This window comes from Nicotiana sylvestris, chromosome 4 (genome assembly GCF_000393655.2).
Source record: "Nicotiana sylvestris chromosome 4, ASM39365v2, whole genome shotgun sequence".
In the NCBI taxonomy this organism is placed as follows: domain Eukaryota; kingdom Viridiplantae; phylum Streptophyta; class Magnoliopsida; order Solanales; family Solanaceae; genus Nicotiana; species Nicotiana sylvestris.
Window position 1 is genome coordinate 180,601,631 of NC_091060.1, and position 72,089 is coordinate 180,673,719.

A 72,089-nucleotide genomic window follows, 5' to 3' on the forward strand; every position below is an offset into this window, starting at 1 on the left:
TCTTATTCTATATTACTACTACATCCGTTTTAAAAAAATTGTCTTAATTTTGCACAAATTTTAATAAAGAATGGAAGATTATTGAGATATGTGGTCTTAAATAAGTTATAACATTTGTATGATTATAAAACTTTTGAAACTTGTGGTCTGAAAATTGGCATAGTATTTGTGTGATTAGAAATGCTTCTTATTAATGAAATATTGAAATGTCTCAATTTTTTTGAAACAGGCAAATTAGAAAATAGAGCTAATCTTTTTTAAACGTATCATATTTTTCATTTAAAAGTATACTTATTTGTGTTTTTAATTAAATAAGACACCATATGTAAGTAAAGCTGTTTTTGTTATTTTAGGTGTTTTATTACCAAGGAATTCATATTATATTCTACATAAAATAATACAAACTTTCACAAATTAAGATTATATGAGGACAATATCATTACAATGAAACTTTAAGGTAAACAATAATTACATTAGTATTATAAAATGTTATACTAGAATCAATTAGTAATACAAAATTTATGATGATTGGATTACTTTCTTTACTGTGGGAAAAACCAAACGAGAAGGAAAACAGGAATGAGTTGTAGAGGATCTAGTAGTAGTAGAGAGGGTCATATATGCAAATTGCAGTGTCAAATATATATACAGCCCCACGCTTTTTGTTTTTTTGGTTTTTCACCTGGTGTCCCGATTATATCCGGATTCGTGCCGCGTAGGGCCCTTTTCGAGGGGAAGCGCTCCCTACCAAGGATTTCTTTATACTCAGAGCTCGAACTCAAAACCTCTGGTTAAGGGAAGAACGGTCTCATCCACTACACCACATCCTTTTGCGGCAATTGTTTTGGCAATTGCTTTCTTGTGCCTAATGCGACACCAAATCCAAGACTGTCCAATTTTGTGTTTCCTCTCTAATTTCAAGACACAGATTCTCACTTCTCTCTCTTCAATTTTCTAAAATAATATGGCCCCCTCAACATCTTCTTTTACCTTCATTCATTAATAACTCAAACTGGCTATCTGCGTCCGTACTCTCTTATCCCAGCCTTTCACCTTGTTTTCTTGCCACTGGCTAGGTTCAATAAATATTAAGGAGGTTCAGTAGTAACAGTCTTACACACACAAGTTCGGCAGTTAAAGTTAACGAACGAAATCTTCTTCTTTTTTTCTTCAAAGAATTTAATTACTACTAATTGGTTAAAGTTTTTACTCTTCTTGATTGAGCATTTTTTAACTAAAACAACCTTCTTTCTTTGAAATAACTATAAAAAAAATTATGCAACCTTCGTTTCACAAGCATTATAACTAAACTGCCTCAGCTCTCACTATGTTTTCTACTAATTTTATTAATTATGTCCATCTCACGGTCTTTTTGGAGGTTATTCTTGAATTGGTTAAAATCTGACCACCACGATCGGGTTGTTCGATACCCCGTCTCAGCAATCGGGTAGTGAAAGTCAATAAGAGCCCACTCCATTTCCCCTCTGAGACATCCGACGAATCGAAAAGAGTAACGCCTAGTCACAACCAGAATGCACCATTGACCAGAAAGCGTGGAGTCACACAAAAGGTAAAGGGACTTCGACTATATATAGCCAAAGAAGACTTTCTATTAAAGGGAGGCTTCTGGATCCTCTTGAAGGAGAGGGAGACAAAAAAAGTATAATACTCGATACGTAAATTGAGATATTTAAGTCATTAGCCTAATAAGTAAATATAAAGGAGAAAAAAAAAAACAAAAGAATTACATGGGCCAAGACCCACCATATTAAGGCATTACGGGGAGTTAGGGATTGGGAGAACCAACTTCAAACTTAATGAAACAAAAGGGAGTAGTTACTGGAATAAAATTAGACGGCAACCAAATTGACAAGCAAGAGTGAAGAAAATATTATCTTTTGGCTGTAAGATTTACAATTAGAAGGAAGGAGAATTGAACCTATATAGCATCTTTCAGTGAAAGTATCCTTCGATGCAAAGAGGTCAATTTTCCTTTTCTTTGATTCTTCTTTAATTTTCCGGTGGATTTCTTAAATCTCAATTTATGTGTTTATGAGATTCCATTGGGCATTAGAAATTTAAATTACAAAAAAAGAAGAAGAAGACATTATGGACACTAATAAACTTATATATAAGGTTAAGAAAATTGAATAGTACAGTGAATAAATGATATGATTGCCAGTTATTTAGAAGATTTTGGACTAGTTTAAATTAATCGTAGCATGAGTACAGATTGTGAGAATTAAAGATATGATCCCGAGGGTTGGGTATTTCTATATTAGTTATGTATTAGACAAAACAAGAAAATTAACATGAGATCGATATGTTGTGATTATAGATTGTATGAAGATAGTCGTATGGACTGCTCGAGGTGACACGTTTGGTATTTCGGCACGAGTATTGTGAGTAGTAATCTTACCATAATTTGTGTTTTCATAACCTGCATGGTTTATTGTTGCTCCCAAACGCACACGCAAGTATACGTGGTCGACAAGTAATATAGGATTGTAAGTCCAGATATCGTACCCACATGGCTTTGTGATTAACTATCAACTAAATTGAAAAAACAATTAATCTATTCAAGCGAATCCTAAAGTATGAATATTTAACTAAAATTAACATAAGTTACAAATTAAGAGGTCAAAGAAAACAACGACAAGCTTAACGACGAATTCAATGTGGGTGAATATTCTAGAGTTATGGGTTAGCTAACAATCCCGTTGAGTTTTTCACTTAAATCGTCTAATTAATTTATCTGGTTTATTGGTTGACAGGGTTAATATTTCTCGTAGCCTTCTCCCGAAGTACAACTCGCCTATTCAAGCTAATCTAACGCCTATATTCCTATGGAATTAGAATTAACAAGAACGCATTAATAATTCCTGTATAGTACCCAAGCAAGGCTATTAGGTATATTCCTATCCTAACCGCAAATTCTCCCTCCCTAAGAGTTAAGATCTTGCTCTACTCAATCTTATATGCAATCTAGAATTCCCTCTTCCGAGTTCAATCCTAGATTCGTAGATAGTATTCAATTGGTGATTAAGCAATCCAATAATTAAGCGCAAGATTGAATAAATAAACCAATATGATAAAATAATAAGAACAATTCAAACTTCAAACTACAACGTTCATGTAGCACCCAAAACTCTAGAACTAATGGACTATGAAATTAAAGGAAGAGAAGAGAAGAAAAACTAGTTAGAAGCATCCTCCAAGCGTGGTATATGTTCCTCCACGTCTAAAGTGTGTCCCTAGGTCTAGGATGTGTCAAAGGTCTGTTAGATCTCTTCAAAGTAACGTTTTTCCATGTATATATACCAAGTAGGGTTGGGCCCAGACGAAAACACCTCCTCCCGCGCGAAATAGGACTCTGGCTCTGTAAATTTTGTACAGCCGCGCCGCACCCTGCGGCCGCTAATGGAAATTATCAGCAGCCTCAACTTTTCGCATCAGGCAGCATTTTACACTGCTGCGCCACGCCTTGCGGCGGCCCATGCGGCGCGACAGTGTAATTTTCTCAGAGTGAAGTTATTTCGTCCTCTTTTAACATCCGAACTTGGTACACAACCTTCGAACACGATCCCGGCTTAATGTCTTGGGCTTTTACTCAGACTTCAAAGCTCCAAATCACTTGAATTCATTCTATAACGCCTACATAGATCGGAATCACTCCTACAAGGCATAAAACACATATTTAGTGCAAAACACTAGCGATTAAAGCTCAAACTCAATTAAAGTGTAGTAAATTAGAGTGTAATAAGCGACTAAAATATGCAATTATAGCCTATCATCAACACCCCACACTTAAACCATTGCTCGTCCTCGAGCAATCAAACTACACTTTATATAGACACAACCTTTTTAAGCAATTCTCCTAATTCATCACACCAAGAATATTTAAAATAGACTAAGCGCAAGAGTGTAACATCTTAACCTCAAGATTTGACTCACAAGTACCACGCATTATTCGCAACTCACCCACTTACTCTAACATAGAGATCACTGACATTACCTTTCCTTCATGAATCAAGTGCCCTCACACAACAAAAGAGAGTAGTTCCGCACACTAAAATTTAAGAATAATTAGGAACTCAAGATAGAAAGAATTCACTCACTCTCAGAAATAACATTCATATGCCACAAAAGATGCACCATAGGCTTGCCGGTAGTGTATTACTCTACTAATCGAGCTCATTCATTCTAGGATCAAGTAGGACTTTATTTGGCTGTAATGCAGGCTACGGGACGGGTATGATACATTTAGATATAAGAGTGACTATACCTCCCTAAGCACTTTAATACATACACTTTAACGTTGAAAACCCACATTTATGTCAAACCATAACTCCACTTTCACATCAATGTACATTAACTCCATACTTCTTTAAGCACAATTACATCAACAATCACCACTATCAGCAATACAACTAATTTTTTTCCTTTTCAATTCATGTGGCTCTTACTTTTTCAAAACAGTGCACCTTTCTCCTTAATTCATTATTTCCACTTAAAAGCCAACCCAACCATCCCACACTTTAACTTTTACAAAGTTCATAACAATTCAACTGCTCATGAGAGGTGAAAAGGTTCAAATAGATGGTTAATTCAAACAAAAGGGTAAAACTTGTAATGTGGTTGCCAAAAAAACAGGATTACAGGCTCAAAGGGGTTAACTATGATACATAACAATTAGGCGGGTAATATATTTATATGACTCAACAATTAAGATTGTATGAAGATAGTCGTATGGACTGCTCGAGGTGACACGTTTGGTATTTCGGCACGAGTATTGTGAGTAGTAATCTTACCATAATTTGTGTTTTCATAACCTGCATGGTTTATTGTTGCTCCCAAACGCACACGCAAGTATACGTGGTTGACAAGTAATATAGGATTGTAAGTCCAGATATCGTACCCACAGGGACTTGTGATTAACTATCAACTAAATTAAACCAAACAATTAATCTATTCAAGCGAATCCTAAAGTATGAATATTTAACTAAAATTAATCTAAAGTAACAAATTAAGAGATCAAAGAAAACAACGACAAGCTTAACGGCGAATTCAATGTGGGTGAATATTCTAGAGTTATGGGTTAGCTAACAATCCCGTTGAGTTTTCCACTTAAATCGTCTAATTAATTTATCTGGTTTATTGGTTGACAGAGTTAATATTGCTCGTAGCCTTCTCCCGAAGTACAACTCGCCTATTCAAGCTAATCTAATGCCTATATTCCTATGGAATTAGAATTAACAAGAACGCATTAGTAATTCCTGTATAGTAACCAAGCAAGGCGATTAGGTATATTCCTATCCTAACCGCAAATCCGCCCTCCCTAAGAGTTAAGATCTTGCTCTACTCAATCTTATATGTAATCTAGAATTCCCTCTCCCGAGTTCAATCCTAGATTCGTAGATAGTATTCAATTGGTGATCAAACAATCCAATAATTAAGCGCAAGATTGAATAAATAAACCAATATGATAAAATAATAAGAACAATTCAAACTTCAAACTACAACATTTATGTAGCACCCAAAACTCTAGAACTAATGGACTATGAAATTAAAGGAAGAGAAGAGAAGAAAAACTAGTTAGAAGCCTCCTCCAAGCGTGGTGTATGTTCCTCCATGTCTAAAGTGTGTACCTAGGTCTAAGATGTGTCAAAAGTCTGTTAGATTTCTTCAAAGTAACGTTTTTCCATGTATATATACCAAGTAGGGTTGGGCCCAGACGAAAACACCTTCTCCCGCCCGAAATAGGACTCTGGCTCTGTAAATTTTGTACAGTCGTGCCGCACCCTGCGACCACTAATGGAAATTATCAGCAGCCCCAAATTTTCGCATCAGGCAGTATTTTACACTGCTGCACCGCGCCTTGCGGCGGCCCATGCGGCGCAGCAGTGTAATTTTCTCAGAGTGAACTTATTTCGTCCTCTTTTAACATCCGGACTTGGTACATGACCTCCAAACACGATCCCGTCTTAATGTCTTGGGCTTTTACTCAGACTTCAAAGCTCCAAATCACTTGAATTCATTCCATAATGCCTACATAGATCGGAATCACTCCTACAAGGCATAAAACACATATTTAGTGCAAAACACTAGTGATTAAAGCTCAAACTCAATTAAAGTGCAGTAAATTAGAGTGTAATAAGCAACTAAAATATGCAATTATAGCCTATCATCATTTATATATGATTTTGAAAATAACTCTATTACTGATGCTTTGAAATTGTGTCACGCCCCGAACTTGGGCCTGGACGTAACACGACACTCGGTGCCTGACTACATGTGACCGAGCGAACCAACTGGCTGGCTGAATCAACATGTGGTATCATAACATACTGGATGCGGAAGATAAACTAACACATGCTGATATACAGAAAGTCTGGATGATATAAATCAAAGTGCGGAAATACTAATACAATTCTGAAACATATTTGTAGCCAACATAACTTAATATGAAAAGCCCGTGACTTTGTCTAACTGTAACTCTAGTCTACGAAGCCTCTAATGAAGTAATGAAAACACTCACTGTCTAAAAAAAATATTGAAGACTGTAAGGTAATGATAATGCCCCGAAAGAACTGGGATCACCAAATAGCTGGTACGAGAATCCTAGCGCTTGGAATCATCAACCTGTAATTCATTGCCTGCATTGTGAGATGCAGGCCCCGGGTAAAAAGTGACGTCAGCTATAATAACTGATAACTGATAACTGAATTGAGAATTTATAATTGATAACTGAAATGATAACTATTCAAACTGAAACTGAAATGATAACTGAACTGATAACTGGTAACTGATATGATAGCTGATAACTGAACGACAACTAATAATTGAACTGAAAGGAAGTAAGGATATGAATACTCCCTCTTCTGAATGATGAACAACCTGTTTATCTGAATATTAAACTGCGGCCTCATACTGAGTTACATAATACTGGAATACTGAATAGGACTAGAATGAGACATGTATTCTTGAACTGGTTATGAACACTGAAACTTCAATTGTTTATGACATGCTGAGTAAGCTACACTGACACTTAGGGACATCAAGCCCAAGTCTATATTAAATATGAACTAAGCTCACAACGTTTAGAATGAAAGTCATGAACGAGTTACGAAGCTAGAGAATAGAAGTTCTACAACTATTCAAGGAACTAGGCTTAACTATATTTCTGAGGCAATTGATACGTCTTAAAAGAAACGTAATGTAGGAAGAATCATTAACATTCCCAAACATAGAGAGTTAGCCTCACATACCTTAACTTCCTGTTCTTGAGCGTAATACAATATTTGCCAACCCTTTCAACTTCAATCTATATAAATACAAGTCAAAGGGATTCCATATTAGCAATAATACTCATGTTTTGGTCACTTAGGCATTTTATCAAACACTTGGTGGCATAAAGCTTCATAGCCCTTATTAATGGTGTCTTACACCCAATAACCCATTCGCTTGCTTCTAGATAAATTTTAAAGTTTCAAATGGTTATAATCAACATCATTCTTTATCACCCATAACGTAATCAACACCCATAACCAATCAACAACCCAAACCTATCACCGTTTATGCTTTTCTATCAAACCCATCAACTCATATCTCATGAACTACAGTCTATAATCTTTAATTCAATGATAGAATCAATTAGAGGGTGAATATATTACCTTTTTGACGTTCAATCTCCTTGAATTCGAGTTCTAGGGTTTCTTATCTCAACAATAATGTCCCAATCAAATATCCAATGATATGGAGGGTTTACCCATGTTAATAAGATGTTGAGGAATTGAAATAAACATAGAATCATCATTAGAACTTACCTTGGGTGGTGGAGGGACCTTTAAGGAGTTAGGTTTTTGAGAGTTTTCCTTTCTAGGACAAGTTTTTATGTTTTGGGGCTGTAAGGGATGAAATAGGGCTAAAAAACGACTTCCTAAGTCATCCACCGCGTCCCGGTTGGCGCAGCCGCGGTCCCAACCGCAGTTAATCACTGGAACACTGCCTCGCCACCACGGTCGCGGTAAAACGCGGCAGGACCGCGATGGTTTCATACCATTCTGTAAAATGGGCATAACGTCTTGCACAGAGCTCCATTTTGGCTCCATAATATATCGTTGGAAAGGTATTTCAAAGGCCTACAACGTTCATCCTTTGAGTTTTTCCAGATTCCTTACTCAGTTTCACTAAAACCTTCTTGAAGATAGACCTTCTGCAAACTTAGTCAATTTTGCCAAATCTTATGCACCTCACTTTCCATCTTGATTTTGAAACAACTATTTTCACCCATAATCATCCCAATGGGACTTCACATGTTCAAAATATATCCTTACTACTCCTTTAACTCATTCATACCTAAGTCAAATTTTTACGGGGTGTTACATTATCTCCCCCTTGGGATCATTCGTCCTCGAATGATTGTCCTAACTGTAACTTCTGCTAACTCCGGATCTTAAACGGGTCTGCTGCAACCATGAACTTTCATCAACACTTTCATACTAAACATAATGAATACATGATTACTGAGCTGTTGAGATACCGAACTGAACTGCATTAACTGAATATTGATCTGCCATGAATACGTGAATACTGAACTAACATGGATATCTGAATATTGAACTGGCACGAATATTTGAGAGTTGAACTAACATCAATATAAAAGTACTAAGATGGCATGAATATCTAAGTATTGGACTGACATGAGTAGCTGAGTATTGAACGGACTTGAATAACTGAGTATTGAACTAATACGAGTATCTGAGTACTGAACTGGCATGAGTATTTGAGTGCTGGAAACTTGAATGTTATAACATGACACGTGAAATACCGATTGTACCACCGCTAACTCTGGTGGTAACTCCAACTCATAAGCTAATTGACTGATCCTTCACAAGATTCTATACGACCCAACATAGCAGGGACTATGCTTCCCCTTCTTTTCAAATCTCATAACGCCTTTCACAGGCAAAACTTTCAAAAACATCCAATCATCAACTTGAAACTCTAGGTCTCTATGCCGCACGCTCGAATAGGACATTTTGGCGGCTCTGAGTTTTCTTCAAACGCTCTTGAATCAACTTAACTTTCTCTATAGTCCGATAGACCAAATAAGGTCCTAACAACTCCACTTCTCCCACTTCAAACCAACCAATTGGTGATTTACACCTTCCCCCACACATAGCTTTGTACGGTGCCATCTTGATACTAGAATGGTAGGTTATTATTAGCAAGGACAATAAGAGGTATGTGATCATCCCAATTACTTTTAACATCAAGGAAATATCCTCAATTGTTTGAACAATGCGCTCTGCCTAGCCATCTTTTTTAGGATGAAAAATGTGTGCCTAATCATTTCTGAAAGAACTTCTAAAAGTTCATTTTAAATCAAGCACCACAGTCCCAAATGACGGACCACGGAGTCCCATGTAATTAGATGATTTCCTGAATGTATAACTTGGTATAATCTTCTGTTGAACCTGTAGTCTTTACTGGCAAGAAATGTGCTGACTTGGTAAGTCGATTTACAATCATCCAATCAAATCATGCTTTTAAAATGAGAAATATAATCCCGTTTATAAATTTCATATTGACCATATCCACACAAAATATGTGTATTCTGTGATAAAACACTAGGCTTTCTTCTGCTCGACGTTCACTTGCTGACAATTAAGACAATTGGCCGCAAGTCTGCGACGTTCTTTTTCATGTAGTTATCCAATCAATCTCCTTGGTCATGATGTATATTTGGGGGACCTGGATGGAAATAATACCAGGAATTATAGGCTTCTAACATGATCTTCCCTTTTTAAGTCCATCTATGTCTGGAACACACAATCTTGGTACCTCAAAGTACCATCATCTCCCCCTTATTCGAAAGCCATCATCGTATACTTGTGAATCTCCTCTTTCAGCTACAACAAGTAGGGATCATCAAACTATTTCTCCTTTAGTTCGCCTACTAAGGGGGAACAAGTCATATTCTAGACAACAAATCTATCATCTTTTAGAGTCCGAAGTCGAACTCCTATCTTGGCTGGTGAACTTCTGTTACCAGAGTTCTCTTATCTACCTCAATCATGAGTTATACTTCCCACACTTTATCTTCTTAAGAACTTCCTGAAAACACTTATAGAATTGTTATGAGCTAAGTCTTTAACCAGTACTCCGAAGACTAGAGTCTCGTGCAATGGCACTACCCTCGTGATACATAACTGGGCATGATTCTATAGCTTTCTGTGATCACTTTATCATCAATAACTAAGCTCGATGATCATTCTACTCACTTTGTTTTTCTTACACATGCTAGACATAATCCATGTGGTAATTATACAATTTTCCCTCATTACGGAACTGATTTTATTTTCATATCCCATGCTAACTATTCGAGTTTCAAATCTCCATCTGGACTTACTGATGGTTCTCACATCACCCCTTAGACCAAAGATCTTATACTTGTGGATCCTTATCCTTTTTGTTGGGATCCAAATAACTTTCCTTATTTTCTGCAATTCTTTGCACTCTACGAATGACGACTCATTCCAACTTACTTTTGAGAAATCTTTCTTACTAGGAAAAACGAAATTATTCACTTAACTGAAAGTTAATGTATTCACAACTATAATATACAATCTTAATGATTTAACTCTACTAACACTGTCAATCCTGGAGAAACCATATTATGAAAATTCCTAAAGGCTATTCTTCTATAGTTTTCTCTCTCACTGCCTAGCTGATTGTTTTTCCACTGCCACTGTACTTCTAGTTTAACTTAAACTCTTTGGGTTCTAATACATGAGTTTGGTATTTCAAACTGCCATCCATCACTAGAAATAACCTGGCTAAGTGAATCAAATTGTACCTCTACTAGCTCTGGTGAAATTGCTAATTTCTTGTATCTACTCAACACTTACTTAATATCCTTTTTCTAACCACCTGCTAGCATCATATTTTCTTCCCCTGCTTTGAATAACTAAAATGAAGAATAAGGTTACTTCTAACTTCCCTCATTATCTGACCATATTTTTTTACCGTGTACTATCATTCTTTTTGAACTATGCACATGGATCACACTTAGGGAAAGTTCATCTGTCTTAAACTAAATTGGAATATCTAACCCCAAACTTTCTATACACTTCAAAATCATATCAGATTATAAACCTCCAACCTAAACATATAGTCACATCAAGGGGAACTATCATATCTTTTATCTCACAATAATAGCCACTTCGTATATAAATTCACTAACATGGTACTTTCTAGTTCTGATTTGAATAAATATGAACAACTTAAAATCATTCCCTGAAATTCACTATTGGTTGCTCTTGGTTCTTATTTCATACATCATATCTTCTAGTCATTTGCATGAATTGTACGAAATCACATCATTGGTAATAACAAACGTTTCTGACTCCTAGGTATTTTACCCTTAGGCTCTTTTCTGTCCAAAACTATAGTGACCAATGTTGGGGTCTGACATCCAAACTATTATCATCCAACTTGTGGCTCCATTTCCAAGAATTAAAAGAAATTGTTCTCTGAGGTAAAACGCATACGAATACACTACAATGCACAAACTTATCCTTCAAAGTATATCATCATCTGATAAATCACTTCTTGCACCATCCGGTGAGTCTTGGTCTTAATCCAGACCTAAAGTATGCAAAGGTTTCGCTATAATCACTATTACTTATATTTTCTTTGAGAGCCCGTGTGCATCACTATATACTCACAAGTCACTAGAAATTTCGATACATTGAAAATCGGATATTTGGTAAACATATAACTAAATACTGGAGTACTAAATAACCATAAACTTGCTAACTGAGAATTTACTGAAAGACTGTATAACTGGTAACTAAGGTAAACTAATAACCATAAGACACGATAACTGTTTTGTACTTTCTGATAAGGTTATGCTTTAATTTATACTAATATCCATTACATCCCACTTTTAACTTCCTCTCAAGTCTCATATTTACCAACCTGTACTCCATAATTATAGCCCAATGGAAATTATCCTCTCTAGGACCTTAGATTTCTCATGAGCGTCGCTTGGGCATCCAGTACATTTGGAATTCGATAAGAAGAGAATGTTAACTATTACTCTAAGCTTCATGGCACGATCTAGAGTAGAATGAAATGAGACAATCCTGGATGTCTTGGTAGTTAACCATTTATATGAGTGGCCGGCACACACATATAAAGGAAACTCCACTAGACACGACTTCTTAGACTCCCTAGGACTCTTAAACCTAGTGATCTGATACCAAGCTTTGTCACGCCCCGAACCTGGGCCTAGACGTAACTCGGCACTCGGTGCCTGACTACATGTGACCGAGCGAACCAACTGGCTAACTGAATCAACATGTGGTATCATAACATACTGAATGTGGAAGATAAAGTAACACATGCTGGTATACTGAAAGTCTGGATGATATAAATCAAAGTGCGGAAATACTAATACAATTCTGAAACATATTTATAGCCAACATAGCTTAATATGAAAAGCCCGTGACTTTGTCTAACTATTACTCTAGTCTATGAAGCTTCTAATGAAGTACTGAAAACACTCACAGTCTAAAAACAATATTGAAGACGGTAAGGTAATGATAATGCCCCGAAAGAACTGGGATCACCAAATAGCTGGTACGAGAATCCTAGCGCTTGGAATCATCAACCTGCAATTCATTGCCTGCATTGTGAGATGCAGGCCCCAGACAAAAAAGGACGTCAGTATGTAAAGCAACTGAAAGAAAAAGTTATAAATGCTGAAACTGAAACTAAGCTGATAACTGAGAATTTATAATTGATAACTGAAATGATAACTATTCAAACTGAAACTGAAATGATAACTGATAACTGAACTGATATGATAGCTGATAACTGAACAATAACTAATAATTGAACTGAAAGGAAGTAAGGATATGAATACTCCCTCCTCTGAATGATGAACAACCTGTTTATCTGAATATTAAACTGCAGCCTCAGGCCCAATATATAATAAACTGCGGCCTCATGCCCAATATATATATATATATGCACAAACTGCGGCCTCGGGCCCAAGTATACGTATACATAACTGCGACCTCAGGTCCAAAATGCATAAAGCATAAACTGCGGCCTCAGGCCCAAAGATGCATAAAGCATTAGCTGCGGCCTCAGGCCCAAATATAGGTGTTCAACATTCAGGATTTAAAATCAGGAAGAATCATACTGCAATTCATAATAGTGAAATACTGAATCACATTGAGTTATATGATACTGGAATACTGGATCACACTGAGTTACATTATACTGAAATACTGAATCATACTGAGTTACATAATATTGGAATACTGAATCATACTGAGTTACATAATATTGGAATACTGAGTAGGACTAGAATGAGACATGTATTCTTGAACTGGTTATGAACACTGAAACTTCAACTGTTTCTTGAACTGGTTTTGAGACTTAGGGACATCAAGCCCAAGTCTATATTGAATACGAACTGAGCTCACAACGTTCAGAATGAAAGTCATGAACGAGTTACGAAGCTAGAGAATAGAAGTTCTACAACTATTCAAGGAACTAGGCTTAACTATATTTCTGAGTCAATTGATACGTCTTAAAAGAAATGTAATGTAGGGAGAATCATTAACATTCCCAAACATAGAGAGTTAGCCTCACATACCTTAACTTCCTGTTCTTGAGCGTAATACAACATTCTCCAACCCTTTCAACTTCAATCTATATAAATACAAGTCAAAGGGATTCCATATTAGCAATAATTCTCATGTTTTGGTCACTTAGGCATTTTATCAAACACTTGGTGGCATAAAGCTTCATAGCCCTTATTAATGGTGTCTCTACATCCAATAACCCATTCTCTTGCTTCTAGATAAATTCTAAAGTCTCAAATGGTTATAATCAACATCATTCTTTATCACCCACAATGCAATCAACACCCATAACCAATAATAACCAATCAACAACCCAAACCTATCACTGTTCATGCTTTTCTATCAAACCCATCAACTCATGTCTCATGAACTAGAGTCTATAATCTTTAATTCAATGATAGAATCAATTAGAGGGTGAATATATTACCTTTTTGACGTTTAATCTCCTTGAATTCGAGTTCTAGGGTTTCTTCTCTCAACAATGATGTCTCAATCGAATATCTAATGATATGGATGGTTTACCCATGTTAATAAGATGTTGGAGAATTGAAATAAACATAAAATCACCATTAGAACTTACCTTGGGTGGTGGAGGGACCTTTAAAGAGTTAGGTTTTTGAGAGTTTTCCTTTCTAGGGCAAGTTTTTATGTTTTTGGGCTGTAGGGGATGAAATAGGGATAAAAACGACTTCCCAAGTCGTCCACCGCATCCCAGTTGGTGCAGCCGCAGTCCCGATCGCGGTAAATCGCTGGAACACTGCCTCACCACCGCGGTCGCGGTAAAACACGGTAGGACCGCGGTGGTTGCATACCATTCTGTAAAACGGGCATAACCTCTTGCACAGAGCTCTGTTTGGGCTCCATAATATATTGTTAGAAAGCTATTTCAAAAATCCTACAACTTTCATGCTTTGAGGTTTTCCAGATTCCTTACACAGTTTCATTAAAACCTACTGGAAGACAGACCTTCTGCAAACTTAGTCGATTTTGCCAAATCTTATGCACCTCACTTTCTATCTTGATTTTGAAACAACTATTTTCACCCATAATCATCCCGATGGGACTTCACATGTTCAAAATATATCCTTACTACTCCTTTAACTCATTCATACCTAAGCTAAATTTTTACGGGGTGTTACAAATTGCATGTGGCACAAGTCCTTTTACTTGATATGGTACCGAACAATTTACTTGAGATGTTTACTGGTTAATCTAAATGTTTTCACCATTACTAGATATGTTTTACTGTTACTTAAGATGTTACAGTTATTTGAAGTATTCTCATTATTACTATACATGTTTTACTAATACTAAAGATATGATTACCGTTACCGAAATTGGATTACATGATTTGATAAAAAAATTAAATGCCTTGTACTGTTTTGAAAATGTTTCCATGTGAAGATTTACTGTTTACAAAGAAAAGTATGAATGTGAGGAGACTTTAAAGGATCCCGTAGCTAACGGCGGGTTCGTTAGACCTGATGTACCTTGTATTTACAGATTACCAATTATAGTTATAGCCCTCGCTAGTGGGAAGGTAGAACTAGCATACAGTTATAGTTTTCCCTCGAGCAAGGACCTACAGTTATATTTGACTCCTTTTACGAAGGGGTCCATACAGTGATACAGATTACATGATCCTTCCTTGGAAACCTCCCAAACATAAAGATTTGATATGATACAGTGCTTACCGAGTCTATTACTGAATTGTTAAATTGATTTCTATTACAGGAAACACATGATGAGACTGATTATTATTATTATTGTGTTTTTTGAAAAGGGCATTTTATTTTTGTGATAGTTCCTAATTATTATTATACAGGCATGTTTTCTGACTTGTTCCCAATTAAAAACAGTTGTGGTTAAGTGTTAATACTCACTGAGCTAGCGACTCACTCCCTGCTATTTTTTTTCCAGAGATAATAGTTGAAGGGCGAGGATTTCGTTAGTCAGACGCACAAGTTGATAGTTTCTGGTGAGCTCCGCATTTGTTCACGTGGGCGGATATTTTATTTATTGTTATGGTCTTCTCTTTGAACTCTTAGAGTCGCTCCATAGTCAAATTTTTTAGTGTCTTGAGTATTCTTCGTTATTATAGATTATGTTGAGTATCGCTCATTCTTATCAAATTTGGAGATAAAGTAGTATTTCTAGTTGTTGGTGGGTGGACTATTAAAGGTAGATATTTATTTTGGTTAATTGATAAGGTCATTGTCATTTGAATTGCTATTAGGATGTTTGGTTTCTGATTTGAGACAGGAAAATTTTGGGATAGTCCAAAAACAGGGGAAACTCTGTCCGATTTTTCGTAAAATACCGATGAGGCTTACTTGGGGGAACTTTCTCCTAGGTGCCGGTCATGATCCTAAATTGGGTCATGACAAAGTTGGTATCAGAGCTTAGGTTATTCCTGTGACTAATGGAGCAACGGTAGTAGAATCTCAATTATGGTTATGTAGCCGGCCATTCCCATAATCGTGATTCTGCGAGGGCGTGATAAGATGTGTTTTATCTTTCTTTCTTATTCCTCTGTACGTGCGTGGCGATTAGGGTCAAATAACTGAATCAATCATCGTTAACTTTTTCCTGAGTAATCACCCAATAATAGAATTTGGCTGAAGGTTCAAAGACATCAAATGTTGCCACTAGATAAGCAACCGTCTTCTGACAATGAAAAATGACGTAAGTAGTAGACAAGGCCAATGAATGGCTTGTTTTTCCACAATGAGAGTCTTACCACTAAGATGTATAATAGAGTCTATTCTTGAAATTAGTACGAGTTCACCACTATAGCACCATAAGAGTGCCATTACAAAAGTACTTACCTCAGTGCAAGGTAAATTGAGGTCTCGGTGAATATATTGGATAGGCAAGAGAAGAATTGGCAACAACAAAGGGCTTTAGAAGCCTCATGCATTTAGACTAAGTCGGAAACTAAGATGTTTCTGTAATAGAGTTCCTAAAATTAAAGCCAATAAGTATACCTTTTTCGGTTAATATTGAGGATCCTCAGAGGTTCTTGACGAAATATTTAAAGCATTATGAGCTCTATAATGTTCTAGAGAGAGGCCTATTGATCTAGAACTTATCGATTGGAGTACATGACGAATATATGTAATGTAATCATATTGTTAAGAATGCGGTTAAGAGTGACACAAATGACTTAGAGATAAGTTTAGTAAACTTTTATTTTATGAATCGCATCCTTCTTGATAGTCGAAAGCGCAAACCTGATAGGTACTTAAGAAATTAATTCAGACGACGAATGTACTGACATGTGACCCCAGGATTTATCAGCTGGCCAGGACATGTCGCCTTAGATTTAGAGGCTTGTCTAATTGTTGGTTAACCATTTAAACAACATAATAATCTCATATATGAAGACTTAAACCTATTCTATAGCAGTTGCACTTACCAGAAAGATTGAAACGTTGGACATGATAGGCGTGCAAGAATTCATATAAGAAGGTCGAGATTAGAATATCTTTTAGTATGGATTTTAATGTGAGGCGAAGATTTAAAAATCAAGAATGTTTTGAGATATTAAGCGATCCTTTCGGGTTGCCACTTATGTGAAAAATCTACAGTAGTTAGACATGTGTTTAAAACTTTTAAGATTCAAGTTAATTGAAGGAAACCCTAGCTAACCAAGTTGTACTTGATATGGTTGACTCTAACGTAGAAATAGATATGGATTAACTATCTTCTTACCACGCTACTCTCGATTATTACGGAAAGACTATTAGGTTGGTGGACTTTAAAAGTCTAGTTTTGTCCAAAAAGGGGATTATAGGTTTTAAAGATGAGCAAATCACATATTTTGAAGACTTAACGGTTATAGAAGAAAGATTGGTTGGGTCTCATAGATACGGTAACGGGCACAAAAGAAGAAACACTTAGTTTGCGAAAAAAAGGAGTATCATAATGAGAGATTCTCTAATGTATTCCTAACGATTTACTAGGACTAACTCCAATATGAGAAATAGATTGAACTACGCAAACTATATCATATGGCACCAACAGAGTTGAGAGAGCTAATTGAATAATTGTGAGACCTACTGGATATGGATTTTATCATATCGAGTGTTGCACTATGGGGTACACCAATATTTTTTTTTGAAAAAAAGGGGGATAACTTCTTAAGAATGTGCATCAACTACAAATAATTAAATCAGATAAAAATATACATACACAATAAATACCCATTATCTTGTATAGATAACTTGTTTGATTAGTTATGAGGAGCCATTGATCTTTAGTCTAGTTATTATCAGCTTAGAATAAGAAAGGAAGATATTTTGATGTTTGCCTATAGTACTCGGTACAAACATTATGAGTTACTTGTGATGTCCTTTAGACGGGCCAATGCTCTAACTACATTGATGCATATAATGGATATGGTGTTCGAAGTTGTTTTTGAAAAAAAATTCATAGTTTTTGCTTATTATATTTTTGTATATTCTCTTAGCCAAGAAGAGCACGAGAATAACTTGAAAAAAAGATGTTAAAAAAAACGCTGTAGAAAAATTAACTTTTTGCTAAGTTCTTCAATTGTGAGTCTTAGCTAGACTAGGTGGTATTCTTAGGGCACATGGTATCTAAGAATGAAAAGATGGTAGATTATGAGAAGATAAAAGCAGTTCATAAATGAATGAGATCCATTTCTCCTACAGAGATTGATATTGTTTTTGGCTTGACAAGCTACTATAGGCATTTGTGTAGGATTTCTTTAGAATAGCACCACCATTCACCAAGTTAACATAGAAATTCGCCACATTTTAGTGGATGGAGGAATGTACGACGAGACTCAAGAAGCCTGAGGAATATTTGACAATCACACCATTATTAGCCTTATTCCAATAGATTCTAGAGGATTCGCGATGTTCTGTGATGCTACGAGAGTAGGATTATGATATTTTTCATGTAGACTGGTCGGGTAATAGCTTATGCTCCAAGAAAAATTGAAGAAGCTCAAGTTGTATTATGACCTTCATGATTTGGATATGATCATAATGATATTGTTTTTGAATTTAGAGACACTATTTATAGGAAGAAACTTATGAGATTTATAACTAGCACAAGAGCCTGAAGTATATTTAAAACCAACAGAGATATAAATATTTACCAAAGCTGATGGAAGGAATTGCTGAAGTTATAACTGTACTATTTTGTATTGTTCGGGAAAGATAAATATTATAAGTTAGGCAAAAAAAAAAAAGAACCAAACCATGGGTAATTTGGGCATATAGCTCCTGTAAAGATACTTCTGGACAAAGATATGCATAGACTAGAGGGTACACGTATTAGATTTGATGTGAAAAAAAATTAAGAACATTATTGGCTATTGGTCAAGCCTAATATAGATTGCATAAAGGCTAGTCAATACGAGGATGAGCGATTGTTCAAGTACCAAGATTAGTTCCTAGTTGGTAAAAGCAAGGAGATGATTGTTAATAGTGATAGTATTCTTCGACTAGGTAATCCATTAGGTGTAGCAAGCATATATGGGTTAAGACAGACTATTCGTGATAGAGCTCAAAACTCTAGATACACTGCCATATCTCAGGTCCATAAGGTGCACCATGACTAGAAAAAGAAAATTTTGGAGTGGTTGGAAAAGAAAGAAGAAGAAAAATTCGTTAACTTTGTTTCTTACTATTTGACATGATAGTATGTTAAGGCAAGCACATGCGACTCATAGGCCCACTACAACAACTCAAGATCTGAAGTGAAAATGTAATAGAATTACAATATATTATATGGCTAAATTATCCAAACTAGTATAGGTATGATTATATGTGAAAACGTTATAAATTGGCTCACAAAGTAAGCACGTTTCTTGCTAATCAAAACTCTTATAGTAAAATAAAATATGCACAGATATACATGAATGAAAAAACTATCTGACTCAATAAAGCTCTATTGTCTATCATCTCTGATAGAAGATCACAATGCACTTTACAATTTGAAAAACCTTTTCAAGAGGCGTTGGGTACATGAATAGATCTTAGTACTGATTTTTATCGCAGACAAACACAAAGTCCGAATATACTATACAGATCTTGGTGGATATGTTCAGAGATTGCATTATTGAGTTTGGATGTTGTTGAGATGCCTATCTATCTTTAGCTGAATACTATAATAACTTTCAGTCTGGCATCCAGATGGCACCATATGAAGCGTTGTATGGTAAGAGATGTTCTCTAATCAGATGGTTTGAAGCTGGTAAGACTAACTTATAGGGACCTGGCCTAGTACAAGAAGTTATTGACAAGGTCGAGTTGATCATGCGAAAATTGCTCACAACGAAAAGCAGACAAAAGTTTTAGCTGGTAAAAGGAAGAAAAAAAAAAGAATTAGAGTTTTTAGTTGGAGATCAAGTTTTACCACGTATCTCTCCCATGAAAAGTGTAGTGTGGTTTGAAAAAAAAATAAAATTAATTCCTATATCTATAAGACCGTACAAGATACTTGATGGAGTGGGAGCTGTGGAATATCGTTTGGCACTTTCTCACGAGCTGTGTTTTATTCATCCAATATTTCATATCTCTATGCAAAGAAAATGTATAACAATCTCTTCTCAGGTACTTGAAGCTCTAACTATACAGCTAAATGAGAAGTTGCCTTACGAAGAGGATTCGTTAACTATTGTTGGCAAACAAGTAAGAAAGTTACGGTAAAAAGAAAAATTGTGTCCGTAAAAGTCTCGTGGAGAAATCATACCATCGAGGATGCTAAGTAGGAAGTAGAAGAAGAAATGCGAGCTAAATATCCTCATTTTGTTTTACTGCAAGTAAGCACTTAATTTAAATTCGGAGACCGAATTTTATAAGGTGGGAGAATGTAATACTCTATACGTAAGTTGGGATATTTAAGTCATTAGCCTAATAAGTAAATAAAAAGGAGAAAAAAACAAAAGAATTATATGGGCCAAGGCCCACCATATTAAGGCATTATGGGGAGTTAGGAATTGGGAGAACCAACTTCAAACTTAAAGAAACAAAAGGGAGTAGTTACTGGAACAAAATTAGACTGCAACCAAATTGACAAGCAAGAGTGAAGAAAATATTATCTTTTAGATGTAAGATTTACAATTAGAAGGATGGAGAATTGAACCTATATAGCAGCTTTCAGTGAAAGTATCCTTCGATGCAAAGAGGTCAATTTTCCCTTTCTTTGATTCTTCTTTAGTTTTCCGGTGAATTTCTTAAATCTCAATTTATGTGTTTATGAGATTTCATTGGGCATTAAAAATTTAAATTCCAAAAAAAAAAGAAGACATTATGGACAGTAATAAACTTATATACAAGGTTAAGAAGATTGAATAGTATAGTGAATAAATGATATGATTGCCTATTATTTAGAAGATTTTGGACTAGTTTAAATTAATTATAGCATGAGTACAAATTGTGAGAATTAAAGATATGATCCCGAGGGTTGGGTATTTCTATATTAGTTATGTATTAAACGAAACAAGAAAATTAACATGATATCGATATGTTGTAATTATAGATTGTATGAAGATAGTCGTATAGACTGCTCGAGGTGACACGTTTGGTATTTCAGCACAAGTATTGTGAGTAGTAATCTTACCACAATTTGTGTTTTCATAACCTGCATGGTTTATATATGATTTTGAAAATAAATGTATTACCGATGCTTTGAAATTGCATGTGGGACAAGTCTTTTTACTTGATATGGTACCGAACAATTTACTTGAGATGTTTACCGATTAATCAAAATATTTTCACCATTACTAGATATGTTTTACTGTTACTTGAGATGTTACAGTTATTTGAAGTATTCTCACTATTACTAGACATGTTTTACTATTACTAAAGATATGATTACACATGATTTGATAAAAATTTAAAATGCCTTGTACTGTTTTGAAAATGCTTCTATGTGAAGATTTACTGTTTATAAAGAAAAGTATGAATGGGAGGAGGCTTTAAAGGATCTCGTAGCTAATGGCGGATTTCTTAGACCTGGTGCACCTTGTATTTATAGATTACCGATTACAGTTATAGCCCTCGCTAGTGGGAAGGTAGAACTAGCATACAGTTACAATTTTCCCTCGAGTAGGGACCTACAATTATATTTGACTCCTTTTACGAAGGGATCCATACAGTGATACTGATTACATGATCCTTCCTTGAAAACCTCCCAAACATAAAGATTTGATATGACACAGTGCTTACCGAATCTATTACTGAATTGTTAAATTGATTTCTATTACAGGAAACACATGATGAGACTGATTATCATTACTGCTTTTTTGAAAGGGCATTTTATTTTTATGATAGTTCCTAATTATTATTATACTGGCATATTTTCTGACTTGTCCCCAATTAAAAATGGTTGTGGTTAAGTGTTATTACTCACTAAGCTAGCGACTCACTCCCCGCTATTTTTTTTCCAGAGACAACAGTTGAAGGGCGAGGATTTCGTTAGTTAGACGCACAAGTTGATAGTTTCTGGTGAGCCCTGCATTTGTTCGCGTTGGCGGATATTTTATTTATTGTTATGGTCTTTTCTTTGAACTCTTAGAGTCGCTCTATAGTCAAAAAAAATTTAGTGTCTAGAGTATTCTTCGTTATTATAGATTATGTTGAGTATCGCTCATTCTTATCAAATTTGGAGATAAAGTAGTATTTCTAGTTGTTGGTGGGAAGACTAATAAAGGTAGATATTTATTTTGGTTAATTGATAAGGTCATTGTCATTTGAATTGCTATTAGGATGTTTGGTTGCTGATTTGAGACAGGGAAATTTTGGGATAGTCCACACTTCGTGTGCATCAGATGCGTATAAAATACTACTCAAAAGACTAGGCCTAACAGAGTTCATAATCCATGATAGCACAACTGCATTCACTTTTTCCCATAGATCATAAAGGGCAGGTTCAAACCTAGACTTAGGAAATCGTCTATCAACAAAACCTAATTTACTTTTTCCTAGTAAACCAACTCTCATAGCACGACTCCACAGTGCATAGTTATCCGATCCATTCAATTGAAGAGAAATTAAGGAGCTACCTGGAGTATCAGTTGGTTGAAGATACAGAGGGTGATTGTGCTCAATGACAGGGAAAGTCGTGATTCCGGCTGTGAAGTTACTCGTATCTGTAGTGCCAGTGTATTGAGTATCGGGTGGTGAATGATTATCTTCAATCGCCATTGCAGCAACAGAGTAGCAGCTATTAGGAATTTGCTCAAATATCAAGCCCTAATTTCGATTTTTGAATCACTTTCAAACACTTCAGAACAGTGAGTGAGAAGTGTAGTGATTAATCGAAGTTGGTGAGCTGACGAGCGAGCTAGATCTAGATCTTAGGCTCTGATACCATATTAACAGCCATGGCAATGGCAGTGAAGCTCAAGCAACTGAGCACTTATGATGCTAAAGAAGAAGAGGAGAAGAGGGAAAGAGGAAATGATGCGATGACTCTGTGAATCTGCAAAATAGAATCCTCTACTCATTTAGAGAGAGTACATAATATATATACACAATGCTACATCGTTAAACTACCTTCCTAACTAACATTTAACCACCTAACTAACTTCTTAACAACTAACACTACTTCTTAACTTAACTCTAGTATAGTCAGTTTGTTCAACCACATTCAACAACAACTAATTTAAAATCCAGGACATAAGATTCGAACTTCTGAACACAATGTTTGAACTTTAGAACACGATGTCTTGAAGTTTGAACTTTGAGATTTTAACTCTAGGACGTCGTGTCCTGAAGTTTGAGCGAAAAGTGTTAATCTTTAAATCCATTGTAAACTGTAGATATATTTTAAACGTCATGCTTAAACGTGGCTACTTGGTGTCATCTGCATCCGAATATACGTGTCCGTGACAATACCCATCATTCGCTTGGGTTCAGATGCATCCTTTACAGGCGGGGCATTTGCATCTATACCCGTTTTTTGGGTCACGTTTTAACTTGTGCCCGCTTTGCAAAAAAAAATTGCAAGCGTACCTACTTTTTCGCGTAACTTCAGCATACGGGGCTGAAGTAGCAAAGGCAATCACACAAAACTTCAGCATTCTAGTAGACGGGACTGAAGTAGCAAGTTTTTATTTTTGTAACTAGCGAACTTCAGCTCTAGAGCTGAAGTTTTTGTTTTTATAACTGGCGAACTTCAGCTCCAGAGCTGATGTTTTTGTTTTGTAACTGTCGAACTTCAGCTCTAGAGCTGAAGTTTTTGTTTTTGTAACTTGCGAACTTCAACTCTAAAGCTGAAATTTTGTAACCCTAAATGCTCTCTTTTTGCTTTCTGTTTCTACTGCAACTTTTATCACACATGGATCAACTCCAATTTTTCTTCTTTCCTTTTATGGCTCATGGCCACATGATTCCTACGTTAGACATGGCCAAACTCGTAGCTTCATGTGGTGTTAAAGCCACTATAATCACTACCCCTCTCAATGAATCTGTTTTCTCCAAATCTATTGAAAGAAACAAGCATTTGGGGTTCGAATTGGATTGTAAAGGAAGTTGCAATAATAAATACTAGAAGAATACAGTGGAAATAGATGTTGGTGGTAGTGGCAGTTCTTGGCCTAGTTTGTTGAGCTGAACTTCAACAAAAAATGGGATCTGATCATACTGGTGAAGATCATTGTCTCTGTTGCTCCATTTTTACATATTCTTGGCTTCTCTCAGAAGGGGTATACGTATCACTGTAGAAGAAGAAGAAGAAGAAAACGAAGGAGGAGGAGAAAGAGAGCTGAAGTTGTTTAAAAAGTGGGTACAGGTTATAACTTTTTAAAAAAATGGATATAGATTAAATGTGGACGACCAAATAGGATGCCCTGTGCAATTTTTACTTTACAGGCTCACCATGTTCTCTAGGAATCCTAGAGGCCTGCCTGCATGTTCTACTACTAGTTTGTGGGGATTGGTCTGAGCCCAAACCATTAGCTGGGCCTTGCATGGACAGGCTTCCAAAATATATGGCAGAATTGACGTTGGATTGCTATATTTTGACACCGTTAAGAAAAAAATATGAGAATTTTAAAGCACGCATCAGATTAAGCATGCTCGCTATGATTTTGAAGCATCAGAAATTCTGTAGATCACCATTATTTTTAGTGCAAGAATTATGAAGCACCATAAATTTCGATGATCGTCATTATTTTCATCTAAAATGTTGAATAATTCTCGTGATTCGTCAGGATTTTGCAATCAAGATAATTGCTAAAATTTTGCCCATGATGCTTTAAAATTCTAGCGACGGAAAAAATCCTGCTCAACGTATTATAAAATTTTGACATGGTGGTTTTTGTTCAAACTTTTGTTACTGTGGTAAAAAAAAAATCAATAGTGGATATATGAAAAATTAAAAAGAGGCTATATAATAGTCATGACTCATAATCATTAGTAGCATTCAACAATTGCAACAATAAGAGTAGAAGCATAACATCACATGTTTCGTCAGAAGTTATGAATCTTAAAAGAAACTAAGCTTTTCTTTCAATCCAAAGCCAAAAAGCACCATGCTTTAAGTCTCAGCGTGCACTGAATTTCCTACTACTACTCCATCTTCTAATCTAGCAAAGTATATACAATTAATATAACACAAACATACTTTGCTTCAAAGCAAATTTACCAAGAATTCTAACACTATATAAACCCCAACTCTCCCCCTCTATTCTTCATTCATCCTAAACACCAACAATATTAAAACCTACTGCTACTAATCCAATAGAAATGGCTATATTCTCAATTTCCAAGTTGTCACTTCTAGTCCTTTTTTCTATCTCCCTCCTGGCCTGCACCTCATTCGCTCGCGATCATTCGATCGTGGGATACTCTTCAGATGACTTGACTTGCATTGATAAGCTCATTAATCTTTTTGAGCATTGGATGGATAAACATGGCAAGATTTATAAGAGCATTGAAGAGAAGTTGCATAGGTTTGAGATTTTTAAGGATAATTTGAAACATATTGATGAGACGAATAAGATAGTTAGTAACTATTGGCTTGGTCTAAATGAGTTTGCTGATTTGAGCCATGATGAGTTCAAGAAAATGTATTTAGGACTCAAAGTTGATAATGAATTGCTTAACAAAAGAGAAAAATCTCAGCAAGAATTTGCATACAGAGATTTTGTGGATTTGCCAAAGTCTGTTGATTGGAGAAAGAAAGGTGCTGTCACTCCTGTCAAGAACCAGGGTCAATGTGGTACGTACACTACCTAGCTATTTTAATCATATAGACCAAATAGTCAGCACGTATACAATAAGGATTTAACTTATATATATACATCAAAAATATATATAATATAACGTTTTACACCACCAAAAATCAAGATTCATGTGGTACGTTGCCTATTTTGATCATATAGATCAAACAGTCAGCACGTAGACAGTAAGGATTTAATTTATATACACGAAAAATATATACAATACAACATGTTACACCACCAAGAATCAAGATTCATGTGGTACATTGCCTATTTTGATTATATAGATCAAATAGTCTGCACGTATACAGTAAGGATTTAATTTATATATATAACATGTTACACTATGAAGAACCAAGATTCATGTGGTATGCTGCCTATTTTGATCATATAAACCAAACAGTCAGCACGTATTCAATGAGGATTAATAATTTATATATACTGACTGTGCGTGCAGGTAGTTGTTGGGCATTCTCAACAGTAGCGGCAGTAGAGGGAATTAACCAAATAAAGACAGGGAATTTGACATCATTGTCAGAACAAGAGCTCATAGACTGTGACACAACATACAACAATGGTTGCAATGGAGGCCTAATGGATTATGCTTTTCAATTCATCATCTCTAATGGAGGTCTTCACAAAGAAGATGATTATCCTTACCTTATGGAAGAAGGAACTTGTGATGAAAAAAGAGTAAGTCCATCTTAATTAATTAATTAACAACTCATACAATGTTAAACGAGTATTTCTTAATGCTAATTATTAGTATTAATTAATGTAATATTTCAGGATGAATCTGAGGTGGTGACAATTGATGGATATCATGATGTACCAGCCAATGATGAACAAAGTCTATTGAAAGCACTTGCAAACCAACCTTTAAGTGTGGCTATTGAGGCTTCTGGCAGAGATTTCCAATTCTACAGTGGGGTAAAAAACACTTCTAAACAAAACCCTTAAATTGTTATTATTAATGGATTTAACTTATATACATCGGAAATATAGTCCAGTGCCGTGAAGGCGACAATGTTTTCTCTTTAACTTAAATAGCATTGCATAAGAAATTCAATTTTTTTAATTTATTACTGTTAGACTTTTCTATAACAACCATTCTTTATAACAACACATCATTATAACGGCCAAGTTTTCTTTGGAATTGATATTTCATGTTATTGCATAATATATGTTCTCTATAACAACACTTCGCTATAATAACGAAACAAATAAGACTGTTATAGAAAGATTTGACTGTATTTCTTATTTTTTTAATTATATAGTACTGATGAGTGACTATTATTGAAACGTGGCAGGGTGTATTTGATGGGCATTGTGGAACAGAGTTAGATCATGGGGTTGCAGCAGTTGGATATGGAACCACAAAAGGAGCAGATTATATAATTGTTAAGAATTCTTGGGGACCAAAATGGGGAGAGAAAGGTTTCATTAGAATGAAGAGAAATACAGGCAAAGCTGAAGGCAAATGTGGCATTAACAAAATGGTTTCTTTTCCAGTCAAAAAGAAGTGAAATTTCCACCTTCCAATTTCCAAATGTATTTTCTAAATGTTTTATTTCTGATTGAAGTATTTTGTTATCTTTTGATTAATCCAGTAATAATATAGTAAAACACTCTATGTACGATGTAACGTTTTTATTGAATTAATATTGGTTTTTAATTCTTGTTTCTTTATGATTTAACTGTACCTCCTACGACTTTATTGTTACATATTTCTGTCGCTCCTGGAAAAAAATCAGATAATTGGCTTGTACGAAAAGGAATTTCCAATGAGAAAAGGACAAAGGAAAATGTATTAAAAAAAATAAAAGATTAAAATATAAGCAAAAACGAGCTGAATTAAGTCAAAATTAAGAGGGCAAATATTGAAACTTGTCCCTTCTTGGAAAATGATATATGGCCTGCAGCTTTGTACACCAACTTCTAGGGGCGTTAATGGTTCGGTTCGGTCGGTTATTTTGTAAATTTTGTACCATACCAATTTTTCGGTTAAGTATAACCAAAATTAGACTTTTCGAAACCGTCCCAATTATATTGGTTTCTCTTTGGTATCGATACAGTTCGGTTAATTTTTGGTATTTTTTTAAAATGTCATGTAAAAGTCACTAGTATAAGTAGAATGCAATAACATCCATACTTTTATAAGACTTAGCAAAACTCTCTAGACATTTTTACATTTTAAAGGGCGATGAATTAAGAAAATATGAAAGATGACTAGAGTATAGATCCATCAACTACTCTACAATAGCGTAAAAGAAACTAAACAAATTAATATAAAGAAAATATAAATCACACGAGTGGAAAGATATTAATCAAACCGGGGCTGAGACTGAAAAATAAAGTCTATAGAAGATTAAATATTCAAAAAGATAAACTTAAATCATACGAAAGGAAATATAATCAATACATTGTAGTTTGCTACTCATAATCGCTATAATGCCTTGTGTCTTGCTAGTGAATATGCTGAAAATAATTTATTTTTGATGAGAGTGGCATAATAGGTTTGAAAATTATAATTTTGCGTTTATTATTTGTTGGCTTGTAATTGTTTTCATAATTCCAAAATCCAAGGAAAAATTTAATGTTTTATTATTTTTAAACTTAATAATAAATAAATTTTCACATGTAAATTTATTCGGTACGGTTCGGTACTTTTATGGTTTATTTTTATAAAATAAAAAACTTATCCTAATTATCAGTACGGTTATAGATTTATATAAAAACCTACGGTTTTATTAAAAGAAACCTAAAAATCGATTCGGTACGGTACGGTTCAGTCGGTTTATAATATCCATTGACACCCCTACCAACTTCCACCTTAAAAATAACTACTACTCCCTCCATCTCATATTAATAGTTATGATTATTAAAAATAGTTGTCTCAAATTATTTGTAATTTTAGAAGTTCAAGACAAAATTGATTTTTCTTTTCTTTTTTTACCCTTAGTAATAATTGTTTTTGAAGATGAAAATAATACATAAATAAAATAAATATTCAATGAAGAGAGATTTTATCTTAAGACATAAATAAAGGTATACTCCCTCCGGTCCAAAATAAGTGATTTTTTAGTTGTTTTCACAAAGATTAAGAAATCCATCTTTTAACATTAATTAACAATGAAATTGACCATATTAACCTTTACTATATCTTCACATAAACACTCCTAGCACATACTCCAACACTATTTACTCCAAGGTCAATGTAGGAAAAAAAATAATTAATTCATTCTTGAAATCTGAAAAAATTACTTATTTTGGACCGGAGGGAGTAATAATCTAATCTCTTTCCTAATTAATATTTCTTAAGGAGCTTGTAAAAGGAAAACACGACAGATAATATGAGACGGAGAGAGTAGAAATTTCACATAATTAACCAGTACACAGTTGGTCTCAAAATCAACCTTCATTCCCTATACATATATGGTGCTGAAGTACACTCACCTCAAGTCTAAGCACTAATTAATATGTACAGATAACTCAAAGTAGAAAACAAGGCAACAAACATTTACCTAAACAAACCAAGATTAGGAGAAATAATTAATCTTTAAACTGTACCAGCATTAGATTCTCTTTGATGATATTCACTAATAATATTCTCATTTTCCTCGAGTGATATTCCCATTGTCTCTGGGGTAAAAATATATGTAATAATCATTCCCACTAAACAAACTCCAGCTAGAAGAATTAATGAGGCTGTCATTCCAATCCCTTTAGTATAACCATCTTCTTTTTTATTATGAGAAGCCCATAAAAACCCTAAGGATCCAATAATTGCACCAATTTTTCCAATAGCTCCAGAAATGCCATGACATGTTGTTCTGAAACAAGCAGGAAAAAGTTCTGCGGGTACTATAAAAGTAGTTGTATTTGGACCAAAATTAGAGAAAAAAAATGTTAGGCCATATAAAAACATGAACCATCCATTGGTGTTATTATTCCAATATGAATAATATGGAATTCCCATTGCTAATAAACTTATTGCCATGAAGAAAAATCCCATCATTTGAATTTTAACTCTCCCAAATCGATCAATAAAATACATAGTCGCAAAATAACCTGGAATTGTTGAACAAATTGCAATAATAGCTTGAAGTCTTGCAACTTCAAAAGCTTCTTGAAAAGCATTTACTTCTTGTTTTTTACTGAGATAGCGTTTGTATATTTGGGATTGAAAGAGATTGCTGCTGTAGAAAACAATATCGACTAGAAACCAAGAAATTGAACAAGCAAAGAGATTACGGCCATGGCTTTGAATGAATGATTTGGAGAAAAAGGAATAAGAGGGTGGTGAATTTCTTGGATAAACACAAAATTCCTCAGCAATCTGACTTGCTGAAACATCAAGTACTTTTTCCATATCCTTAGCTGCTTGTGGCACATTTCTTTCAACCAAAGCCGTATACCTACGAAAAATTACGTCCCAAGTTTAGTTTCTGAGACAATTCACAAGACAAATATATTTCAAAAATGGGGACCTTGGAAAAGAAGTGGGTCTTGGCGTAGCTGGTAAAGTTGTTGTCACGTGACCAGGAGGTCACGGATTTGAGCCTTTGAAACAGCCTTTTGAAGAAATACAGGATAAGGCTATCTAAAATAGACCCTTGTGGTCGGGCCCTTAATTCCCAGGGATTACGGAAAAGAAGGGGAGCCTTGGCGTAACTGGGAAAATTATAGTCATGTGACCAGGAGCTCACGGTTTCGAGCCGTGGAAACAGTCTCCTGCAGATATGAAGGGTAAAACTGCATATAATAGACCCTTGTGGTCCGGCCCTTAATTCCCCAGGAATCTCGGAAAGAAGGGAAACCTTAGCGCAATTAGGAAAGTTGCTGCCATATGACCAGGAGATCACGGTTTTAAGCCGTGAAAATAACATCTTGCAGAAATGCAGAGTAAGGCAACATACAATATACCTTTGTGGTTCGGCACGGCCTTCCCGGGGATCTCGGAAAAATACAATATGACCCAATATATTTGACAAGTAAATTTGAAACAAATTTACCTGGCAGTCTCAGGCATCATCATGCGCCAGTAATAGGTAAACCCTGCTGGAACAGCGCCAATCATTAGTATAATTCTCCAAGCTAAATCTGCACTGTGAGGTGTACTCTCACTTCCTCTTGAAGTAGCACGATCAAAAATAGAACAAACAATCATTGTGACAGTAGAACTAGCAAGTATTCCAAATCCCTGCATTGAGAAAACTCCAGCAATAAACGCACCCCTTGTCCTCTTATTAGCAAATTCAGACATAATTGTAGCTGATAGAGGGTAATCTCCACCTATTCCAATCCCTAACAAGAACCTAAAAAAACCAAGACTGAATAAAACACATGTCCTGGACGTGCATATAGAGTGTCCACATCCAAAAGAGCTCATGACCATGATCATGAGAGCAAAGCCGTAGACTTTGCGTCGGCCGATTAGGTCACCTAATCGGCCGAAAACTAGTTGACCGATAACCGTGCCTAGAAGGGCCGTCGCAACCATAGCGGATGTGACGGCCTGAGGCACTTGGCCAGGGTCTCTGGATGATCCGTAGTAGATTCGACCGATGAGTTTCATGATCGGAGGGATACAAAAGAGGTCGTATGCATCAGTGAATAACCCCATACCGGCGATAATAATCGCCTTGAAGTGATAGTATTGTGTTTTTGCTGAGTCAAGGGCAGTAAGGACTTTGAGTGCCATTTTCTTGGTTTAAGGAGAAATAAATGCACACAGAATGATATTCTTATATATATATATATATATATATATATATATATATATATATATATATATATATATATGTAGCAGACATTGACGGAGTACTCTACAACAACAACAACCTAGTATAATCCCACAAGTGGGGTCTGGGGAGGGTAATATGTACGCAGACCTTACCTCTACCCCGAGGGGCAGAGAGGCTGTTTCCGAGGGACATTGACGGAGTACTCTGAATTTAATTTATTGGTTAAGAAAATAGATGATTGAAACATTTTAGGAGATGGAAAGCAATTTCGTGGAAGAGGGAAGGAGAAGAAGACAAGCGAAGACTTTGGAGTAGGAAATACTGGAGAAATGTGTGGTTTGCTAATGATGCCTGTTGAAGATGCGAATAATTGTGAACTTTGATTATATCATCGTATTAACAAAGTCTATATTATATCACGTTTGGTTTTATTGGATGGACTGAAGTATAATACTAATTAAATGACTGGAAATTTAGATTACATATTCATGGTTTAATTGGTGGAAGACCTGTAAATTCTCAATTAGAGCTGGGCCATTCAACTAACCAACTCATCTTTGGGACGTGGAACGTCAAAGTACAAAATCCAGCCAAGTGTTAGGAAAATGGGTGAAATTCAAAAATAGTCAGATTTACAACTGATCGTTCAAAAATAGCCTAATTTTAAAAGTAATTGAAATTTAGTCATTTTTCATTTAAAGATAAATCTGAGCGAAAACACTGTTCAAAATCCGGAAAATATGCCAGTATATTATGCTGGAGTTCCAGCATAAGTATACTTGAACTCCAACATATTATAATGGAGTTCCAGGATAAGTATGCTGGAACTCCAGCATAATATGATGGAGTTCCAGCATAAGTACACTAGAACTCCAGCATAATATATTGGAGTTCCAGTAAGTGTACCGGTCCAGCATAATATACTGGAGTTTGGAGCACCGGTGCTCCAGTCTCCAGTATATTATATTGGAGCCAGCAAAGTATATCGGTCTAGCATAATATGCTGGATTTCATACACATGTGCACCGAACTCCAGTATATTATGCTGGACCGATCTCTGCTGCAGCAAAAAAGTGGCTATTTTTTATTGACTTGGTAAATGCTGACTATTTTTGAATGACCAATCCGAAAACTGGCTATACCGTGCTATTTTTACTTGGAAAATGTATAGACTACATCCAAATTGTGCACTTTCAATAACATACCTCAAGTCCAAACAAGTTACGATTGATTATGTGAATCGATCATAACTTTCATTTAAATTCAACTTAGAATAGGAGAGCAAAATTATGCTAGCAGCCACAGTATATGCTTCATATATAAAATTAGTGAGCTTACTTCACACCTAACTATGGTCCAATTATTAATATAGAATTAGTAATACTTACTATACCAAGTCCTAAATGTATTGGATATACATTTGTTATTTTAAGAGTAAATACATTAATCAATGGGAATAATCTTGTATCATCGTTGACAAACCCATGCCTCTCATCATTAGTTACCTCTTATGTGTCTTGAATCAATTATAGAAGGCATTACCAATATATGGGGATCTATTATTGGCACTTTTTGTTTATTTTATGAATAGGGGTCTATCATTTGCCTTAACGTGCACAGTGGTACGTATAGGACAACACACAACTTCAGTTCCTGCTGGAAGGTATTCCAAGATAGTTGTTTATTATCGTCAAATCCTCTGGAAAATTATTACTGCAATACCAAATACTAATAATTCCAAAAAGGAGATGTATTTTTTGCTGTTGGCAAACACCTAGTTTTACATATTGTTTGACAACATCGATGCACAGTGAACCCAAAAACAGTTGTACTACTTTTTATTATGCAAAATCAAATTTTAAACACAGTATCCTGCATCAAGTTGTCGATAACATACTTTTCCATAACAAGATGTGATGTTGCTATTCTAATTAGCAGATAAACTCTATCCGGCCAATGATAAGAAAATAGCATTCACTGCAGAAATCTTGTTGAAACACATTGTATAAACTAGTGCTCACTCAGGACATCAACAGCATTAGGTTTATATCATGTAGCTGAATTCCAAAAAATCTTGCCTGCTTATCTATTTAATGGTTTTCACAGTGCTCAAGTGAATAGTGAACTCACATTACACTGATTATAAGCATAGAAAACTCAGATCATGAGACCGACCCCCCCCCCCCCCGGTATATGGAAACGTCAGCTGACTCAACAATCATGATAAAAATGTAAATAATGTCACATACTCCATGTATTTTTTTCTTGTTGAAACAGTACACACTTGGGTTCAAAATCAACGTCAGCATAGCCAAAATATCCAATGAACATATAATGCAAAATCCCTTGTTGTACAGGTAGCCCCCCTAGAAGTTGACTGCTATATTCACGAGAAATGTTACAAAACAAATAAATCCCATGTATGTTAAGAAACAGGGACGACAAGAATTCAAGGAGCTGGGAAAGAGCCATTGTACCAATTCTCAGGCAAACCTTCGGCTGACACAATAGGTATCCGGTATTTCAATACAATGACTTCCAGAATGCCATCTGATCTAAAACGTGGGGAACATAATCTGGGATCAACCGGTCCTGGCAAATTGAACGATACGGTAAAAGGCCCAGGAGGAGAAAGCTGCTGAACTTTCATCTCATAACCCTTGGATGAGTTTTTCAAGACATCACTCTCTGTAACCACACCCTCTATCCGGACTCTCCCTTCTCTCTGTATGTCACATTTTATATTACCTGTATGGTATACACATCAATTGACTATTAAATTCCAACTCTTAAAAGTTACTGGTATTTAAGTAAATATGATCCTCTTACACCAAAAAATTTTGAACAGTATTTATCGCACCAAACCTAATGTTCAATCATTTAGGCATAGCCAGTGTTCACAATACAGGAGTTTACATAAACAACCCCAATTACTGAGATGTACCTGAATTGATTAGCTACTGCTCGTAATACATTCTTATATTCCAATTTCAAGGAATGACACATTTCAGAATCACATATTATGATCAAAGAATTCGACCTCATTGTCTATGCTGAAGCTTAACTCTGAGGGTCATAAGGTAATTTCAGGTTAATGATGAGATATCTAAGTAAGCCTATGCATAAACGCAGTCACTGTTGCCTCCATTTGTTATATCCACTCTAGAAAATAAACAATACAGAGGTTTATTTAAAAGTACTTACATTTATTTCTTACACCAGGAAGCGCAACACGAAAAAGATATGCATTTTCACTATTGCCTATGTCAACCACACCAAGTGATGGTCCAATTGCACATTTTTCAGCAGTCCCAGTCAGAGTGACAGTTGGTTTGGAATGATGAGACTTTGCACATTCTTCTGAGTTCATGCTTACAGTTGTGTCAAGAAAATTACCTCCCTGCAGATTGTAAGATAGCAAATTTAGCTTCAGGGAGAAAAGTGTGAGGTAAGCAGATATTTCTAAATTCATGCTTACGGATGAGTCAAGCAAGATAGCTTTCTGCAGACTATAAGACAGATTTAGCCTCAAGGGATAAGTGCACAGAGAATTTGCCTGCTGAAGCAGTTTCATATTTATTGAACCCCTCATTTTGTAAGATTGAATTTGTAGATAAAGAAAAAAAAAGGACTAAAGAGAACTAGATTTGCTAAGTTTTCACCAAAAAAATCTCTCTAACATAAAGCTGTTTTGCGTGACAAACCCTTCCCACCACTCCCCGTTTTACCAAACTTAGAGGTTATATCAAATTGATGTTCTAATGCATATTGTCAAGGTGTAGAGCCTTAAACATCCAAAGAACTTTCGGCAATTATTGAAATAAAAAGCCTCCAAGCATGTATTCAATAACCCCAATCAATCAAGTAAGCCTCAACCCAAAAATTAGTTGGGATTGGTTATATGAATCCTACGTGTCCATTCCACTGTATTCATGTCCATTGCACTCTATTGCTAAATATTTTGCATTTAAGGAAATTTGTAGTATGATTCGAGTCACACTTATCTTACATGAACATACAAAATCAGTAACCAAAATAAAGACTCCTGACGAACGTCGAATGAAATTTAATGAAGCCTGCTACTAAAATTTTGCAGGACTCAGCCTCCCTTGCCCTCCCCAGTCTACAAATGTTCTACACACATCAACGAAGACAGCAGCGAAACAAGGCCCCGTGCCCTTTACAGATAACATCAATCCAAAAGTCCAGGTTTACATATAAATACACCCTAAGGATGCTATGAGTCTAATAGGTCAGTTGATTCATTTACTCCAGAAAAGGTTCCTATACCTCTATGAGCGAATGTCCACTGGCTTTCTGCAAAGACTCGAGTTAAGTGCTTCAAACCAAAGATACATGAAATCACATAGAGAAACTTCCTACAGCTGAACCATCTTATAGCCTGTTTGGCCAAGTTTATTTTTGGCCAAAAATTGAGGTGTTTGGCCAAAAATTGAGGTGTTTGGCCAAGCTTCTGGAAGGAAAAAAAAAGTGCTTTTGAGGAGAAGCAGAAAAAAGTAGCTTCTCTCCAAAAGCACTTTTTTGAGAAGCACTTTTGAGAAAAATACACTTAGAAGCAGTTTTTTAAAGCTTGGCCAAACACTAATTGCTGCTCAGAAGTGTTTTTCAAACTAATTAGCCAAACACAAACTGCTTCTCATCAAAAGTACTTTTGAGAAAAGCACTTTTGAAAAAAAGCACTTCTCAAAATAAGCTGATTTTTGCAGCTTGGCCAAACGGGCTATTAATCATGAAGAGTGAGCCATAGTAGGCAGGAACTAGACATTTCACATTTAGCTTAGTTTAAAAGCATCAGCCTCCATACTTGAAGACAGCAGATTTCTTCCACAAGTCATGAAAATACAAACAGGCCACACAAATGACAGGAAACTCACTGTTCTAACCATTTGACATTCAAACACGCTGCACCCAAACAATTGAGGTTAATTTTTCCCCATTTTTCCCATTTGCTTATGATTAGGACTGCTATAGATCAGAAGACGATTGATCGAACTCGACATGTTACAGAACAACAGTCATGAAAGACAGGATTTTTAAGCTAACATCATCTAACTAAAACAGTAGGTGCAAAATAGCACTACACCCACTACAAGAGGACGAATTTTTGTAGGAACATACTCACTCCGTTTCAATTTACGTGAACCTATTTCCTTTTTAGTCCGTACCAAAAAGAATGACCCCTTTCCTTATTTGGAAATAATTTACCTTTACACAATGATTTATAGCCACACAAAATATATGTGCCTCATTTTACGCCTCAAGATCAAAAGTCTTCTCTCTTTTCTTAAACTTCGTGCCCAGTCAAATGGGTTCACATAAATTGAAACGGAGGGAATATATGTTTAAGAACTTTTAACTATATAAGTAGAGCTCAAGTGAATGCAGTAGCTGTGTTCATACTCCTGCCAAATGCTATATCCGATCATTTAGCCAGCACAAAGAGATTTAATATACAAGAACAACGTTACATCTGATTCAAAGGAACAAACATTGTCCGCCAAAAATGTTGCAGAGAAGAATCGACTCAAAAAAAGGCAAACTAAATGCTTTATAAAATCACAAAAAAATAAACCCTAGCAAAGGAATATTTTGAAATGACTATAGTTATTCAATAGAATTTTAGAATGCTTTGCAAAGACAAAATGAAAAGAAAAAAATGAAGGAAATTTACCCCGCTTTACTGTTCTTTTCTTAAGGAGATCCCGTAGCTGAAATTTGAACTAAGGCAAGTTCGCTTCAGCAAACCGATCCTTTTTCTACTGATTTTTAGTTTATTTATATGAAATTAAATGTGGCTGGCGGCCTAGTTCGGCCCAAGAACCGGACTGGACTGGCTCAAGGACTTGGCCCAACCCTTAAGGCTTCGTACTGTAAAAATAACACGGTATAGCCAGTTTTCGGACTGGTCATTCAAAAATAGTTAGCGTTTACGAAGTTAATGAAAAATTGACACTATTTTGCTGCAACAGAGATCGGTTCAGCATAATATACTGGAGTTCGGTGCACCTGTGTATGAACTCCAGCATATTATACTGGACTGGTATACTTTGCTGACTCCAGTATAATATACTGGAGACTGGAGCACCGGTGCTCCAAACTCCAATATATTATACTGGACAATTATACTTGTTGGAATTCCAGTATAATATGCTGGAGTTCAAGCATACTTATGCTGGAACTCTAGTATAATATACTGGCGTATTTTTCGGGTTTTGAACAGTGTTTTTGCTCAGATTTATCTTTACATGAAAAGTGGCTAAATTTCGATTACTTTTAAAATTGGGCTATTTTTGAACGACCAGTTGTAAATCTGGCTATTTTTGAATTTCTCGTCGTAGAGGACATAGACAATTTGTTGGGTCAAATTCAAAAATAGTCAGATTTACGAGTTCTAATTTGAAAAATAGCCATAATTTCAAAAGTTATCGAAATTTAGCTATTTTTTATGTAAAGATAAATTTAAACTGTTACACCCCATGTGTTTCATAAGTGAAAGTACACCATAAGTAAATTGATGGAAGCTCGGAAATGAGATATTACATCCAACATTTTCGTATGTTAAAGTTTTGTCGTAAGTTAATCGACGTAAGTTCGGGAATGAGATTATTTTGAGATTACAAGCATTATGTTATTTCAAACAAGTGATGAGTAAATTCGTGAAGCTGAGAGGGAAAACAAATCGAAGAAAATAAATTTTCGTCGAAGTTTGACATTTTGGGATAAAATACGGCCCGAGCTAAAATACTCGGTATTTATGAACTAATGGCATACAAGGTACCACATGACCATGATAGTAAAGTGTATAAAGTGTATTAAAAGTGAGTAGTATTTTAAGTAAATTGAGATAATTCTTAATTATGTGGGTAATTGGTTAATTATTGAATTTGTGGATATTTAAGTAAAATTTATTGGATAATTAAAGGGGACAACTATACATGTGGGGATATGTAAGTGTAACAACAAATTACCAATTAATCAAGCCTAAAAGAGGAGGTGGCACAAACTAAATCAAACATAGATTTGTTGGACCAGCTATTGTAAATAAATGCATATTCCAATAATGGAAGATTGGATGCATGAATTTATGCATCAAAAGGACTCCACCAACGTTAAGGATTCATCCAAATCAAATTTAGAAGAATCTTGCAATCAACACCAGATCCACCAACGTCCAAGAATGCAAGCGAAGATGCAATGGGATTTTGTAATTCTAAGGAAGTACGGTGCAATCTTTCTCAAGAATATCATACAGAGTTTTCCTTACTCCGATCTTGTCGTTACGTATTTTATCGCAATTAACGTGTGCTAGAGGGATTTCCAAGAGAATCGACTCAGGTATGTTAAGGCTATCCCTTATTTCTTTTTGGCATGATCCATACGATACAAACGAAACGAGCAAATGCACAATTTCCATAAATGACTCTATTCATCTATACTAGAGATTCCTACGTTCTTAATTCCTCATGTGTCCTATTATTCTATTATCTATTCATGGGTCTCAAAAAATACATAAGTTGATAAAGTTATTTCATGATATTAATTAGAGGCATAATAGTCTTATGACGTTCTGAGAGATTTTATTGACGTACTTCTCATGCATTGCTTCCCACAGTAGCTGAGATGATATGATGGGATTCCCTCAGAGGCTTGATGAAGTTATGAACACATGTACCTATGCACGATACTATAAGTAATTCATGATTTACAGAATTATCCAGATATACATATTGAGTTTTTTACTCTATATTTCTCTTATGTCAATTATTTGCTGATTTTCATTCCTTACATACTCGGTATAATATTTGTACTGACGTCCCTTTGCCTGGGGACGCTGCGTTTCATACCCGCAGGTCCCGATAGACAGGTTATGAGCCCTCCAAGTAAGCTATCAGCCCAGCGAAAGGTGTTGGTGCGCTCCATTTACTCCGGAGTTGCCTATTTGGTCAGTATGATTATTACATGTATTGATTGGTATGACGGGGCCCTGTCCCGACCTTTATGATATTATGTATTCTTAGAGGCTTGTAGACAAATATCATGTATACGGATAATTGTATGGCCTTGTCGGCCTATGTTTTGAGTATATAAAGGGTCATGCCCGCCTTATAGGCCTGTACGTCATATGTATAAGTTTGGTTAAATGTTGGGTTGTCCAATGTCGAGTATTTCCCCATGTTTTATTGTACTTATCTCACAACAACCTCTCTAGCTCATTTACCCATGATAGTATGATATGAAAAATACGTTACATAGGTAGGTTGAGTTAGGTACAGGATGCCCGTCACGGTCCATCGGTTTGGATCGTGACATGAACAAAAACACTGTTCAAAAATCCAAAAAATATTCCAGTAGAATATGCTGGACTTCGAATTTTTTACATGTGAACTTCCACCATAACATGCTGGAATTTCATAATGTGCTGGAGTTCCAACAGAATATGCTGAAAGTTCATACACATGTGCTCCAATCTCCAGTATATTATGTTAAAACTTTCTGTGTTGTAGCAAAATAGTAGCTATTTTTCAATTACTTTGCAAACACTGCTATTTTTCAATTACCGATCCAAAAACTGACTAACCCGTGTTATTTTAACCAATTTGTTGGATTGTGACTTGTAAGTATGGGCACATACACGAAATGATATTAATTAGGAGTATATTTTTATTTTCAGTATTTATATGAAAATGTTTCATGCATGGATTTTAAAATGGTTTGAATAGGGTCTTTACGGGAGAAATTAAAAAATAGCCAGATTTACAACTGGTCGTTCAAAAATAGCCCAGTTTTAAAAGTAATTGAAATTTAGCCATTTTTCATGTAAAGATAAATCTGAGCGAAAACACTGTTCAAAATCCGGAAAATATGCCAGCATATTACGCTGGAGTTCCAGCATAAGTATACTTGAACTCCAACATATTATAATGGAGTTCCAGGATAAGTATGCTGGAACTCCAGCATAATATGATGGAGTTCCAGCATAAGTACACTAGAACTCCAGCATAATATACTGGAGTTCCAGCAAGTATAATTGTCCAGTATAATATACTGGAGTTTGGAGCACCGGTGCTCCAGTCTCCAGTATATTATACTGGAGTCAGCAAAGTATACCGGTCCAGCATAATATGCTGGAGTTCACACCTCCTTTTTGCGCGCCCCTCCCCGAAGGGTTAAAAAATGCGCGAGGGGAGTTTTTCCAATTTAAGTGACAATATTCGAAATGGGATTATTTATTTAATTCAGAGTCGCCACTTGGGAAAGGTTTGGCTTTTGGTGTCCCAAGTCACCGGTTTATCTTGAATCCCAAATCGAGGAAATTTTCGACTTTTCCAAATGAAGTCTGCGAACCAGAAATTCTAAGTAAGGAATTCTGTTGACCCGAGGGAAGGTGTTAGGCACCCTCGAATCCTGTGGTTCTAGCACGGTCGCTTAAATTGTTATAATGGCTAAATATCTGATTTAAATACATGTTACGACTTATGTGCTCTTTTTAAACTGCTTTTATTATTATCATTTATTTTTATAGAATTGCAACGTCGTGAAAATGTATCTCGAACCACGTCACAATCAATGCACCCGTAGTTATCAATACATTTCGACTCTGTTGAGATTTTGGATTCGGGTCACATCAATGTGCACCCGAGTTTAAGAATATAGTTTAATTAAGCCGCGCCTAAAGAGTCTAAACGCGTTATTATTTTTGGAGAAGGCCATGAAATTCACTAAACGGCCTATCCTGAATTCTAAAATATTTATTATGGTTAGTTATTGAGGGCCCCGCAAATGTTGCATTTTTTTTTATTTGGCGAGGCTCTCTATTTTAGAAAGGATATCCTAAATCAACTACCTTTCTAACTGTGTTTGTCTAAAAAATGGAAGAAGAAAGATACATGTTAATTCAAGTATATGCTTTGGCCTAACCCTGGATCCTTATCAATTTCTGATTAATTATTTTATAAAATGGAGGGACGTCATACCTTGTGAAACATGTTTTAATTGGACAAAGAAGTTACATGCGAGATTGACAAAATACAACACTTAATCCGAACAACATCCTTAAGTTGGATTTAGATTAACTCGTTTAAGCAGGATTAATAGAATTTCTTATTAAAGGAAAAACTAGTCCTATGAACTGCCCAAAGAAATTGAGACTGGGTGATTCAAAACTGTATTATATTTGGCTAGATTTAACAACCATTTGTCCCTACCTATTCAAAACATGCTGAAAGAGTGAGTTCAATTCTAACAATCATATTGAATAGTTTCACATTTCATGAACGGTATTTACATCCTGTATGCTTCTAAATGAATCAAATACCACAGTTTCAGATCAACATAAACATCAATTAAGTACAAACTTACTAATGTATTCTTTATTAGGCTACAGATTAAAGGATTTATACAACTTTAACAATATTCGTAAAGTTGTAAGTAAGGCAACAGATGATTAAAAAATTCTTCAGATCTTTCATTTCAGCTTTCATTGCGACATCAGTTACATCAGACAGATTCGAAGTGTGTACCTGAGAAGATGCTTACAATGAAGAAAGCAAGAGAGTCAATTGAGCAATAGTGCAGGCGAAACAGCAGCAGTAACAGATAACAGTAGCAGGACAAGTTCCGGTGCAAGATACAATTATAGACGAGGAAAAAGTGGAAAATGACAGCAGTAGGCAGCGTAGCATAAACAAAACTCCAGGCAGACCAACTCAAAGGAAACTAAGCACGAAATACCACCAGTAATCTCAATTGAGACTTGGAAGAATCAGTACAGCCCAACAGGTTGACAACAAATGAAACCCAAACAGAAAACAGTTTTTCCTGAAATTTCTGTATATTCTCTGTTTCTTGTTCACTCTCTATCCGTATATATAGCTTCTCTCAATGTGTCTGTATGTGCCTCTTTATGATATCCCTCTCACTATCTCTTTTCTTCTTAAACAAAATAGTGCCAATTTTCAGTCTTGAAATCTGTTTGAGTTATCAAAAGAAACTCCTCTCAGTTTTTTTTTATCTTTTTGAACTTCAAACCCTCAATGATTCAGTATGAATCCCCTATGTGTGTCTGTATCCTCTCCCTTCTCTTTTTCTCTTATCAAATCCCCCCTTTTATAAGCCTCCAATCAACCCTTTAACAACCTGTTTTAGACAATCAAAACACCCTCTCATGTGCTGCCTTCTTTTCAGTTTCCACTTACCATTTAAATAAAAACAAACCCCATGACATTCTCTGGCAAACTTACTTTTTAGTAAGGTTTATTATTTCTGAAACTAAAGTAGTGTATGGGCAGCAGAATGTGATCTGACAGCATGTGCTGTCAACTATTTTATTCAAAAGCCCTTATGCAGGGCACAAGCTGTGCACAAATGCACCTGTGGTGCACAAATGCACATGTTGTGCACAAGTGCACATGCCCTCTAATTCAAAACTTAAACAAACATTCCTTTTACATTTCTGATTCAAATTAACAACTATAAGTAAACAAACTCAGTTCCTAATTGATTCAAACAAATGTGTCCAGAAGCAAATCGATTTGTTATTGTTCAGGCAGTTGAAACTAATTGACGACACATGTCGACTCGACTATATTAATCATAACATGCACAATCGTAGCCAAAAATCAGACATTTAACAGTATCGACACATCATTTGAATTGTACTGATCAAACAGAATTGTACTCGAGGAGTCAGTTAATCGGTTCAAATTTGAGATTCAGTTAATTGCACAACACATACATACATACGCATTATCAGAACAGGAGAGGGACCTAATCAAACGCGTAGGTTCAAACAAAGTGGGCAGGACACAATTGATAAAACTCAAAACACAAATTTCACAAAACATGAACAGCCTTTAAAACAATCACATGGACTAAAACAAATAAAGAAAAGAAAGCAAAACTCACCTTAAACCCCGAAAAATCAAAAGACCCTAGCTTGGACTCGAACAGACCTTTCTTAAGGCTGAACGGACTTTAATCGAAGTGTTTCTCAGATGAGAAACACTTCGATTAAGGTCCATTAGACCTTAATCTCTTCGGCTTGAACAAGATACGGACCAGTGACGAGGAACCTTAAGGTTCCAAAAATTAGATCCGGAATTCGTGCTTCCCTGGTCAGATTCGGACCAAACCAAGCATGGTTTGGTCACGAGGGGGGTCTGGGGAGTGTCTGGTGTGAAACTGGGGTTAAACGGTGTAAGTCAAGTTCCGACTCGAATCTTCAAACGAAGATTCGAGAAGGTGGGAAGGGATTCGAGTTAAGTGGTTAACAGATCCATGTTCAGGATGGCAAGGGGGTTCTATGGTGTAAGGATGGGGTCACCGGCATCCATGCCGCCGGCTTTCATGGTGAAGGATACAGGGGCGGCTAGGGTTTTGGAGGGGAAGGGGATGAGGACGAATGTGACCTAAGGCTGGGGTTCGGATAGAGGGGGGCAGGGTAAGGTTATGGGTTTATATAGTTAGTAAGAGGTTGATTCCTAACCATTGGATGGGGTGCGATGATGGGTCGGGATCTCTTGGCTGATGGGGGACGGTGTCGTTTTAGACTAAAAGGGGTTGGGTCGGTCCAGGTGAGACGGGTCGGGTCTATTAGTGGGTACGGGGTGTGGGATCTTGGCCGTTGGATCAGTTTGGTTTGAATGGTTGAGATGGATCGGCATTGAAATGACGTAGTTTTGGTGTTAAACTACGTCGTTTTGCGGCCTGGGGGGTGGGCTGTGCAGACTGGTGGATTGGGCCGTTCATTTGGGCTTCAGATTTTATAATGTTTGTAGCCCAAATTCATTTTAAAACAAATTTTTCCCTTTTTTTCTTTATTTCTAATTTCCTAAATACACAACCTAATTAAATAAAACTAGACACCATTAATTAACACTTAACATATTTATTTAACGCGTATAAAATATTAAAAGTAGGTAAACTTAAACAAAGCAACAAATCAGGACAAAAGAAATGCGTATTTTTGTGATTTCCTATTTAACAATCGGATTACGGTTCACATTACGCACGACACATACATTTTGTATTTTATTTTAATAAAAAAGGGCAAAAATCATAAATAATTAACAAAGTGCCATGTAAAAATCCAAATTTGTACAACAGGACCATTTGTTATTATTTTTTTAATTCTTTTGGAGCGATTGTCGCGTAAGACAAAAATCACGTGCTCACAGCTGCCCCTCTTTGTTCGGAAACACGAAAAGTTTTCGTGCAAAGATAAAGTGAGCGGATATAAGCGATTTTTGCCTATGGACTACTCCGTGTGAAGCATGTTTTGAAAGTTTTGACCGAATCTTGCTTCAAAGATTTCCTACATATCCCGGGCTAAACGGGAATCAGGTCAATGTAGTTCGGGAAATTTTGGTAGCTGGGACTACCATGGGATTGCAATGCTTGCTGTTACTGCTGTTGCTGTTGTCACCGCTGCTTTACTGACCGCCTTATTACAACCATAGAAAAATTGAAACTGAACTAAACACTTATATGCATGTCAACTGCTAGTTACAAGATTCCTATCTATGATTATTTCGCGACTTGATCTTGGGTCTTAGCTGATTCTGCTTGTAGACTCCGATCTGAATCTTGATGCTTGCGAGTTGTAGGCGCCTATTTATTTCTGCGAAACTGAATAGGACTGGGTTGGTAGAACTCGGGACCTTGATCAAACCTTGGAGCGATCTGCCTTCCATTTTCTCCGGTGTCTCGGGACATCTCTTTTTTTTCTTTTTCTTCTTAGATTCTGAATTGAGACTCATCTTGTGGGTCATTTCGATCCGTGTGGCTCGAGGTTAGACTTGCGGGAAAAACAAATGAACGAAATTTTCTGCCCCAGTTTCACTAGGAAAATTTCGTGAATTATTCGCCAGGAAGTTCATAAACTTGATGAAAGAGGATATGCATGCTCAGTTCAGGGTTGGGGCCCTAATATCGACTAGCTGGGGAAAGGTTCAGTTTAGAGTTGAAACTCTAATACTGACCAATGGGGAAAAGTTCAGTTTAGGGTTTAAAACCCTAATGCTGACCAAAGGAAAAATTCAGTTTAGGGTTTAAAACCCTAATGCTGGTTATATGGAAAAGCTCAGTTTAGGGTTTAAAACCCTAATGCTGGCTGAATGAAAAAAGTTCAGTTTAGGGTTTAAAACCCTAATGCTGACTAAAGGAAAAATTCAGTTTAGGGTTTAAAACCCTAATGCTGATTGCATGGAAAAGCTCAGTTTAGGGTTTAAAACCCTAATGCTGGCTGAATGGAAAAAGTTCAGTTTAGGGTTTAAAACCCTAATGCTGACTAAAGGAAAAATTCAGTTTAGGGTTTAAAACCCTAATGCTGATTGCATGGAAAAGCTCAGTTTAGGGTTTAAAACCCTAATGCTGGCTGAATGGAAAAAGTTCAGTTTAGGGTTTAAAACCCTAATGCTGACTAAAGGAAAAATTCAGTTTAGGGTTTAAAACCCTAATGCTGATTGCATGGAAAAGCTCAGTTTAGGGTTTAAAACCCTAATGCTGGCTGAATGGAAAAAGTTCAGTTTAGGGTTTAAAACCCTAATGCTGGCTGAATGGAAAAAATTCAGTTTAGGGTTTAAAACCCTAATGCTGATTGCATGGGAAAGCTCAGTTTAGGGTTTAAAACCCAAATGCTGGCTGAATGAGAAAAATGTTCAGTTTAGGGTTTAAAACCCTAATGCTGACTAAAGGAAAAATTCAGTTTAGAGTTTAAAACCCTAAAGTTGATTGCATGGAAAAGCTCAGTTTAGGGTTTAAAACCCTAATGCTGGCTGAATGGGAAAAAGTTCAGTTTAGGGTTTAAAACCCTAATGCTGACTAAAGGAAAAATTCAGTTTAGGGTTTAAAACCCTAATGCTGATTGCATGGAAAAGCTCAGTTTAGGGTTTAAAACCCTAATGCTGGCTGAATGGGAAAAAAGTTCAGTTTAGGGTTTAAAACCCTAATGCTGACTAAAGGAAAAATTCAGTTTAGGGTTTAAAACCCTAATGCTGATTGCATGGAAAAGCTCAGTTTAGGGTTTAAAACCCTAATGCTGGCTGAATGGAAAAAGTTCAGTTTAGGGTTTAAAACCCTAATGCTGACTAAAGGAAAAATTCAGTTTAGGGTTTAAAACCCTAATGCTGATTGCATGGAAAAGCTCAGTTTAGGGTTTAAAACCCTAATGCTGGCTGAATGGAAAAAGTTCAGTTTAGGGTTTAAAATCCTAATGCTGACTAAAGGAAAAATTCAGTTTAGGGTTTAAAACCCTAATGCTGATTGCATGGAAAAGCTCAATTTAGGGTTTAAAACTCTAATGCTGGCTGAATGGAAAAAGTTCAGTTTAGGGTTTAAAACCCTAATGCTGACTAAAGGAAAAATTCAGTTTAGGGTTTAAAACCCTAATGCTGATTGCGTGGAAAAAGCTCAGTTTAGGGTTTAAAACCCTAATACTGGCTAAATGGGAAAATTTCAGTTTAGGGTTTAAAACCCTAATGCTGATGGCTGGGGACAAAATTCGAGAACAACAACTGACTTTTTTTTTAATTTTCTTGTTTTAGTAAAGATAATAGGGAGTTCCATGGAAACTTACCTTTCGAGTGAATTCCTTATTACCAAAATATTTCTTGTACCCATGTACCTTCTTCTTTGGGCGACACCTGCTTCTTGCATGGTTGTCTTGGATTACACTTGTTTCAATTTTTCAGACAAAGAACAATTGTTAGTTCGGAAATGATGGTCGGTTTGGTGACCTTGATCGTTCCCGGTTGCTTTGTTGCGTCTTCATTTCTGTTGTGAAGTCCCGACATTGATTTGATTCATATGCCGAAACCCTTTAGACCGCTCAGGCTTGTATTTCCAGATTCTGTGATGATTTGCCTCGTAAGGCTCTTTTTTTTTTTTTTTTGTGTCCCGTTTTGCTTGGAGGTTCTCAACGGGGATTTTATTGGAGGTATTCTGTGGGGATTTGTACAAAAGGAAGCTCTGTGGGGGAATATTTACAAAGGGACTCGTTGGGGATGTGCTGGGGAAATTCCAACGGGGATTTTTTTTTTAATTTATATTGGGGAGACTTTGTGGGGGATTGTACAAGGAGAGACTCTGTGGGATTCGTCCAAAGGCGGACTTGCTGGGAAAATTTCTCTTTTCCTCTTTACTTCGAACGCCATCAAACATCATGATTTATCAAGTTTGGACAGACGTACCAACGAAACGGGGTGTTTTTCTTCATGAAACGACGTTCCATGAAAACAAACCTGCCACCTGCCCTTTCCGGTGTATCCTGAACTTGGGGTTAAAACATAAAACGGGATTCGAAGAGAAACAAAGAAAGGAGAAAACAAATTTCAGGAAGGGAATGTCTCTTTCGGGACGAGGAAGACTTATCTGAGGAAGATAACGCTGGCTTTAAATGACATGACATGCTCTTTGGACTGGACGCCTGACCTTCCATGAACTTGCGTTTCCCTGAACCAGAACGGATCTGTGATTCCAAACCGGTGGAACTTTGCCGAGACCTCCTTGGGGTGGAGTCATTCTTTTCGGCCAACAGCGCCCTTTGCGGGTTTTCGCCGGCTGACCTCTCTCATTACTCTTCCTGTCATCGCTTGATAGCACTCTTTGTGAGTTTTACTAAACAAGCTCTCTCATTTTTGTTTCTCTACTCCCGTCGCCTCGTGGTGCCCGAAGGTTTTCACCGACGAGACTCTCTCATTTTATCTCCCTCAATTCAGAGTGTGCCGGTTTCCATTTGTGACGCTTATTGGTTTCCCACTATCTTTGGTAATTGATTTGAAGGCTTGTGCTTGGTAAAGAGAGGTAGATGATACTAACTTCTAAACTGCTCGACGTGCCCCGGTTTCAATTTCAGGGTGAATGGGATTTTATTGTTGGTGTGACTGAACCTCAGGGAGAGGCTGCCTACGTATCCTTTCGGAATCAAGTCAAACGTAGTTCAGGCCTCAATCAATGTTTTGTTTTGTTTTTTTTTTGTAAGCGGCCCAAAGGCTTGTAGAGAGAATTGGGTAGTGTTTGGGAGTAGTGGGGAATAAGACCTTCGTCATTTTCAAATGTGTCAGGACCACTGGAGTATAATTTAGACGTAGTATCTCTTGACTGCATCTGCATTTACTGCTGTTTCGGGGTCATTTCCTTCGATATCACCTAAATACAACGCTCCTCTTGGCAATATCTTCCTTATGATGTATGGGCCTTTCCAATTTGGAGCAAACTTCCCTTTGGCTTCCTCATGATGCGGCAGAATACGCCTCAGTACCAGCTGACCTACTTCGAAATTCCTGGGCCGGACTTTCTTGTTGTAAGCACGGGCCATTCTTCGTTGGTACAACTGTCCGTGACAAACTGCGGCCATTCGCTTTTCATCAATCAAAGTCAATTGCTCTAACCGAGTCTTGACCTACTCGCTGTCTTCGATTTCCGCTTCGACAATGGTTCGAAGGAGGGAATTTCTACCTCTGCCGGTATTACAGCCTCGGTCCCATAAACCAAAAGATAAGGAGTCGCTCCCACCGATGTGCGTACCGTAGTGCGATACCCCAATAATGCAAATGGTAACTGCTCATGCCACTGTCGGGAACTTTGGATCGCTTTCCTCAAAATCTTCTTGATGTTTTTGTTTGCCGCTTCTACAGCGCCATTGGCCTTTGGCCGATAAGGAGTAGAATTCCTATGCGTTATTTTGAATTGCTCGCATACATCTCCCATTAAGTGACTGTTCAAGTTTGCTGCGTTATCTGTAATGATAGTCGCAGGAATACCGAAACGACAGATAAGATTTGAGTGTACAAAATCCACTACAGCTTTTTTAGTGACCGACTTGAGAGTGACAGCCTCTACCCATTTTGTGAAGTAGTCTATGGCAACCAGTATAAACCTGTGTCCATTCGAAGCCTTTGGTTCGATTGGTCCAATGACGTCCATGCCCCAGGCGACAAATGGCCAAGGCGCAGACATGGGATGCAGTTCTGTGGGAGGTGCATGAATCAGATCACCGTGCACCTGACACTGATGACACTTCCGAACGAAGCTAAAGCAATCCTTTTCCATGGTTATCCAGTAATAACCTGCTCGAAGGATTTTCTTCGCTAAGACATACCCGTTCATGTGAGGTCCGCACACACCTGCGTGTACTTCGTGCATGATCTTCCTCGCTTCCTCGATATCGACACATCTTAGGAGATTGAGGTCCGGGGTCCTCTTATATAACAATTCACCGCTCAGAAAGAAACCACTTGCATGTCGCCTAATGGTCCTCTTTTGATCTCCAATAGCGTGCTCGGGGTATTCTTGTGTCTTCAGGAACCTCTTGATGTTCTGGTACCAAGGCTGCGTATTTGATCCTGCCTCGATTACATTGCAGTAACCGTGTCTTTCCTTGATTTGGATTTCCAAAGGATCGACGTGGGCATTGCCCGGGTAGGGTAGCATTGAAGCCAAAGTAGCAAGTGCATCTGCCAGTTCATTGTGACACCTCGGGATATACCTGAACTCTATTGATGTAAAGCGCTTGCTGAGGTCCTCCACATGCTGTCGGTATGGGATAAGTTTGACATCCCGAGTTTCCCATTCACCTTGGACTTGTCGGATAATCAGGTCAGAATCTCCCATAATCAATAAGTCTTCGACATCCTGATCGATTGCCATATGCATGCCCATGATGCAGGCTTCATACTCAGCTGTATTATTTGTGCAAAAGAAATGCAGTCTAGCTGTGGCGGGATAATGCTGACCGGAGGGAGAGATCAAAATTGCCCCAATTCCTACACCTTTGGCATTCACGGCTCCATCAAAGAACATCTTCCAAACATGACCGTCCTCCGAGATCACCTCTACGACGTTTACTTCTTCATTTGGAAAGTAGGTACTCAATGGCTGGTATTCCTCATCGACCAGATTTTCAGCTAAATGATCTGCTAGCGCCTGGGCTTTCATTGCCGTGCGAGTGACATAGACTATGTCGAATTCGGTAAGCAGGATTTGCCACTTGGACAGTCTCCCGGTAGGCATCGGTTTCTGAAATATATACTTCAAAGGATCCAGCCTGCTTATGAGGAAAGTAGTGTGGGCTTGGAGATAATGTCTCAGCTTTTGAGCAACCCACGTCAGAGCGCAACATGTTCTTTCCAGCAGAGTGTATTTGGCCTCGTAGCCGGTGAATTTCTTGCTCAAGTAGTAGATTGCTTGCTCCTTCTTTCCGGTTATGTCGTGTTGCCCGAGGATGCAACCGAAAGAGTTCTCCAGGACTGTTAGATACAAGAAAAGTGGCCTCCCTGGTTCTGGAGGGACCAAGACTGGGGGATTCGAAAGGTATTCTTTGACTTTATCAAAGGCTTCTTGACACTCAGTTGTCCATTTAATCGCCGCATCTTTCCTTAACAGCTTGAATATGGGCTCACACGTGCTTGTCAGCTGGGCAATAAACCGACTGATGTAGTTCAACCTGCCCAAAAGACTCATCACGTCTTTCTTTGTTCTTGGGGGAGGCAGATCTCTGATGGATTTTATCTTAGTTGGATCTAGCTCGATACCTCTCCTGCTTACGATGAAGCCCAAAAGTTTGCCCGACGGAACTCCGAAAGCACATTTGGCTGGGTTTAGCTTCAAGTCATACTTCCTTAGTCTCGAAGAATTTCCTCAAGTCTTGGATGTGATTATCCTGCGTCCTGGACTTGACTATCACGTCATCCACGTACACCTCTATTTCCTGATGCATCATGTCATGAAAAATGGCAGTCATGACCCTCATGTAAGTAGCCCCAGCATTCTTCAAACCGAATGGCATAACCCGATAACAGTAGGTGCCCCAAGGCGTGGTGAAGGCAATTTTCTCGGCATCCTCTTCATCCATCAGTACCTGATGATACCCAGCGTAACAATCTACGAAAGACTGTATCTCGTGTTTGGCGCAATTATCGACGAGGATGTGGATGTTGGGAAATGGGAAATTATCTTTGGGACTTGCTCTATTCAAATCTCGGTAATCTACACATACCCGAGTCTTCCCGTCCTTTTTCGGTACCGGAACCACATTCGCCAACCATGTTGTATATTGGACTACCCGAATCACTCCCGTTTTCAGTTGTTTAGTGATCTCCTCTTTAATCTTGTCGCTGACCTCAGTTTTGAACTTTCGTTGCTTTTGTTGAACTGGAGGACAATCAGGATGAATCGGCAATTTATGAACCACTAGATCAACACCTAGACCCGGCATGTCATCATATGACCAAGCAAACACGTCTTTAAATTCAAAAAGAAGTTGAATTATCGCCTCTCGCGTTTTCTTGTCCGTGTGAATGCTTATTTTGGTCTCCCGGATTTCTTCAGGAGTTCCTAAATTAACCGGTTCGGTGTCATTCAGATTTGGCTTAGGTTTATTCTCAAAATATTCCAACTCTCGGTTTATTTCCCTAAAAGCTTCTTCCGCATCATATTCTGGTTCTGGGTTCATTAATTCGCAGTTAAATAGCTCATTGTGATCTGGGCGTGAAGTCCGCAAGCATGTCATATTTAAAGCCGCATTATTATAACTAAAAAGAAAGATAAAAGGAAAAATAACAAAAATCAGAACAAAAGAAAGAATGGGAAAGCGATGATGATTTTTTTTTTCTTTGGAAAGTTGGAAGACAACAATGTTTACAACTCAGGAGTACAAAACAAACAATGGAAAGGAAGAAAACGTTCAAGTTATGTCCTGGAGATAACTTGTGACACAGGAAAGGTGGAAGGACAGGTCTACCCGGACTTCCGTCTAGTCGGGAATGGCGTGGCCTCCCAGTTTTGAAGTTCGGCGTTCGGCCTCACGTACATCATCTCAGCAGTGCTTGTGCCTTCACCTGGTTGAACCATGTGGATCTCGTAGAGCATCTCTCTCATCGCTCCACATATCTCCTCGATTTCCTCAGCTGTGAAGACCTCATCATCTTCTTCTTCGGCGTACCTTGGCCTGATGAAAGTTGCATATAAATCTGGCAGTGGTCGAGGTAACTTCCAACCCTCATTTTTTCTTTTCTTTGCCCACTCTTCGTCTGCTGAAGTAGGTTTGAAACCTAGTCCAAAAGGTTTCTTGGTGACTGGCAAGGTAATGGGTTCTGTTATTCCCTGAAGGGTTCGTCCAAGCCCCTTCCCTGGCCTAAATCCGTGCCGGATCATCTCTTTGGCCACCATAACCGAGGCGTTAGACAAGAAAGGCTGGGGGCAGGGTATTCCCTCTTCGTGCTGCTCTGCCAGTACAATCTCAAAAGCTTGATAGACCGTATGTTCGCTCCCTTCTCTCGGTTCCAGATATGGGGTGGATGGGTCCCGATAAATAGCATGCTCATCTTCCCCATGGACCACGATCTCTCTGTCTTCGTACTCGAACTTCACCATCTGGTGAAGAGTGGAAGGCACGGCTCCTGCCGCATGGATCCAAGGTCTGCCAAGGAGAAAATTGTAGGATGTATCCATGTCGAGCACCTGGAAGGTTACTTGAAATTCGACTGGTCCTATGACCAACAATAGGTCTATTTCTCCCATGGTATCTCTCTTGATGCCGTCGAAAGCCCTTACGCAGACATTGTTGGGTCGGATTCTTCCGGTCCCAATTTCCATTCTTTGTAGCGTGGAGAGCGGGCAAATGTCAACGCCTGAGCCCCCATCCAACATTACCCGCTTGACATAATAGTCTTCACATTTAACTGTTAGATGCAAAGCCTTGTTGTGTGCCGCTCCTTCCGGGGGTAGATCGTTCTTGCTGAAAGAGATTTGGTTGACGGCGAAGAATCTTTCTGTCATCCGCTCTAATTGTTCTACCGAGGTTTCAACTGGCACATATGCTTCATTCAGGGTCTTCAGTAAGATCTTTTGATGCTCGGTCGACCTCATTAACAATGACAGCATGGACACTTGCTCGGGGTACTTGCGCAGTTGATCTATCACTTCGTAATCCGGCATTTTCATTTGTTGGAAGAACACTTCCGCTTCTTCAACACTTACGGGCTTCTTTGGCGGGAAGCGCCTTTGTGTGGCGTTGTTCAGTTCTTGGGTATTTGAATACCTTCCAATGAAAGTATTTTCTGGAAGTTCTCCCATGACCTCTTTACCTTTGTACATTACCAAAGTCTTTTGATAATTCCACGGCACTGTGGACGGGTTGGTCATTGGCTTTTGTGGCACGCGTCCGATAACCACTGGCTCATTCAGCCGAGGTGGTTGAATCGTCCCCCGGACCACATAGGCCCCTTTCGGCACGTTCATAGGTTTTGTCTTTTTGATTCCGAAGTTCTGCGTCTTCTCAACTCGACCTCGTGGTATGTAAAGAACTCCATCCTCTACTGGTACCACTTTCTTCTCCACCTTCTTTTCAAGCTCTTTCTTTATAGCCTTGGCCCCCTCCCCCTTTTCTGGTTTCTGGTCTGTTTTGGGCCTCTTCCCCGTGTCAACAATGGCAATTATGGCTTTCAGAGCGGGGTCGAACTCTTTGTCTTCACAAATCATTCCGATCAGCGGCCCATTATTGTGAGCAGGTAATGGATTGTTAGTTACATTCGGGATCTCCTCGTCCCTTAGCACTATTTTCCCTTGCTCTATCAAATTTTCGACCACTCTTTTCAACGACCAGCAGTCATTTGTATCATGTCCCTCGGCCCCTGAATGATAGGCGCATCTGACTCCAGCTTTGTAAGAAGGTGACGTCGGGTTTTGCCTTGTTTGAGGGATTGGTTGTAAGAAACCCAACTGGACCAGCTTTGGGAACAAAGTTGAGTATGGTTCACCGATGGGCGTGAAGGTCCGCCTTCTGGGTGGCTCCTGAGGGCGGAAGTTATTCTGCGGGGGTTGTGGGTTATAGTGGTTGCGGTAAGGAGGCTGATTTCTGGGAGATGGAGCTGGGCCTCGGTTGGCTTGTTGTGGTGGATGGGTATAAGGTTGTGCATTCATGACCATATAAGGTTGATGAGCATATGCCAAATTTGAGTGGGGGTAGTAGTGTTGTGAGGTTCTTTCCGGAAAACGGGGCCTGGGATGACGATACTCCCTTGCTTCCGAGGCTGCCATAGTCGTTTCTTCCTTCTTTTTCCCTCTTGTCGTTCTCCGGACCCGCTTTGGACGGCCTGGGAGGTCGCCCTTATGGCTGCTTGACTCAGAATCCTACCTGTTTTCAAACCATTTTCCACCATCTCTCCAATCTTGATCGCTTCCGCGAATGGCTTACCCATGGCTGACATCATGTTTTGGAAATAGTCAGACTCTTGAGCCTGGAGAAAGGTAGTGACCATTTCCACTTCATCCATGGGAGGCTTCACTCTTGACGCCTGTTCACGCCACTTAATAGCATATTCTCTGAAGCTTTCTGAAGGTTTCTTCTTCAAATTCGACAGAGAATTTCGGTCTGGCGCAATGTCGATGTTATACTGGAATTGTTTCACAAAATCTCTGGCGAGATCATCCCATATATGCCATCGGGACATTTCCTGGTCCATATACCATTCCGAGGCTATCCCTACTAGACTTTCCCCAAAATATGCCATTAGCAGTTCTTCTTTTCCGCCGGCTCCCCGCAATTGGTTGCAGTATTTCTTAAGATGTGCAATGGGGTCACCGTGCCCATCGTATTTCTCGAACTTTGGGGTCTTGAAACCCGTTGGCAGGTGCACGTGAGGGAACATGCACAGGTCGGCGTAAGAGACGCTCTTCTGTCCGCTCAATCCTTGCATATTCTTCAAACTTTGTTCAAGGCTTCTCATTCTCTTGGCAATCTCATTTTGTTCTGCAATTCTGGGGTTCTGATCCTGCCCGGGTGCAAGCTCGCACTGAGGCGGTAGAGGATTAGTGCTGGTAGCGAACCTAGTTGGTTCCATTGAGAACGATGGTGCTTGGAATGTAAAAGAGGATGAGTCAAAGCTTGGCTTGTACGTGGTAGGCTGTGCCGTAATCGGGCAAGGCGATGCAGTAAAGATGTTCATGCTTGCATCAGTGGATGACATTCGGGGATGAGGCTCAGAAGGCGATCCAGCAGAGAAGGCTGAGGTGGCTGGGTACCCGAATGGGGTAGCAGGATAATTTATGGGGACATTAGAAGTCCCACTCGACCTGGAGAATAATTCAGGGAATCCGGGGACGACACTTGGCGGTTCTTTCCCATTATTCCAGTCGTCCAACATTTCCAACATGCGGAGCCGTAGGATTCTATTTTCCTCCGCAGTTGCGGATTCAGGTGTGAGGACGGCTGAGATTGAGCTCTCCTCAGAAACAGGGATTGTTTGCAATGGAATTTCTGAAGACATTTCCACACTTCCTTTTGACCTGGTGAAGTAAGTGTGAGTACTACTTCTGGTCCTAACAACAGGTAGTTGAACACTTCTCCTTGACCTCGTGAAGTATGAGTGCGAGGCCAGACTTTCACCAAACCAACCGTCTTTTCAAAACCCTGAGGTACTCAACGACAAACGCACTGTTAATTTGCAGCAAATAACATATAGTCAATCTCACGTTGGGCATGATGCACCTATACAGTTAAGTGGATTACTACATGTTTGCTACGAGAGCATGCGTCATTTCGACATTTTCTTCTTATTAGTTTTTCCCCTTTTTTTCTTTTTTTATTTTATTATTTTTATTATTTTGCAGTAAAAGAAATGCGACCGGATCCGATGAGGATTGCCTACGTATCACGATGCCTACGTGAATCAGATCATTACGTAGTTCGAAAAACACAAATGAGCGTAAAAGAAGCAACCTCTTTATTGTTGAAATGGTCTATTACAAACTACATTTTGCAAAAGAAAGAGCAAACTTTGAAAATAAACCTAGACTCAAAATAGACTAAAAATCACCCTGATGGAAAAACAGGCAGAAGATGCTAAGATACAGGCTTGACTTATGAGTGCATTATGGTTTTGAAAATTGGTGTCCGCGGGGCATCGTTCGGCCTCGCCGCGGTCCTAGGCGTGATATCCCTCTCAAGTCGCTCCAGCTCATGCATAGTCTGCTTGACATAACCCATCACTGCCGAGAGGACGGTAACGCTGGACATGTTCTCACATCGTAGACATCGTCTGGTGATGGCATGGGCAATGGCCTTGATCCTATCTCTGGTTTGCTTCTTCTCTACGAGTAGGCGTTTTATCTGATCGCTACATATCTTGAATACTTGAGTATCCTGTATATGCTGATGCTTCAGTCGCCGTACTTCCAACTTCATCTGGGCTATTGAGTCGTACCAGTATCTGCTCTCAATTTGGAAATCCTTGGCCTGATTAGCTGCTTTGATCTCAAGTGCAGCCATCTCTCTCTTTATTTTAGCAACAGTTTTCTCGTGGTCGCCTTCCAATTGATTCAAGTATCGGCGATGCTTATTTGTTCTTGTATCCCACTGTGCCCTGAGCTCCGCTATGATGTTTTTAGATTTCTCCAAACCATTTTGCCATTCCCTGATTTCACTTTTTAACCTTTTTATCAGCTGCTCGTCTGATCGACGCCTTGGTTGTTTATTTGCATCCACCCTTATCTGTTTGATCTGGGTTCTGAGCATTTCGTTTTCCTGAATTAACCTGTTCCGCTCTCCCAGATTGGTAGCAGCTTGCACGTTGTGCTCATATTTCAAGCCTTCTACTTGTTGCTTTAACCTGCTGATTTCGGCGCAATAGCCTCTTTCCTTTGCTAACCAATCCCACTGCCTTTGCGATGATTCGGTGAAATTCCGGATGTGGGGTCTCTTAGCCGGCCTTTCATGCTCAAATTCCCTTCTATACCATGCAAGGTAACCTGGCGCTGTCTCTCCTTTGGCTCGATCCCGCACGCAAGTATCTGATTTCAAATATTGACACTCACTCCAGATTTGGCGAATCTTTGCTTCTGGGAATTGTCCGTTAGGACTTATCTCAATTGCTTGAGTGCTAAGATCTTCCTCATGAGGTACTGTCTGGCATCTTCCGAACTGTCTCAAAACTCGGCAGGGTGCGTAAGGTTGAATGCTCTTAAGCCCCATCAGTAAGAAATAAGTTTTAGCTGCCGACATATATAGGATCTCATCAACAGGCAACCATCCTAGCGTCCATTGTATTTGGCTGGCAGTAAGAGCTTGAAAGAACGAGGTCCATGCCAGGACTCCTTTGGGCAAACTGATCTCTTTGGTTCTCGTGTAAGATTCTTCTATGCAAGTCTTTTCCGGGGAACCATGGCTCAAAATCTCGGAATGATGGCAGAGGTGCTCGGTCATCCATATCTGTAGGAGCAAGTTACAACCTTCGAAGAAATTTCCCCCAGCTTTACAAGCTGTAAGAGCTCGAAAGATGTCAGATACCACCATAGGCGCGAGAGTACTGTCACTTTGCGTGAGTAAAGTGCTGACGACCCCGGATATCTTCAAATCAATGTTTCCGTCTTTCCTTGGAAATACCAGAAGGCCCAGGAACATCATCATGAACGCTACCCGTCTGTGCTTGTCCCACTTCTGACGAACTCCTTTGCTGCACAGTTTGTTGATTGGATTATTGAATCCCCCCTCATGACCGTACCTATCATATATGAAGCATGGAGTACAAAATCCGGCTGCCAGATCCGGGTTGTGGACTGTTCTAGGTATCTTCAATGAATCTAGGAACCTATGTACCGTGACAACTCTTGGGGCGACCAAGTATTTTTGCCTCAAGGGAAGTTCAGTATTCCCGATGTATCCGGCCATTTCTTCCAAAGTCGGGGTGAGTTCAAAATCAGAGAAATGGAAAACATTGTGCGCCGGGTCCCAATAGGTAACCAAAGCTCTTATGATATCTCCCCGAGGCTGGATTTCCAACAAACCCACGAGACCTTTCAGATATTTCTTGACCTCATTTTGTCCTTCAGCACCTAGATCATTCCACCATAGCCGTAACTTGACAGGGATTTTGGTCATTATTGAAAAATGTTCATTTTGCATCGTGCTCATTCTGCACATTTATTAAGGTGATTTCAACAAAAATGACTTTGACTCAAAAATATTTTACAAAGGGGATCAAGTTTTGAACACGGCCTTTAAACACTTTGAGGACGAAGATTTTAAGGCCGTGTGGGTTAACTGGACAAAAATACTAAACAAGACCCAAAGGTGGCTATTTATGCAAAGTCAGCCTTCCGGCGTCCCTTTCGGGAACATTCGGCTATTTATGACAAAACAACATCACCCGATTTATTTATGACTCTTTTTATCGTTTTTCGAATTAGAAAACTCAATATTGCCAACACGGCCTTTCAACGCCTCGGTGACGAGGATTTTAAGGCTGTGTGGGTCAATTGGACCAAACCTTAAAAGAAAATGACTCAAAGGTGGCTGTTTATGCAAAGTCAGCCTTCCGGCGTCCCTTTCGGGAACATTCAGTTATTTATGACAAAACAACATCACCTGATTTATTTACGACTCTTTTTAAAGTTTGAAACACATTTTTTTTATTTATTCATTGATTTTGGCTACTTTAGCAAAATGGGGTTGAACCCGACGAGGGTTGCCTACGTATCTCACATCCGGTGAGAATCAAACCTGCGTAGTTCAGGAATATCGTGAATAGAGAAAATCAAATAAACCTAGAAAACAAGAATATATTTTTTTTATTATTTTTTTGAAAAGAGATAAAGACTAAAGAAAATATATATATATTTTTTTAGGAAATATTTGGACTATTAGTCTGATTTTATAAAAGGGGTACTACGAAAGAAACAACATTTTTTGAATTATCAATTTTCCGTTTTTTTTTCTTTTAAATAAATACCTTCTTTTTTTTTATTTTGAAAGTGATAAAAAAAGATTTTTATATTATTTTTTTAATAACTCAAACTAAGAAGACAAATTTTGTTTTTATTCTTTTTTAGAAAAATTCCGGCGAGGTTTTGACACTACTTGGACTTTGGTTTTATTTTTCCAAAATTAGTAATTATCTCCCTACGCTGCTATTTTCTTTTTTTTAGAAACCGGTCAGCATGCGGAACTGAAGCAAATAAATGCGCAAAACAGATAGGAATGCAGCAGGATGGTCTTTTCATTTCAGGTTGCCTGTCCTAGACGGACCCAACCCCTGTGTTGAGCCCCCTAAGTCAAATGCAACATGATGCAAATAAACGTTCCTACTAGGGATCCGACATGAAGTTTCGTTATACTAGGTTTATAACCTGGGCATTTGTTCTAGACTGTGTACCTGAGCAGACAACTCGAGTCGAGGAGGGGGCTACGTACCGGGGACCCGCGAGATCGTCCAGCTTTGAAACTTGTCCGACCTCTTTCTTATTTCAGGTATCGACACTAACAGAATAGGGAGTCTCGACCAGCGAGCTTCTCCCCGGAGGTAAGAAGAGACAGGTTTCGGCACAGTTTATATACAGTTCAGATAATATCAAAGCGGTAAAAAAATAACATTTAGCACGTTATGCAAAAACATGTAATAAAGATCAGATAATAAAGCCAAATATAACAATTATTCTAAGCTCGAATTCTTGAACCCTGAACTAGTGGTTCTGGGTTAATTATCCCCAGCAGAGTCGCCAGAGCTGTCACACCTCCTTTTTGCGCGCCCCTCCCCGAAGGGTTAAAAAATGCGCGAGGGGAGTTTTTCCAATTTAAGTGACAATATTCGAAATGGGATTATTTATTTAATTCAGAGTCGCCACTTGGGAAAGGTTTGGCTTTTGGTGTCCCAAGTCACCGGTTTATCTTGAATCCCAAATCGAGGAAATTTTCGACTTTTCCAAATGAAGTCTGCGAACCAGAAATTCTAAGTAAGGAATTCTGTTGACCCGAGGGAATGTGTTAGGCACCCTCGAATCCCGTGGTTCTAGCACGGTCGCTTAAATTGTTATAATGGCTAAATATCTGATTTAAATACATGTTACGACTTATGTGCTCTTTTTAAACTGCTTTTATTATTATCATTTATTTTTATAGAATTGCAACGTCGTGAAAATGTATCTCGAACCACGTCACAATCAATGCACCCGTAGTTATCAATACATTTCGACTCTGTTGAGATTTTGGATTCGGGTCACATCAATGTGCACCCGAGTTTAAGAATATAGTTTAATTAAGTCGCGCCTAAAGAGTCTAAACGCGTTATTATTTTTGGAGAAGGCCATGAAATTCACTAAACGACCTATCCTGAATTCTAAAATATTTATTATGGTTAGTTATGAGGGCCCCGCAAATGTTGCATTTTTTTTATTTGGCGAGGCTCTCTATTTTAGAAAGGATATCCTAAATCAACTACCTTTCTAACTGCGTTTGTCTAAAAAATGGAAGAAGAAAGATACATGTTAATTCAAGTATATGCTTTGGCCTAACCCTGGATCCTTATCAATTTCTGATTAATTATTTTATAAAATGGAGGGACGTCATACCTTGTGAAACATGTTTTAATTGGACAAAGAAGTTACATGCGAGATTGACAAAATACAACACTTAATCCGAACAACATCCTTAAGTTGGATTTAGATTAACTCGTTTAAGCAGGATTAATAGAATTTCTTATTAAAGGAAAAACTAGTCCTATGAACTGCCCAAAGAAATTGAGACTGGGTGATTCAAAACTGTATTATATTTGGCTAGATTTAACAACCATTTGTCCCTACCTATTCAAAACATGCTGAAAGAGTGAGTTCAATTCTAACAATCATATTGAATAGTTTCACATTTCATGAACGGTATTTACATCCTGTATGCTTCTAAATGAATCAAATACCACAGTTTCAGATCAACATAAACATCAATTAAGTACAAACTTACTAATGTATTCTTTATTAGGCTACAGATTAAAGGATTTATACAACTTTAACAATATTCGTAAAGCTGTAAGTAAGGCAACAAATGATTAAAAAATTCTTCAGATCTTTCATTTCAGCTTTCATTGCGACATCAGTTACATCAGACAGATTCGAAGTGTGTACCTGAGAAGATGCTTACAATGAAGAAAGCAAGAGAGTCAGTTGAGCAATAGTGCAGGCGAAACAGCAGCAGTAACAGATAACAGCAGCAGGACAAGTTCCGGTGCAAGATACAATTATAGACGAGGAAAAAGTGGAAAATGACAGCAGTAGGCAGCGTAGCATAAACAAAACTCCAGGCAGACCAACTCAAAGGAAACTAAGCACGAAATACCACCAGTAATCTCAATTGAGACTTGGAAGAATCAGTACAGCCCAACAGGTTGACAGCAAATGAAACCCAAACAGAAAACAGTTTTTCCTGAAATTTCTGTATATTCTCTGTTTCTTGTTCACTCTCTATCCGTATATATAGCTTCTCTCAATGTGTTTGTATGTGCCTCTTTATGATATCCCTCTCACTATCTCTTTTCTTCTTAAGCAAAACAGTGCCAATTTTCAGTCTTGAAATCTGTTTGAGTTATCAAAAGAAACTCCTCTCAGTTTTTTTTTATCTTTTGAACTTCAAACCCTCAATGATTCAGTATGAATCCCCTATGTGTGTATGTATCCTCTCCCTTCTCTTTTTCTCTTATCAAATCCCCCCTTTTATAAGCCTCCAATCAACCCTTTAACATCCTGTTTTAGACAATCAAAACACCCTCTCATGTGCTGCCTTCTTTTCAGTTTCCACTTACCATTTAAATAAAAACAAACCCCATGACATTCTCTGGCAAACTTACTTTTTAGTAAGGTTTATTATTTCTGAAACTAAAGCAGTGTATAGGCAGCAGAATGTGATCTGACAGCATGTGCTGCCAACTATTTTATTCAAAAGCCCTTATGCAGGGCACAGGCTGTGCACAAATGCACCTGTGGTGCACAAATGCACATGTTGTGCACAAGTGCACATGCCCTCCAATTCAGAACTTAAACAAACATTCCTTTTACATTTCTGATTCAAATTAACAACTATAAATAAACAAACTCAGTTCCTAATTGATTCAAACAAATGTGTCCAGAAGCAAATCGATTTGTTATTGTTCAGGCAGTTGAAACTAATTGACGACACATGTCGACTCGACTATATTAATCATAACATGCACAATCGTAGCCAAAAATCAGACATTTAACAGTATCGACACATGATTTGAATTGTACTGACCAAACAGAATTGTACTCGAGGAGTCAGTTAATCGGTTCAAATTTGAGATTCAGTTAATTGCACAACACATACATACATACGCATTATCAGAACAGGAGAGGGACCTAATCAAACGCGTAGGTTCAAACAAAGTGGGCAGGACACAATTGATAAAACTCAAAACACAAATTTCACAAAACATGAACAGCCTTTAAAACAATCACATGGACTAAAACAAATAAAGAAAAGAAAGCAAAACTCACCTTAAACCCCGAAAAATCAAAAGACCCTAGCTTTGGACTCGAACAGACCTTTCTTAAGGCTGAACGGACTTTAATCGAAGTGTTTCTCAAATGAGAAACACTTCGATTAAGGTCCATTAGACCTTAATCTCTTCGGCTTGAACAAGATACAGACCAGTGACGAGGAACCTTAAGGTTCCAAAAACTAGATCCAGAATTCGTGCTTCCCTGGTCAGATTCGGACCAAACCAAGCATGGTTTGGTCACGAGGGGGTCTGGGGAGTGTCTGGTGTGAAACTGGGGTTAAACGGTGTAAGTCAAGTTCCGACTCGAATCTTCAAACGAAGATTCGAGAAGATGGGAAGGGATTCGAGTTAAGTGGTTAACAGATCCGTGTTCAGGATGGCAAGGGGGTTCTATGGTGTTAAGGGTGGGGTCACCGGCGTCCATGCCGCCGGCTTTCATGGTGAAGGATACAGGGGCGGCTAGGGTTTTGGAGGGGAAGGGGATGAGGACGAAGGTGACCTAAGGCTGGGGTTCGGATAGGGGGGCAGGGTAAGGTTATGGGTTTATATAGTTAGTAAGGGGTTGATTCCTAACCGTTGGATGGGGTGCGATGAAGGGTCGGGATCTCTTGGCTGATGGGGGACGATGTCGTTTTAGACTAAAAGGGGTTGGGTCGGTCCGGGGGAGACGGGTCGGGTCTATTAGTGGGTACGGGGTGTGGGATCTTGGCCGTTGGATCAGTTTGGTTTGAATGGTTGAGATGGATCGGCATTGAAACGACGTAGTTTTGGTGTTAAACTACGTCGTTTTGCGGCCTGGGGGGGTGGGCTGTGCGGACTGGTGGATTGAGCCGTTCATTTGGGCTTCAGATTTTATAATGTTTGTAGCCCAAATTCATTTTAAAACAAATTTTTCCCTCTTTTTCTTTATTTCTAATTTCCTAAATACACAACCTAATTAAATAAAACTAGACACCATTAATTAACACTTAACATATTTATTTAACGCGTATAAAATGTTAAAAGTAGGTAAACTTAAACAAAGCAACAAATCAGGACAAAAGAAATGCGTATTTTTGTGATTTCCTATTTAACAATCGGATTACGGTTCACATTACGCACGACACATACATTTTGTATTTTGTTTTAATAAAAAAATGGGCAAAAATCATAAATAATTAACAAAGTGCCATGTAAAAATCCAAATTTGTACAGCAGGACCATTTGTTATTATTTTTTTAATTCTTTTGGAGCGATTGTCGCGTAAGACAAAAATCACGTGCTCACAGGAGTTCATACACAGGTGCACCGAACTCCAGTATATTATGCTGGACCGTCTCTGTTGCAGCAAAATAGTGACTATTTTTCATTGACTTCGTAAACGCTGACTATTTTTGAATGACCGGTCCGAAAACTGGCTATACCGTGCTATTTTTACGGTTTTTACACGCACATTGGGTAAGTCATATGGCCTAGCTCGCTTGGTGCGGGTAGAGTGTCGGGTAATGGTCACGTATCACCTTGGATTTTGAAAGATATTGTCAAAATCTTAAATTTTTTGATGGAATAAATGACACATAATGTATATTTAAATACAATATTGAACATGTATATGCAATTAACATAGATTATTAAATTTGTCTTGAACCAAGTTAAATATGAGTACTCTTTATTTTTGTAGTTTGTTGGTAATTTTTGGAAATTAATCTGTCCTTTAATTAAGAAGAATGGAGTATATGAATTTATTTAAGTTTCGTTTTATACCCTTTTAAGCGTCTAAAACAAACCGCACTGTTTTCCTTGGTGATTATCAAAGAAGGATTTAACCTTCTGTTACGTTGCAGCTATCGCACAATTCTAGGCAAAATCATGGCAGTTGATTTTATTCTAGATTTGTTGATTTTTACTCTTTTCCTCCTCCTTTTGAGGAAATGGCTCTATCATGCAAAGATCTCTTGTATTTTATAGTTATCGCTAACATGCATTTACATTATCATTTTCTCTTTTCTAAGAAATCAAAGAAAGACTATTTTATAGTTATCGCTAACATGCTTCGTTTGTTGTATTTTTTAAGTGCTATAGTGAAGTGCTCTTATAAAGGACGTATATTATAATATAATATAAAAATCGGTTTCGAGAAAAACTTGACCTTTATAGTGAATGACTATTATATATAGAAGCGCTGTTATTGAGAGATCTGATTGTACTTTTATTATGTCTAGAACATGCAATAAGCAACTATTTTGTTGCTGTATTCCAGAATTCTAGTGCAGAGATATCCTATTGCTTGAGTAATCCTTCCTTTTGCATTTCTACCTATAAGGAACTTATCAAAACAGTTCAGCACTAAGTTACATTATGTAAAATGCAACAGAAACTGGCAAAAATAAGGAAAATATTGTCAAATATCAGGTAGTTCTCACCTATGAAAGCTGCATTTATGGAAGAAAGAAAGATACAGATAAAGTTTGATCAGTTTGATAATAACTGGTTCATTCCAGAACAGGAAGTTGGTTTTAAATAAGATTATAAGCTAACCATGTCGAACTAATCAGAGGACTGAGGCTGATAATCATTCTAATGAGCCTTAAAAATCCCATCTTTAAGCACAACTCCTTCGATAACACCATCTGAGTTTAGCTTAGCTTTTGCAAAATTGGTGTCACAAGGTCCCGGCAAAGTGAAATTGATAGTGAAGTGACCTGGAGGTGTTACCCTTCGCGCTCTTCTATTGAACGAAATTGGTGCCGAAGTGCTTGTTACTACACCAGCATTTACTCTCCCCTCTACCTCCACTTCCCCATTAAACAGAATATCAACTGACACATCACCTGCGAATACAATTGTTCACTTAGTCGTTTCTCTTCAATCTTTAACAAGATTTTCAGCAATATGACTCAGTTTTCAAATGCATACAAATTCCTCAAGTAAGAGTCAGTATAAATTTTTTGATAAACATTTTTCTACTATTTGTAGTTGATAAAGAATAAGCTTTGGCTGCACCGTGGATTGGCTGATGGTAGGGAAGGCTAGGCTAAGCAAGCACAGATTTCCTAGAAAGAAGGTTTTCCTCTCTAGGGAATCCGAACTAATTTTGTGTTTTTCAGAAGTTTAAGCTTGTGTTTTGATTCCTCTCAATGAAAAAATGGGATTTGAGAGGACGATCTGGTTCCAAATCAGTTGTTCATTCAATATTTACTACAGTCAGAGCATGCATTTGTCGAACAGCAGAAGTGCTTTTTCGGCCGTGGGTTCTAACCAAGTTTTATAAGCAAGCACATGCAGATCTTCCCAAAAAGGACTTGAAACTAAAAAGGGGGGGGGGGGGAAAGGAAGCAAAACTGTCAAAACAGTTTCTTAGTAATTTCTTTCTAGCTGTTTATGCTGACTTAAGTTCTCAAACTATTGCTCAGCTTGGCACATACTAAAAGTAGATGTTTTTAGTGTGGTATATATAGAAGGAAATGAACTTACACATGTTTCTCGTGACAGCCGGTAGGATCACATTAAACTTGTATGAATATTCACTAATACTGACAGTCACTGGATCAGTTGGAACTCCTGGTCTCCCCTCTACGGCTGCTCCAGTTTGTACGACATCATCTGGTTGGTATGAAAAGGGATATTCTATATACATATTCAAGTACTCAGACATATTCCCAGTGTTTCCCTAGAAATTTTCTTCCTGCAGATCGCAAAACTCAGGTGTATTAAGACTGTGCATAGCTTGCAATACTGGAAATTAGGAAGGAACCAGAAAGAGTAACTTCATATCTGTGTGATTTGGTCAAAAGGAAAAAAAAGGATTGGCCTATGACACTATGAACCATAGCATCTAAATAACATCAGTATACTCGATATCTTAGGCATGCTATGAGTTAACATGGCTGTTAGAAGAATCAATGGCGGACCTGCTTAGGGACCAATGGTCCATTATTTTTGGCCCAAGCACTATATATTTTCATATCGGAAACTATATTAGCATACATATACATTGATCAAGCACCTCTTCTGTGATTATTAGCAACTCAGTCATCTAGATTAAAGGCAGATGAACACCCAAGATTTAGATATTCTGGTCGGGCACTGAGAAGAACAGGAATATATGGAATTGAAAAGAAAATGCCGAGGTAAAACTTTCATAAGAATCAGGATATATGAACATTTAAATTTGTAATCAAACTCCTCATCAGAATATAAAGAACATGGAATGAATGCAAGAAAACTCCTCACTGAAAGACAGGAACATAGATAGAAGTCAAAAGACCAATTTTTAATGCATATATAAATACAGTAAAGAAGTTCCGGGTACTTGTAACCTACTGTAACCACACAATTTTACAGTAAATGTCATTTTTGCATACTTACAGAATTTTATCTCTTGCTCTGCAAAAAAGGCAAAACACAAAGCTTAGTAAAGCAATGAATCAGTTTACAGGAATTCATAGAGGGTTCTGCTGAGCAAAAGGAGATAAGAATGAATTAGAGATTGTGGGAATTCAGTGAGGATTCTCTCTTGCAAAGAATTGGTAACAAAGTTATGTCAAGAGACTAGTCTTTTTTTATTTTTCGAGTTAACAGTATCGTGCACTGTTGTCGAAAGGAAAGCAAACATTAGCACTTGAACTAAACTAAGCAGCATTTATCGCACGCTCCAAAGGAGCATGAGATCTAAGTCGCAATCAATCCAAGCAGATTTACGTACTAACGAAATGTAATCTCATGCTTAAAGACAACTTAATGCGGAACTAATTGTAATCGAAGTGGATTTACGTACTAATGAATCGTAATGGCATGTACCAGCGTAATCCCTTTTAGATTTTGCGTTGACTATCAAATAATGACAACTTAATGAAACAATCTGTGCAACTATAGACACATAAAATGGTGCTTCCAAAGATATAGATCCAAGAAACAATGTGATGCAATCTTTTTTTTCTACTTATATCCAAACTTCGAGTTACCCTTATTTTAAGACTAAAGTGCAAGTAGATTTCACTACCCTTTTTCCTGTTTAAATTCGCTTTACCCTAGAGCCCTATTCTCTAATGGGAGTGCTTATCGTGCATATATATCTATGTAAAAAAACAGATCATCGTATAAGAAAGCAAAGGAAAAAAGGAAAAACTAAAACAAAAAAGAAAACAAATGCAGGTAGAATGAAGCACAAGGTAGAATAAAGCAAAACCTAGTCAGGTGAATGAAACACAAAGTTCTCATGCTTATAATTTTTATACTTCTGTAGGTTGCAGGTCACGGTAAGCAAACAGGCGATAAGAAATTAAAGTGATCAATGGCCAAAGACAAGTAAAGAATTCAGCTTCTTTATCATGGCTAAGATGTAAGGAAATGTAGCTGATATCCAAAAGAATGAACCCTAAGCCAAAATGCTATACAAAGAGTGCTAAATGCCAAATAAATAGCAAAGAAACAGATCATCAGATAAGAAAGGTGACCGTAAGCAAACAGGCGATAAGAAATTAATGTGATCACTGCCAAAGACAAGTAAAGAATTCAGCTTCTTCACCATGGCTAAGATACAAGGAAATCTAGCAGATATCCAAAAGAATGAACCCTAGACCAAAATCCTTTGCAAAAGATATCAGATGCCAACTAACAAGCAAACAAAATATTAAATCAAAAATCAAATCCTAAAGAACTCCAAAAATTAGCATTACACCTGGTACTGATGATAGCAAAGAAACAGATCATGATCAGATACGAAATCAAAATAAAAAATAAAAAATGCAGGTGAGAATGAAGCAGAAGATAGAGTTAAGTAAACCTAGTCAGTTGATGGAGGAAGAGCAGAATTTACCTTAGTAGAATTCACAGAAAAAACAGCAGGGAATGATGGTGGAAGAGTCAAGTGAGAGTGCTCTTAAAGCATGGGAAAGCAGGTGTTCCAGCAAGGACTGACGTTTCAAATCAACCATGAAGTGCCACATTTGAATAAAACACACAATCTCTCTACCGCCATTTGGCTGTTTGAATCCGTTGAATACCTTTGTTTGGACATGAAATGAAACCACCAAATGCCATTACTACTTTTCTAGGTAAACCAAATACTTGTTACTAGTACTCATTAAATGCATCTTTCCATTTCCAAATACTGCATATCCACTTCATACACTCCCATCTCATCCGCCCCGCCGCTGTAGAAAGAAACATATGTTAAACATGATAAGAGTAGAGTGATTTTTGTTTTCCTGTCCAACATAACTTTATGAATATATTTGTATATGATGCTGCCATTGACGAACTCACAATAATTTTAAAGAATATAACCTAAACAATGAACAAAATTGTACTACTATTTCAAGTTTCAACCTTTTCATGTTATTCATTTTAGTGTCAGCGTGATATTTCTTTTTGTTTTATTTTCTTCTAACGACATCCTGGAGAAGACAGCTCCCCCCCCCCCCAGAATAAATCCAGAAGCTATCTTGGACATTGTAAAATGCTTTTTCAAGTGATTTTTTCTTCAGAAAATTAGGTTCCATTCATGGAAATAACACCTTCGAATTTCAGTGCCATTGCAGTAAATATGCTATTATTACGGTCTAATATGAAGTAGGGAATCATTTGAACTGCAGTTTGCTGTATTTACATGGTAAAACATGTCATTTATCTGAACCATACAAAAACCTACAAGTTAGTACATACAGCACATTAGCTAGCACTAATCCATATTAAGGAACTTGGGTGGAACAGCTTTCTGTGGTGGATTCTGTCTTAAAATGGTTATCTACACACTGCCAGCTACATTTCGTATTTCACAACAACAGCTTCAAAAATGCCATCAGATCTGAAGTTTGGTGAAAACAACCTAGGATCAACAGGCCCGGGCAAACTAAAGGACAAAGTGAAAGGTCCAGATGAGCATTGTTGCTGAATTTTCATATCAAAGACCCGCGAGTATTTCGAGACAGTTCTTCCACCAGTTGACGTCAACCCTCGAATAAGGACCTTCCCATCGTTTTCAATTTCACAGCTGAACTCACCTGCAACAAGGGTTAAAGAGTTCATTTAGCAAAAATGAAAAGATACTACCTTATTCAGGAAAGTTTCTGAAACTGTTTGCAGTAATGGATACAATTCTATAGTAAAATGAGAAAACAGGCTGTGTCAATAGGGAAAGCAAGAATCGAGAGGGCATCTGATGTCAGGTACACTTAGAAACCATGTACTTCATCTAATCTCGGTTTCTGAGCGATACACTGATTTCTCTTTTGATGATTCTTTCTTAACTATTGGACAATGGACTACTTAGACAATGAGTTACAGGGAGAGAAGCCTGACATAAATGAATTACTATCCAGGTAACAGTTCCTTCTATTATGATAACGTCATGGTTGCTGGACGTAAAAAAAACAATATAAAGATCTTAGCAAGGCTGATACGGATAGAGTAAATTCAGAAGCTCTCCACCTAATTATTACCTAACTATTTCTTTCTCAAATAGACATCTTGCAAGAACATTACAAACTTAATACTGAAAAATAGTTGTTAGATGTTTTTGTCTAAAATGGACTCCATCCATGAACCAATCCCAGTTAAGTACGCATTAGGGAAAATAAACAAGTAACACACAGCCATTCCGATATACTAGTTTTTACTTGCTGTCAAATGGTATCTTATCATCAATGAAACAATATATTGTAAGTGAAAACATTAAATTCATAACAGACTCAGCAGTACCCCATAGCCACAGGCAGTGACATGCAGCGTAATGCACTTTCTTAGTCGAGCCAAATTCCTTGTATTCGGCGTGCTTCGAATGCTATATATTTGAAGGCAAATTTCCTCATTTCAACAAGCAGTTTTACATAAGACCTAATGTGCATTCCATTGTATACAATATGAAAAGTTCCTTAGCTGATGATCAGTGGCAGACAAAAAAAAGTTCAGCAATACATGAGACAAGATGTGTATTCCATTGTACATAATATGACAAGTTCCACCGCCGATGATCAGTGGCAGAAAAAAAGATTCAGCAATATAAGATGTTACATCGCTACTGCCACAAACATCTTTGGCACTATTAAGTTGGAAGGCCTTATTCATACAGTAGAGCAAAATCAGTAAAAGGGAAACCGTGTGGGGTTGGTCAAAAAACAAGCTTCATAAACTACTCATGCTTTATGACCTTCCACAGTTTGGATGTTGTACTATATGTTTTGCAATATCAGATTCACATAAACTTAATTCCAGGATCTTCACAGACTAAAGTCTTAAGCAGATTAGCATATTCAAACAGATAATAGAAAGGCAACAAGTTAAAGGTAAAGTAACACACCAGGGTCTTTCTTGACTCCAGGTAGGGCAATACGAAAATAGTATGCAGCTTCGCTAACACCAATATCAACCACTCCAACAGGTGGTCCAGTTGCCCCTTTGCATGCTGTTCCGGTCAAGACAATAGGGACCCCCGAGTTGCATTCTTCCAAGTTGGGAAGAGGGAGAAGGGACATCATGTAAGGCCTGTCTAAATCACTGGTCATTGGATCGGAATGGGCCCTCTTTTTCACATTACCTTCCATCTTCATCAATGACATACCATTTTCGGCAGAGTCTTCCCCATTCGGTTTCTCCTTGGAACGCTTCCAAATTATTCTCTTAACCTTCTTTTCAGGATTTAAGCATTCCGTGTCTGACATTACTAACTTTCTGTGTTCACAATGTCTTCACCAGAAGCATACCATAAGGCATTCAACAGTTATCTGCCTTCCAAACTAATTCTGCCAACAATAAAAGCAAAGAAGAACTACAAAAAGTTAGATATGGAAAAAGAAAGAACCTTAGGGCATGAAAAATACTTCAGGAGAAATATCATAATCTGCAATTTATTGGTCATATCCTGTATAAACAAGTCTACTGCAGAATGTGCAAGTACCGAGGAGAACTGCTCGTAGTATCTATACTACAGTTAATACCCATAGTTAAGAGGTCAATAAAAGAGAGATTAGAGATGCGTTTAACAGGAACTGAATGGAACCTAAGCAAGCAATTCGGCGTAAAGCACTAACCAGCCCCCAGGATCAACGAATGCCCGGCAAGCCATTATATCCTGGCGTATACACATGCCACCAGCATATTTGGAGAGGATAGGTTTACTAGCACTATTATCATAGGAAACCACTTTTATCCATTCAATCCACATACCTAAAACTGGAACAAACACCAGTATAATTGCGCAACAAAC

The 72,089-nt window shown here is 37.7% G+C and overlaps 4 protein-coding genes across 4 annotated transcripts in view; 1 reads left to right on the plus strand and 3 right to left on the minus strand.

Annotated features, from left to right (window-relative positions):
- Positions 1-25,337: 25,337 nt before the first annotated feature.
- Positions 25,338-27,541, plus strand: LOC104243023 (cysteine protease XCP1-like). Its single transcript, XM_009798142.2, has 4 exons — positions 25,338-25,865; positions 26,324-26,559; positions 26,656-26,796; positions 27,177-27,541. Exons 1-4 carry the CDS (start codon positions 25,391-25,393, stop codon positions 27,390-27,392), a joined length of 1,068 nt encoding a protein of 355 aa, XP_009796444.1. The 5' UTR covers positions 25,338-25,390; the 3' UTR covers positions 27,393-27,541.
- Positions 27,542-29,229: 1,688 nt separating this feature from the next.
- Positions 29,230-31,589, minus strand: LOC104243022 (probable inorganic phosphate transporter 1-9). The gene is made up of 2 exons (XM_009798141.2): positions 30,882-31,589; positions 29,230-30,284 (listed from the first exon to the last, which is right to left on the minus strand). Exons 1-2 carry the CDS (start codon positions 31,568-31,570, stop codon positions 29,426-29,428), a joined length of 1,548 nt encoding a protein of 515 aa, XP_009796443.1. The 5' UTR covers positions 31,571-31,589; the 3' UTR covers positions 29,230-29,425.
- Positions 31,590-33,834: 2,245 nt separating this feature from the next.
- Positions 33,835-37,385, minus strand: LOC104243021 (increased DNA methylation 3-like). The gene is made up of 3 exons (XM_070171649.1): positions 37,306-37,385; positions 34,818-35,013; positions 33,835-34,361 (listed from the first exon to the last, which is right to left on the minus strand). The coding sequence occupies exons 2-3, from the start codon at positions 34,981-34,983 to the stop codon at positions 34,063-34,065; spliced, it is 465 nt and encodes a 154-aa protein (XP_070027750.1). The 5' UTR covers positions 34,984-35,013; positions 37,306-37,385; the 3' UTR covers positions 33,835-34,062.
- A 29,103-nt stretch (positions 37,386-66,488) lies between these two features.
- The window catches only part of LOC104242838 (increased DNA methylation 3-like), a 7,046-nt gene continuing 1,445 nt past the window's right edge, over positions 66,489-72,089 (minus strand). Inside the window, exons 2-5 of the mRNA XM_009797943.2 lie at positions 71,184-71,625; positions 69,714-69,888; positions 68,703-69,039; positions 66,489-66,569 (exon numbers count right to left, since the gene is read on the minus strand). Coding sequence (XP_009796245.1) covers positions 68,970-69,039; positions 69,714-69,888; positions 71,184-71,544 — 606 coding nt within the window. The 5' untranslated portion in view covers positions 71,545-71,625 and the 3' untranslated portion in view covers positions 66,489-66,569; positions 68,703-68,969. The remainder of the gene's footprint in view (positions 66,570-68,702; positions 69,040-69,713; positions 69,889-71,183; positions 71,626-72,089) is intronic.

Excerpts from the sequence above, each read along its gene's own strand:
- LOC104243023 (XM_009798142.2), top strand. The coding sequence starts at position 25,391 with ATGGCTATATTCTCAATTTCCAAGTTGTCACTTCTAGTCCTTTTTTCT. Across the intron at positions 25,866-26,323 it reads CAAGAACCAGGGTCAATGTG|GTAGTTGTTGGGCATTCTCA; the intron begins GTACGTACACTA and ends CTGTGCGTGCAG. Across the intron at positions 26,797-27,176 it reads ATTTCCAATTCTACAGTGGG|GGTGTATTTGATGGGCATTG; the intron begins GTAAAAAACACT and ends GAAACGTGGCAG.
- LOC104243022 (XM_009798141.2), bottom strand. The coding sequence starts at position 31,570 with ATGGCACTCAAAGTCCTTACTGCCCTTGACTCAGCAAAAACACAATAC. Across the intron at positions 30,285-30,881 it reads ATGATGCCTGAGACTGCCAG|GTATACGGCTTTGGTTGAAA; the intron begins GTAAATTTGTTT and ends AATTTTTCGTAG.
- LOC104243021 (XM_070171649.1), bottom strand. The coding sequence starts at position 34,983 with ATGAACTCAGAAGAATGTGCAAAGTCTCATCATTCCAAACCAACTGTC. Across the intron at positions 34,362-34,817 it reads TCCTGGTGTAAGAAATAAAT|GTAATATAAAATGTGACATA; the intron begins GTAAGTACTTTT and ends TATACCATACAG.